Source organism: Rhinolophus hipposideros, assembly GCF_964194185.1.
Source record: "Rhinolophus hipposideros genome assembly, chromosome: X".
Lineage (NCBI taxonomy): Eukaryota > Metazoa > Chordata > Mammalia > Chiroptera > Rhinolophidae > Rhinolophus > Rhinolophus hipposideros.
The window spans coordinates 47702704-47774792 of record NC_138046.1 but is presented as its reverse complement, the minus strand read 5'-3'; positions in this window follow the sequence as shown (position 1 = coordinate 47774792).

The following is a 72089-nucleotide window of genomic DNA, read 5'->3' as shown; positions in this document are numbered from 1 at the left end:
TGGTTTAGACATATATATTCCTATCTGGTTGAGGAAGAAAGAAGATGAACCTCTACTTAAAAATCACCTATTATGTGCCAGGCACTACCATTCATTTATTGATTCAACAAATGTTTACTGAATGCCTACTATGTTTACATCCATTATTTTCTTTCCTAAGCCCCACACAATAAATATTAGTTCCCATTTTTATGGATGACGAACTGAAAGTTCAAAGAGGTTAATTAATTGTTCAAGATCAAACAGGAAATGTTAGAGTGGGGATTTGAACCCTGGTCTTGTCAGACTCAGAGCATGAGTTGCTACCTTTAATCCCATTTTACAAATAAAAAAAATGAGGCCTAGAAAGGCACAATGGCTGACTATATGTCATAAGTAACAAGATGGTGGGAAGTACTCAGAGCTTCCTCAGGCTTCTGTTCTCTGGGTAAAACCATCTCAGGAGCCAACACCCATGACCTGCATCTGGGGTTCTGCCAAGCACCCTGGCACTGCTCAGGTTGCCTTCCCCAGAACAGCCATTCCCCTATACTCTTGTTTCCAGTAGAACTGATGCTATTAGATTACAGGTTTCCCTGGATGAAGTGACACATGGCTTCTCCAACCTGCCAGCTGCCTTATTGAATCCCCCAAGGCAGACTTTCTTAACAAGGAAAACTCCAAAGAGTCAGCTGTTGGTGACACTATTGTTTGACTTTACACTTTGGCCTACTACCAGGTTGTGGTGGAAGAGTCTTGTTTTTGGCTAGCCATTACCAATTTGTAATTGATCAGTCTCTCCCCTTTAGCTGCCCCATGGAAACCTTAAGTATTATTTTATATCTGTTTCTTAAATTAGGGTTGTTTTTAGTCCAAGTAACTCCTCCTCACACCAGACCTGTTAAAAGACATAGGCCTTGATGATCGAAGCTCCCATAAGTATCATTAGGACCCAGGAGCACTCATGCAGAGGAAATAGAGGAGAATGCTTCAGGCCCTCTCTGAGAATACAGAAATTTTGTACTGCTTCAGAGACCAGACAGAGCTGCTAGCTCCAAATTCCAGAGGTTAATGGTGAAAGACTTGACATGGCAAACATGTACTCTTAGGATCACAGCCACACTCACACACTTCTATTATACCCATTGCAATGTGGGGGCACTGACACTCTTTTGTCTCTTACATATGATGGCAGTCCCCATTTGACCAGTGCTAGTTCTCTGCTTGTGCAGTCCCCTGGAGTCTTCTGCCTTCATTCTCCAAATAAGACTTCAGGAGAATGTAGAAAGGAACTGCTGCTTTTCCACTTCTTAAAATGAAATGAAAATGGTGGGAGTTGTTGAGAGAGAACTACACATAGTTTGCCCAGGACCCTGTACCTCCAAAAGAATGACCTCGGGCTACAAGAGGATTCTAAATCACATGGCAAATAACGAAGAAGGCAGGAGTTATACATTTCCTGGGCTGAGGACATCATTGGTACCCTTTGGAATATTAACCAGTTATAATATTATTATCATCAAGATAAGAATACCTTGTTTACTGTAACTTATCCTTTTTAGCTGTAAGATTTCTCAGAATCACCACTATATTAGTGGAACCACTGGATAAACTTCCTTGGAAGCCAGGATGATCCAAGTATATTCCTACTAAATGAAAACCTTGAAAAATCCAGGGTCATCTATTTCTAGAAATCTACTCTACCAAAAAGGTTGCACTCTGGATATAGTCAGTGCTTTTAGTTTTCCAATATTAAAACAAGCAAACAAACAAACAAAAAATTCAACCCCCTTTACCCCTGCCCCCATGATTATGATCATTGCCCAGAGTAGCTGGTTAACAAATTAATATGCACATAATTTGACCAGGTCCTCACATTTCAAAATTAGATGTTGGAACAACTTTATAGAAAGATGGAACCTAAGTCTCTCATTAAAAAATAATAATAATTGGGGAATATTGGGGAACAGTGTGTTTCTCCAGGGTCCATCAGCTCCAAGTCATTGTCCTTCAATCTAGTTGTGGAGGGCACAGCTCAGTTCCAAGTCCAGTAGCTGTTTCCATCTTAGTTGCAGAGGCCGCAGCTCACTGGCCCATGTGGGAATTGAACCAGCAACATTGTTGAGAGCTCATGCTCTAACCAATTGAGCCATCCAGCCACCCCAAGTCTCTTGTTTTTGAAAGGAGAAAGCCAAGCAGTCTTCCAACCTCTACTTTTCCAGAGCTGTGTTTGTTGCAGAGATGAGGGAGAGGGTTTAGATATGATATCTTGGATGCCCTTTAGATATTTTCAGTATTTCTGAGGTCTTAGTGGTAAACAGAGTGTTGCATTTTCATCGGGGTGGCTCCCTGAAGATTGCAATGTCTGGTAAATAGAATCAAGTTCCATTGTCTAGACGCCATTCTTCAAGACAACACATACTCATTGTGTGTATTCTGGGTACAAGGCGTGCTGTCTGCTGAGTATAGGTCTGCAAACATATTTGTTTTCTTTTCTTTTTTTTTGTAGTCTCTTTTTCTCTACTTGCTGTTTCTCACAAAATGGCTAGAACAGATAAGCAGGATTTTTGCTATGTGTAGGGAACATCTATCTCAACTTTTTACTCAGCATGTGACAGAGAATATTTCATGGAAATTACCCAGGACTCATGGAAGAGGTGATACTGTATCTGGTTCATAGAAGATTTTTTTTTTTTAGCTGAATAGTACAGTAAGTGAAACAAGTATTTTAGTCTGAAAAGCCACGATTTTCCAAACCCAGATATGAGTATTTTCCTCTATAGCGCTGATAATACTCTATTGTTCACACATCAAATACAAGGATAGTGAATTTTTCCCTCACATAATTGCATATCTGAACACTAAGTATATGTAGTAATTCTTAATTATGAGTCCAACATTGATGTGTTCTTGCCAAAGACTCTGGGGAAGATTCACTAGAAAATATGAACCTTAAATTTACAATTCACATCATTTACTTAGTTGGCAGGCATAAATTAGAATTGAAAGAAAGGAATTCAGGAATTCTGAGTATATCAGAGACTGCAAGTGTCTTTAAGTAGATGAATCTAGTGGGATAGGAAAGTACCCAACTTACTTCATTTTATTATTTAGCCAAGCCAAGAACTTCTTTGGAAAACTAAGGGAAAGTTCAAATGACTTCCGGGTAAGGTTTCTTTAGGAGTTCATTCTTTGGCCATGCTCTTTGCTTTCGCAAGGTCATTGTGCAATCCCATAACTCAGGAGAGGTGGCTGTTGGAGAAATGTCATGGGGACTCACTTGATGGTGTGTGGGGGAGTTCCACTTGCTGTATCCAACCCAAGTTCCAGGAAGGAAAGATGACTTATTCAATGGAATTCTATTAATCTGTAAGCCTAAACTTCAAGTTCAGAGGGAAAAGTGAGTCATAAAACAACATGGACTTAATGCTATTTCAGCCCTCCCTCCACTGCCATTTTTGTTCTCACTTTTTTTGTGTGTGTGTCTGTTTGGTATAAGAAAGGGGAGCAGATAGAAAGAGATGTCCTTGAAAGATGTGCTCCACGTGTATACTGGTATGTAAAGCACCTCACTTTCCCCTCTTACTTTCTCCACTCTCACTTACCCCCATCCTCACCTCTATGCCTTACCCAGACAATTATTTAAAGAATAAAACCATGAGTCACTTTGAGAAGTGGTTCTTTAGGGGATCTTTAAGTCTGAGGCTCAGACTAGTTTGTTCATTATCCTCAGAAGCATGGCTGATTTTTTGTTTTGGTTTGGTCTTCTGACTCATATCTTTCGCAGTAGCTCTTGAGCAAGTAATACTCATGGCCCGAGGCAGATAAGCTCAGGTCCATGAGGTTGTCTGGGCACAAAGAATGTCAAAATATTGTTCATGTTCATTTTCCATCAGGGTCCAGAAACCAGTGTCTTCTCGTCCAAAACAACTAGCATCTGTGTCAGGATACTTTTTTATTGGCTTCTCCCCTCCCACCCACCTTACCCCTATCCCGGTGAACTGTGGACCCATACAACCTTCCCCTGGAGCAAGTATGTTTATCCTAATTGAATGTGACAAAGAAACATGGAAAGAAGTGTTGGAGGCCAAAGAAGCTGAGGGACTCTAATGAAGGAGACTTAAGAAGCAAGGGGTAGGGAGGACTCAAAGAAAGGGGAGAGTACCATATCTAAGCAGTCAGTCTCAACTTAGTTACTAATTGTAATGTACACGTGAGCACATCAATCTTTTCTTTTACCTCCAGCTTCTTTGCTCTCTCCTCACTCCACCCTCACCCCATCTCTATACCCCACACCTTTGCTCCCATTCCACCAACCACCTGGTCTCTGCTGCTGGGTGGGAACATCCAGAGTGCAGGGGTCAGGGCAATCACCCCATTAGCCATAACCTCGGTATAGTTTGGGTCACAACCCTTTCAGAAAGGCATATCTAATGAGGGGGAGGGGTGGAGGAAGAGCTGTAGAAAGAGATTAAGGGCACAGGAGGGGGAGGGGCTGCCATATGGCAGAAAGGAGTCATGATCGAAAACATTAGCTGCCCTTCAGTCAGAAAGGTTGGCATGGGGGAGATGCATTAAAAGATATAAAATCACACACAAAGAGCCTCATGGAGTGAACAAAAAATTCCAAAAAGGAAAAAAAGGAAGAACGGCCTTTAAGTTTATGTGGTAAATTTAAGCCAAATCAAGGGAAGTCTGATTTTACACTGTAAGGAAGAAACTCAGAGAATTGCTTACAATGAAAAGTGGCGCAAACTAGCAATATAAATCACGTCACTCAAAAGGCTTAGAAAAATTTACTATTAACAATTCCACAATGAATTACTAAATGAAAGGGAGTAACATCTAAGAGGCCGACCCCAGGCCTCCCTCAACCATTGGAACTGTAAAAAATAAGACAAGACCCCTGAGCCAAGGAAGGGGGCTGGCCCAGCCCTTTCCATTCTTAGGTTTTTATGCAATGCAATGAAAATATGTCTGCATTTCCAACATCTTTGGTTTCTAGATTTTCCGCCTGGAGAAGAATTAACCTATTGAAAATGATATCTTCCAGATGTCTTCTAAAGGTTTTCCAAATCAAATTTCTACAATCTACCATGCTATAAATAACTTTGAACTTGGATCCCTAAATATCAGTTACACAAACATCGTGGCTCAGGTCATAAATATGATTAGTTTAGGTCCAAATGAAATCAGGCTCAAAGACCTAAGAGTCCAAATAAAAGTGGAAACCTACAACACACTTCACTCTTGCTAGTGAATGGAAAGATTGGGGCCATTACCTGGCTCTTTGGAGAACTCCACAGGCCAATTTGAGCAAGGCTTATTCAGAAGATGAGCTACTCTCCTCAGGAAATTGTCATTTCTACAGGTGACAGGGTGGTAAGTAGAAAATTGAAAGAGATTTATTCTTACCTTTTCTCTCTCTCTGTCTCTGTCTCTCTCTCTCTCTCTCTCTCTCACACACACACACACACACACACACACACACAAAACGCTTAGCATGTGGTAACAGTGAGAGTATATATTCAGTAAGGAACTAACTACTTACAAGTGGCTGAATTGTACCTTGTCAGAGGTAATCCCAGAAATATGTCTGCCAGTCAACCAGATGGCACTCAAGCTTTAGAATGGCCCCATACTAATGTTTATGATGCCCTTTTAGGATTGGCTGCACTCTGATAACTATTAGATGTAACAAAATAATTTAAATATTTTCCTGGGGGGGGCTGTTAGAGTGACTAGAATATGTTTTAATCACTTGAAGTAGCTGCCAAAGGAGACATTAAAAACGGATGGATATTTTGTTCTTTAGATTCCACATATAAGTGGGATTATATGGTATTTGTCTTTCTCAGTCTGACTTATTTCACACAGCATAATACCGTCTAGGTCCATCCATATTGTCATTTTTTATGGCTGAGTACTATTCCATTATATATAAGATATGTGCCACCTCTTCTTTATCCAAACATCTTTTGATGGGCACTTGGGTTGCTTCCATGTCTTGGCTGTTGTAAATAGTGCTGCAGGGAACATAGGGGTGCAGATGTCTTTTTGAAAAATAAACAAACAAAACAAGAACAGACTCACAGATTCAGAGAACAATCTGATGGTTAGTTACTACATGAGAGGGGGGTTGGGAGCAGGGTGAAAAGGTGAAAGGATTAAGAAGTACAAATTGGGGCTACAAAATAGTCATAGGGAACTGAAGTACAGCATAGGGAATATAGTCAATAATATGGCAACAACTATGTATAGTGCTAGGTGCATACTAGACTAATCAGGGGGTCATTTTGTAAATAATATAAACGTCTAACCACTATGCTGCACACCTGAAACTAATATAACATAATATTAAATGTCAACTCTAATTGGAAAATAAAATAAAATAAATGCAAAAAAAATTGATTGATAGTTTTGGGTGATTTTAAGAAAACGGTGGGAGGCTTGTCGAAAACAGAACATTATTTTTCTCTTCAGATTTACTGCCAAAGGTAATGCCCCACCTTCACTGGGGGTAAAGTCAGTTTCGGTGAGTGATGCCAAGCAAGCTGTTAGAAGCCATGCTTGAATATCGTTGCTGAGAAAATAGAATTTTTACAAAGAATTCCAGGAAGCCAAGAGGCTTCTGGGTAATTTGTAACTCACAGAAGAAAAGTCTCCTCTTTTCAGACCAAATGTTGCCACTCCAGTGATATAATAAGGTCAATAAGCCATGAGGCTATTGTTCTTTTCAAGCTGCTTTAAATTGTCCATTTAAAGACCTAATACTTTATCAGAAAGCTCTCTCTGAAATCCTCAAGGAATAAGTAGGAGTAGGGATTCTCCATCTTTGTATCAAAGCTATCTAAGAGCTGCTTCCTTGTGACCTAGGTAATTTCTCTCTTCAGGAAAGGGTCCTTGCTCTTCATGAATGCCCCCAACCGGGACTTCTTGAAGCCAGCTTTCTTCCCAGCACTTTGCATTACCAGGATGCATTTCTGTTAACCTCATGTCTTCATGTCTGTTCCTGATATCATCTTTATCTTCATCAATAATGTGGCTCCTTAAATTTTAAAAAAATGTTATACATACTCTTTGTACAAAAATAAATACATACACAAAAGCATAAAGAAGAAAATTCTAAGTAGCTATGTATTCATCACTCCAAGATTACCACCATGTACCACAAAGTGGTTCTAATTTTTCCAGAATTAACAACTATGCCCTTTCATAGTTCTTTCCCCCTTGAAGTTGCAAATACCGTAATGCCATCTCAATCTGACTCATAATATTGTAGTCATTAAACAAGCTCATTCTATTTCTTAAGGCTTAGTTCAGTTTATTTTGCAGCTTTAATCTCCTATTTGATTCAAAGCTCTCCTAGTTCTCATTCCCTCCCTGTGTTCCTTGCCTCGACCCTTTTGTGATGCTTACCTTTCTGGAGTTGGGGTCAGAAGAAGAAAGAGAAAACCCGTTCATGCTGGGGATTCTACCACTTCCTACCTTCTCTTAGCAAGCCTGCAGTTGGGACACTGCTGAGGAGCTCAGTGCTGAGCAGCTCCTGGCCCTCCTAGGTGCTGATGTTTCTTGCATTTTCCAGCGGGTAGCTTCTCTCTTCCTTCCTCTGGTGCATATGCCTCTTGACTCCAGGGTGTGTGTGTGTGTGTGTGTGTGTGTGTGTGTGTGTGTGTGTGTGTGTGTTGAGGGGCCTGGAAAACTTGTAGCTCCCAATCTCCTCCAAGGCCCTGGCTCTCATACTTCTAGGGAACCAGAAATTCAAGCAGAAAGGTGTTTCCTGTTTGCTCCCTCTTCACTTAGAAGTCCCATCACCCCCAAGATTCTAAAATTCTAGACCCCTTTCCAGTGGCGCTAGGCCCGGTCTGCATAGCAGGACTTGTGGCTAAGCACATGTCTAACCCCTGTGGTTCACCTTCTTCCAGTGGAGTGCTAGAGCCAGGTGATCCCAGCTTACAAAAATGTCTAACCACTATGCTGTACACCTGAAACTAGTATAAAATAAAATTGGATGTCAACTGTAACTGAAAAAAATTAAATAAAAATTAAATAATAAGTAACTTAAAAAACGAATTGTTAAATTTTCAGAAAATCTATTCGCTGGTTAACATCACATTGGTAGCTTGAAATTGGCCATGGAGGTAGCACTTATGTGACGAAGATACCTCAAGTGGTTGTTAAACATTTACCAGCATATCACTTCCTTTCCACCAAAGGGAGAGGAGTTGGAGATGGGAATAGTCTCTCATCATCATTGCAGTTCCCAAAAGTCAACCTCGGTTTTCCTAGTATCAATTCGACTCTAGGTGAGTGGCTGGAGTGGAGGTGATGATAGGCTCAGTCCAGCTGAAATGGGACCTCTGTTAAGTAGCCCTGTGAGAGCTGGCTTGTCTCAACAACTGGGGTTAATTAGATTGCTTTTAATTGCTGCCTACCATTTCACGGTAGCAATACACAATGATTTTTATAATCAATCTCATTTTAGACATTTAGATTATTTCTAATTTTTCACTATATTAAACAATGATATAAAGAACATACTTGTACATAAACCTTTGTATTTGACGAAGCCCTCAATAAATGTTAGCTATTATGATGATGATGATGATGATGATGATGATGATGATGATGATGATGATGATGATTTTTAAATGGGGTTACCAGGATCAGCTTGGAGCAAGGGTGATGCTAAACAGCCCTCCCCTTTCTCTTTCCCATCAATATCCTTAATGCTGGCAGTCAGACTTCTACCCCCCAGGCAGGAAATTGAAAGATGCTTCTCATACGATAATTCTATTCTTATCCATAAAGATATATGTGCTCAAATGTTCATTGCAGCTTTATTTATGGTGGCCAAGATATGAAAACAACCAAAGTGTCCTTCAATAGATGAATGGATAAATAAGTTTGGTATATATACACAATGGAATACTATTCTGCCAGAAAAAAAGATGAAATAGGACCATTTGTGACAACATGGATAGATCTTGAGATTATAATGCTAAGCGAAATAAATCAGACAGAAAAAGTGGACAATCATATGATTTCACTGACATGTGGTATATAAAACTGAAAACAACAAAAGAACAAGACAAACAAGTGAAGACACGAAAACTCATAGACACAGACAATAGTTTAGTGGTTACCAGAGGGTAAGGGGGGTGGGGGGTGGGAGATGAGGGTAAGGGGGGATCAAATATATGGTGATGGAAGGAGAACTGACTCTGGGTGGTGAACACACAATGTGATATATAGATGATGTATTACAGAATTGCACACCTGAAATCTATGTAACTTTACTAACAATTGTCACCCCAATAAACTTTAATTAAAAAAAAGAAGAAAGATGGTTCTCTGGGGGATTTGACTGGCCTAAGAGAAAAGACCAAATGGATATTGACATTTGTAGGGTTTACCAATGAAATGGCCAGGTTCACCTAAGGATATAAGACCCACCAGTCAATAATTGCCCCAACACACACACACACACACACACACACACACACACACACACACACACACTCCTTTTCAGTTGCCTGACTCCTAAATATAAATGAATAGTTAATCAAATATTGGAAAAAAAATTAACAGACAAGAGAGACTAAAACAAACATCGAAAAAAAGAAACAGAAGAAATAGAAACAATGCTGGGAGCACAAGAAGCCAGAAAACAAACCCTATAGTTAATATTCCCAGAGACGTATACATATGCATTGCATACATGAAACATTCACTGGTGCTAGAAATAAAAAAGGGACATTCTGAGAACAAGAATGAGCCCTTGAAAATTCAAACTACTAGAGTAGAATTGTTTTGAATTCAGTAGATAGAAGATACATTTAAATAAATTGCCCAGGATACAGAACAAAATGGCAAATTGGTGGAAAATAGAGACAAGAGAATTAGGAGCTCCCAGAGAGGACAGAAAAAATGGAAGAGAAGAAATAATCAAAGACAGAATAAAAAAAGTCTTTTCCCCCAACTGAAGTAAATGAGTTACCAGATTTAAGGGCTGACTACGTATCCAGTATAATGACTGTAAGACACATGCCGAGGCCCATTGTCATGAAATTTCAAAATACCAGGGATAAGGTCTCCAAAAATTTACCTGCCATGAACTTTTTCTCTGGAAGCCACTGGAATATGTGCTACACCAAGACAAGGGAGTGGTGTCAGAGGAAGACAGAAGATGCAGGAAATAGAGGGTCCAGTACAAGAGACTGATGAAGAAAATTCCCAGAATAAAGGTGAAAGGAAAGCCTGGAAAGACAGCTATGCTGCAGCTATGCTGCAGGCTAGAGACAGGTAGATGGAGGGTTTTGAAAGGATGTCTCCAGGAAAAAGATGGAGCCATCAGATTACCTGATATGTTGACCCTATCATAAGAGTTTTAGAGTTCTTTTGGTAAACCTGGGGTTGGATTAGCAGTAACAAACACAAAAGCTAAGCTAGTGAAAAAGGAAACTATTATTAACTCCAAGAAAAACAGGAGAGTTGTGTGTATGTAAGTAGGGAGAAGGGTTGCAAGGGAGCTAAATCATTATATTCTATATAGGAAATGAACAGATAATGCTTAAAATGAAAAATGAAGAAATAGCAGTATAAACTGTAATTCAGGAACTAAGAGTTAAGTACCAAAACAGACCCCAAAACCAATCAAGATAAATTAGAGTGGTTTCCTATTAGAAGAGGAATACAAGGGTTGGGAAGAGGGTAGGCTGCAATTCTTCAATATAGGAATCATGGGACTATCTGTCCAACTATGTGCATATATTACTTTGACAATAATAGTAACTGCTGAGAAGGCTTTTTTGTGGGGTTTAAATAATATAATGCAGGTAAAGCTCTTAATACTCTACCTGGAATATAGATGTGTTACTATTGAAAGTCCCGGTTACATAATAGGTACTAATTTTTTTAAGTGCCAAGTTGTTATAACATTAGATACAGAATGCTACAATCAGGAAGGTCAATAGGCTGTATATTATGTTCAAAGGCATGTGTCTTTCAGCCATTTTGGATTATTAAGGCTACTTCATATCTTCTAGTCACACATAAAATTGAGAGCATTACTATCACTTCTGTTATTCTCTTTCCTTGTAAGTCCATTTCCTCTGCCATTGGGAGAAAAGAAAGACATCTATGTTTTTGTCCCTCTGACATTTAGCCCAAAAAGTGAAACCTGCTACAGCAAAATAAATAATGTGGCTTTGTTGTGTAGAGCACATGAGACCTTGATTCCTTACAGTACATGTCTCAGACTGGATGGAGCTTTCTCCAGCATTGCAAAGTTGTGGTGCTTCTAGCCTAGTGCTGAAGACACTGGCTCTCACTGATAGCTGAGTCATCAAATCTCTGGACTCTCAGGCTAAGAGAGTGCAATTTGAATGAACAGCATAAGAGTGCCCTATAATCTTCACATCTGAAAGTGTAGCTAGGGAAATTCTTTTTTTTTTTCCTGAGACAGCCCTGCACTTGGGAGTTCTTAACTGTTTTATTTGTTGTTGTTTTTCTTCCTCCCATTTAATTGCATAGTAGAACCAAGGTTTGAGACACCCTGATTTTCATTAAAAGTCTAGTTACACCATAATCAGGATAACCTTTTTTATAACACAACCTACCGAGTTTCCCTGAAATAAGACCTAGCCGGGCAATCAGCTCTAATGAGTCTTTTGGAGCAAAAATTAACATAAGACCTAGTCTTATATTATGTTATATAAGACCTGGTCTTATATTATAGTAAAAAAAGATCGGGTGTTATATTAATTTTTGTTCCAAAAGACACATTAGAGCTGATTGTCTGGCTAGGTCTTATTTTCGGGGAAACATGGTAGTAGAAAGTTGGTACAATAAAGAGGGCCTGAAGGTGGTGTGGTCTCCAATAAAAGCCCTGATGCTGGAGTCAGATGAATCTAGATTTGAGTCTAAATTCTACCACTGTTTGTCACCTTAAGCATGTTACTCAACCTCTCTATGCCTCAGTTTTCTCAACTGGTAAATGGGGATAATAATAACATCCACTCTTTAAGATTCTCATGAGGGTTAAATGAGATACAGCATGTATATCACTTCACACAGTGCCTGGTCCATTGTAAGCTCTCGGAAAATGCTAAGCGGTTGTCTTTATTCATTATGTCTCCAAAGGGGAACCACAGTTTTGCCTTTTGGGATATTAATTTTAAGCTGGTGATTAAGAAACAAAAGACTCAGAAAGAACTTTCGTTTTGTTTTTTTGGTTTTTTTTTTAGGAGGGCACAGCTCACAGTGGCCCATGTGGGGATTGAACTGGCCACCTTGGTGCTACCAGCACCAAACCCTAACCAACTGAGCTAACCTGCCACCCCTAGAAAGAACTTTTAACCCTCCCTCTTTCCTGCCTAAGAGATTCAGATGAAAAGGACTCCAGCAGGAAGGAAATCTTAAGATGTTTGCCTTACTTGAGTTGAATTTTTTTTTGAGTTTGAGTTGAATGTGATGGATGGGAGGCTTCTAGTCAGGGGCCTGGTAACTAGATCACCCACTGTGTCCCATTGAAGCAAGAATTTACCTGCCACGTGTGTTCCATGTTCCTCAATTAGCTGTAAATCGCCCATTCTCACTTTTGAAATCTAAAATCCATTCCCCTCTCTTCTCCTTTGTACAAAATGACATGTATACCCATTTTTACCTGTCTCTGGAATTTTCATGCTTATGTGAATTCCCCATGCACATATATTAAAGTTTTATTTTCTCCTCTTAATGTATCTGTTAATTTGATTATTAGCCCAGCCAGTAGAACTTAGAAGGTGGGAGGGAAAGTATTATCTTTTCTTATCCCCCACACCTCCTTGAAAAGTGAAGCAGTTCCTTTCCATTTCAGATATGGGAATCAAAAGATTCCTAACCAAGCCTAAGGTCTCGTTACTTATCATACAAACTGAAAAACACAAAAGCGGAAGGGAGCCCAAAATTATCAAAAGATACTTTTCATTTCTTCAACCTGGTAAAAAGGAAAGCTGCTTTCTCACTGTATCTCTGGCGCCTACTAGTGGCAAAGTACGCAAAACTTCCCCAAGTTTCTCTGGGTGCATTTTGAAAATTACATGCAAGCTTTAAATTTGAAGTGGGAGATAACCCTTTAACCTGCAGTTGCGGTGTTTCTTTTTTTCAACCATGCCTCAAATCAAGATACCACATATTTTAGGTGTGTTTGTCCATAAAACTCTTGTCTGTGAACGTGCTTTAGATTGTGATTCTCTCAGGAGACAGATGAAAATACAGTATGACCCAAAACACAAAGGCCCTGGGCCAGATGGCTTTACAGCGGAATTTTACAAAATATTAAAAAAAGAATTATTACCTATTCTCCTCAAACTATTCCAAAAAATCCAGAAGGAGGGAAGGCTACCAAACATTTTTTTTTATTAGTTTCAGGTGTACAAAACAATGTAATAGTTAGACATTTATCATTTATATCCCTCACAAAGTGACAATCCCCTCCCCCAGTCTACTACCCCTCTGACATCGCATACAGCTGTTACATTTCCACTGTCTCTATTCCTAATGCTGTACTCCACTTCTTGTGAATATATTATATATGTGTGTGTGTGTGTATACATATATAAAATATTGTAGTTGACATTCATTATTGTTCAGCATCAGGTTCAAGTGTACAGTGCAGTGCTCAGGCATCTACATCTTCCCTGAGGTGGTCTCCCTAATGGGACAAGTGTCCTTCGGATACCCTACAAAATCTTTACAACTTTATTGATTACATTCCCCAAATTAACTTTCGTAACCTGGTGGCAATCTTGAGGTTACTGACTGTGCTTTCTAACCCCCCCCCCCGTCCCCCCTTACCCCTACCCAACTCCCATCTAGCAACCCTCAGTTTTTCCTCTATATTTCTTCAAGGCTGTTTGTGATTTGTTCGTTCATTTATTCTTTTCTTTAGATTCCATATATAAGTGAGATCATATGGTATTTGTCTTTCTCTGTCTTACTTCACTTAGCAGAATGTTCTCTAGGTCCATCCATATTGTTGCAAATGGTAAGTTTTCATTCTTCTTTATGGCTGCGTAATACTCCACTGTATAAATGTACCACTGTTTCTTTTTTTTTTTTTTTTTTTATTAACTAATTTATTTATTAGTTTCAGGTGTACAAAACAAGGTAATACTTAGACGTTCATTATTTATATCCCTCATACTATGAACCCCCCTCCCCCCATCCACTATCCCTCCGACCTCACACTGAACCATCACATTATATATATAAAATTATAGTTGGCATTCATTAATGTTTAGCTTCTGATGTACAATGCCATGATCAGGTATCCACAGTATCCCTGAGGTGGTCTCCCAAATAGGACGCATGTCCATCGGATACCCAACAAAATCTTTACAACATTATAGAATACCTTCCCCAAATTAATTTTCAAAAGAAAAACCCTGAGGCCATCTTGTGGTTACCAGCTGCTTCCAAATCCCTTCACCTTTCCCCTTATCCCCAACCCCCTCCCACACACCCATCTAACCACTCTCGGTTTTTTCTCTGCGTCCCCAAAACTGACTCTGATTAGTTCATTCACGTACCACTGTTTCTTAATCCAGTTATCTACCTATGGGCATTTCAGTTGTTTCCATGTCTTGGCTATTGTGTATAGTGCTGCAATAAACATCACAAATATTTTTGAATTAGAGTTTTGGATTGCTCTGGATAGATAGCTAGGAGTGGAATTGTTGGGTCATAAGGTAGTTCTGTTTTCAGTTTTTGGAGATACCTCCATACTGATTTCCATAACGGCTGCACCAATCTGCAATCCCACCTACAGTGCATGAGGGTTCCCTTTTCTCCACATCCTCCACAGCACTTGTTTGTTGATTTATTGATGATAGCTATTTTGACTGGGGTGAGGTGGTATCTCATTGTGTTTTTATTTGCATTTCTCTAATAATTAGTGAGGTTGAGCATTTTTCCATATGTCTGTTTGCCATCTGTATGTCCTCTTTAGAAAAGATGTCTATGTCCTCTGCCCATTTTTTAATTGGGTTGTTTGTTTTTTGGAGTTGAGTTTTTTATAAATTTTGGATATTAACCCGTTATTAGACATATCATTGACAAATATCTTCTCCCATTCAGTAGGATCCCTTTTTGTTTTATTGATGGTTTCCTTTGCTGTGAAAAACTTTTTAGTTTGACGTAGTCCCACATGTTTACTTTTTCTTTTATTTCCCTTGCCTAAGGGGATATATCAGTAAAAATCTAACTCCGGGTAATGTCTCTAAACTTTCTTCCTATATTTTCTTCTAGCAATTTTACAGTTTCAGATCTTACATTTAAGTCTTTAATCCATTTTGAATTTATTTTTGTATATGGTGTAAGGAGGTGGTCCAGCTTCATTTTTTTGCATGTGTCTGTCCAGGTTGCCAGCACCATTTATTGAATAGACTGTCTTTACCCCACCATAAATTCTTGCTTCCGTTATCGTAGATTAAATGACAACATAGTCATGGATTTATTTCTGGGCTCTCTATTCTGTTCCATTGATCTATGAGTCTGTTTTTATGCCAGTACCATGCTGTTTTGATTACTATAGCCTTGTAGTATAATTTGATGTCAGGTATCTTGATATCATTGGATATTTTAACTATATTAATTCTTCTTATCCATGTGCCTGGTATGTGTTTCCATCTATTTGTATCTTCTTTAATTTCTTTCTTCAGTGTCTTATAATTTTCTGAATAGAAGTTTTTTACTTCTTTGGCTAAATTTATGCCTATGTATTTTATAGTCTTTGAAGCAATTGTAAATGGGACTGTTTTCTAATTTCTCCTTCTGATATTTTATTATTGGTATGTACAAATGCAAGTGATTTCTGTATATTAACTTTGTGTCCTGCTACTTTACTAAATTCATTTATTAGTTCTAATAGTTTTTTGGTGGTGTCTTTAGGGTTCTCTCTATATAGTATCATGTCATCTTCATATAATGAAAATTTAAGTTCCTCCTTACCAATTTGGATGCCTTTTATTTCTTTTTCTTGTCTGACTGCTGTGGCTAGAACTTCCAGCACTATGTTGAATAGAAGAGGAGAAAGTGGGCGACTTTGCCTTGTACCTGATCTTAAGGAGAATGGTTTTTGCTTTTCTCCATTAAGTATGATGTTAGCTATGGGTTTATCATACATGACCTATATTATGTTGAGATATGGTCCCCGTATTCCCACCTTCTTAAGAGTTTTTATCATAAATGGCTGCTGGATTTTGTCAAATACTTTTTCTGCATCTATTGATATGATCATATGATTTTATTTTGTTAATGTGGTGTATCACATTAATTGATTTGCGGATGTTGAACCAACCTTGCATATCAGGAATGAATCCCACTTGATCATAGTGTATGATCTTTTTAATGTATTGCTGAATTTTGTTAGCTAATATTTTGTTGAGGATTTTTGCATCTACGTTCATTAGGGATATTGGCCTGTAGTTTTCTTTTTTTGGAATATCTTTGTCTGATTTTGGGATCGGGGATATAATGGCCTCACAAAAAGTGTTTGGAAGCTTTCCCTCCTTCTGGATTTTTTGGAATATCTTGAGGAGAATAGGCGATAATTCTTTTGTGTAAAATAGGTGATAATTCTGTTTTGGAAAATTCACCTGTAAAGCTATCTGGTCCAGGGCTTTTGTTTGTTGGGAGCCTGTTGATTACTGATTCACCTTCCCTGGTAGTAATCAATCTATTCAGGTTTTCCATGTCTTCTTGAGTTAGCCTTGGAAGTTTGTATGCTTCCAGAAAATTGTCCATTTCTGTCAGATTGTCTAATTTAATGACATGTAGTTGCTCAAAGGAATTTCTTAAAAGTTTTTGTATTTCTGTGGTGTCTGTTGTCACTTCTCTTTCATTTCTGATTTTATTAATTTGGGTCCTCTCTTTTTTTTTTATGAGTGTGGCTAAAGGTTTGTTGATTTTGTTTATCTTCTCAAAATAACAGCTCTTGGATTCATTGATCTTTTGTATTTTTTTTGTCTCTATTTCATTTATTTCTGCTCTGACTTTATTATCTTCTTTCTTGTGCTCATTTGGGCTTATATTTTTGTTCTTTTTCTAGATCCTTTAAGTGTAAGGATAAACTGTTGATTAGTGATGTTTCTTGTTTCTTTAGGTAGGCCTGCAATGCTATGAATTTCCCTCTTAGGACTGTTTTCGCGGCATCCCATAGATTTTGGGTTGTCGTGTTTTCATTTTCGTTTGTCTTGAGATATCTTTTGATTTCTTCCTTGATCTCCTGCTTCACCCATTCATTATTTAGTAACATGTTATTCAGCTTCCATGTATTTGTGTGTCTTCCCGTTTTTTTCCTGTAGTTCATTTCTAATTTCATAGCACCGTGGTTATAGAAGACAATTGGTATGATTTCAATTTTCTTAAATTTATCAAGACTTGTTTTGTGGTCTAACATGTGGTCTATCTTGGAAAATGTTCCATGTGCGCTTGAGAAGAACATGTATTCTGCAGCTTTGGGGTGAAATGCTCTGAAAATGTCTTTTAAATCTAAGTGGTCCAATGTGTCATTTAAGGCTGTTGTTTCCATATTGATTTTCTGTCTGGAAGACCTGTCCCTTGTTGTCAGAGGTGTGTTGAAGTCCCCTACTATGATAGTGTTACTGTTGATCTCTGTCTTTATGTCAGTCAATATCTGTTTTATATATTTAGGTGCTCCTATGTTGGGTGCATAGATGTTTACCAGGGTTACGTCCTCTTGTTGGATAGATCCCTTTATTATTATGTATCTTTGTCTTTTAATATATTCTTCAATTTAAAGTCTATTTTGTCAGATGTAAGTATTGCTACTCCAGCATTTTCTCATTTTCATTTGCATGAAATATCTTACTCCAACCCTTCACTTTCAGCCTGTGTGTGTCTTTTGATCTGACATGAGTCTCTTGTATACAGCATATGCAAAGATTCTTGTCTTCTTATTCACTCAGCCACCCTATGTCTTTTGATTGGAGCATTTACTCCATTTACATTTAAAGTGATTATTGATAGGTACATAGTTATTGCAATTTTTTTAAATTTGTAGTCAGATTGTTTTCATCTTTCTTCTGCTTATAGAAACCCTTTTAATATTTCCTGCAATGCTGGCTTGGTGGTAATGAATTCCTTTAGCTTATTCTTTTCTGGGAAGCTCTTTATCTCTCCTTTAATTTCAAATGATAGCCTTGCTGGATAAAACAATCTAGGTTGTAGGCCTTTGTTTTTCATCATTTTGAATACCTCCTACCACTCCCTTCTGGCCTACAAAGTTTCTATAGAAAAGTCATTTGATAGTCTTATGAGAGTTCCCTTGTATGTAACCTGCTGTCTTTCTCTTGCTGCTTTTAGGATTCTCTCTCTTTCTTTAAACTTTGCGATTTTAACTATAATGTGTCTTGGTGTGGACCTGTTTGGGTTTATCCTGGTTGGAACTCTCTGCACTTCCTGGGCTTGTATGTTGGTTTCCTTCATCAGGTTAGGGAAGTTTTTGGACATTATTACTTCAAATATGTTCTTAATCCCTTGCTTCCTCTCTTCACCTTCTGGTATTCCTATGATGCACATGTTGTTGCACTTAATGTTATCCCAGAGGTCTCTTAAACCATTTTCATTGTCTTTTATTCTATTTTCTTTTTGTTGTTCCGCTGGGGTGATCTCTGCTAACTTGTCTTCTAAGTCACTGATTCAATCCCCTGCCTCATTTAACCTACTGGTAATTCCTTCAAATGTGTTCTTTATTTCAGTTATTGTATTCCTTAGTTCTAACTGGTTGTTCATTTTGATTTCTCTGTCCTTCTTTATGTTGTCACTAAGCTCCTTAAACATTCTGTTTTGTAAAGATTTTTTTTTAATTGGGGAAGGGGAACAGGACTTTATTAGGGAACAGTGTGTACTTCCAGGACTTTTTTTTCCAAGTCAAGTTGTTGTCCTTTCAATCTTAGTTGTGGAGAGTGCCATTCAGCTTCAAGTTGTTGTCCTTTCGGCCTTAGTTGTGGAGGGTGCAGCTGAGCTCTAGGTCCAGATGCCTTTGCTAGTTGCAGAGGCCGCAGCCCACCATCCCTTGCAGGAGTCTAACTGGCAACCTTGTGGTTGAGAGCCTGCACTCCAGCCAATGAACCATCTGGGAGCTCAGTGGCAGCTCAGCTCAAGGTGCCGTGTTCAATTTTAGTTGCAGAGGGCGCTCCCCACCATCCCTTGCGAGACTCGAGGAATTGAACTGGCAACCTTGTGGTTGATAGCCCACACTCCAGCCAACTGAGCCATCCGGGAGCCCAGTGGCAGCTCAGCTCAATGTGCCGAGTTCAATCTTAATTGCAGGGGGCGCTGCATACCATCCCTTGTGGGACTTGAAGAATCGAACCGGCAACCTTGTGGTTGTGAGTCACTGGCCCATATGGGAATCGAACCGGCAGCCTTCAGAGTTAGGAGCATGGAGCTCCAACTGCTTGAGCCACTGGGTAGGCCCCTTAAACATTCTTATCATCAGTGTTCTGAACTCTGTCACTGGTAGGTTGGTTACCTCTATTTCATTTTGTTCCAGTTCTGGAGGTTTCTTCTGTTCTGTTATTTGGGACATATTTCTTTGTTTCCCCATTCTGGCTGACTCTCTGTGTTTGCTTCGATGGATTAGGTGGATACCCTAGGGTTCTTGGTGTTTGCTGGGTGATCTTATGTAGTATGTGTCCTTTATATTTGACTTGCACTACTTCCCTATTCTCCTGTGCGTGTGCTCCAAAGGTGACCCTTGTGTTGTGTATATTGTCCTGTTAAAGTTGAGTTTTAATTGCTTTGGGCTTGTCAGTAGGTGGGATTGACTCCTAGGCTGACTAGTTGTGAGACTTGGCTCTGCCCACAGTGGATGATCTGCTGCATGAGGGTTGACCACTCAAATTAGGTTTGGCCCCTATGGGCTCTTGTGCCTGTAGAGTATTCCCTCTGGGTGTGTCACTTGTAGGTCAAACACAGTAATACTCTGGTTTGGTCTGGAGTTGGCCTCTAGGTATGTTGACTCTTGTGCCTCTTGGGCTGGGCCCCGGTGTAGGGCAGTTTTAAAACAAAATAAATTACCAAACACAACAACAACAATAACAAAGAAAAAAACCAAATACACTCATATGTAAAAACAATCAACAAGCCACACTCAACCCAGGCAAGAATATCAACAATACAAAAAAGAAAAATAAAGTAGCACCAGTCTTGGCTTAAGCCCACCAAGTAATCTCCAGGTTGTCCTCTGCTGTACCAAAGAGTCCTCTGCATCTAATGCAGGCAGAGCTGGCCACCTGGTGCCCAGAGTGACCCTGGCACTATAGTTCTAGATGAGTAGGTCTATGGGGTTTGGATGGTAATTTTTACAAAGTCAGTGCAGTTTCTGCTCTTACCTACACACACAGACCCTGTGCCCAGGTCTCCTGAGTCTTAGGGCACTTCTTCTGTTGGCAGTGTGTGAATGGTATGAGATTTCTGAGCTGCTGAAAGCACAGAGCTGCCTCTGCTACCTGCTGCTGACCCCTGGGTGTGTCTCCGCAGTTGTAATTTGTCTGCCTTAGGCAAGCCAGAAAAGGTAGGCGCTGGGATGGAAGAGTCTTCTGCCTTCCAGCAAAGCAGTGTCACACTCTTCCCAGCCTCTTCCCTACTACACAGCTGCAAACCGGGTCTTTCCAGAACCTGAGTGCTATGGCTCCTCTGTAATCTGACACTACTCCTCAGTTCAGGGGCTGGCTTGAGTCTCTGAAAGGGCGGGGATAGGATTGGGAGAGTGGGGGGAGGGACCCAGGTATGGAGTTTGTGTCCTTTGTCCGACCTAGAGCACAACTAGCTGCCCCTTCGGAAGGAGAGATCAGCTGTGGGGCGCAGGGAGACAGCCCGTCTTCTGACTCTTGTGATCTCTGTTCTGTCCTGGGGTCCCCTGCATCTCCATAACCGCGGATGTGGGCTGCATCTCCACTCTGCTCCCTTCCCTCTTCCCCTGCTCACCCAGTTTGCCCACCTTCAAGTAATTCTTGAACGAGTCTCTTAGCTTTTCTGTGTGGTGAGCAGAGAGTCCTATGATGGGTTATAGATGTTCAATTTGTGGTAAGTTCTGGAAGAGATCTCAAGAAGACTACCTCGCTGCCACCATTCCTATGATGTCACTCAAAATCCCAAACATTTTTTTACAAGGCCACTATCACCCTGATCCCAAAATCAGACAAAGACATCATGAAAGAAGAAAACTATAGGCCAATATTCCTAATGAACATAGATGCATAAATCCTCAACAAAATATTAGCAAACAGAATTCAGCAATACATTAAAAAGATCATACACCATGATCAAGTGGGATGCATTTCTGGTATGCAAGGTTGTTTCAACATCCCCAAATCAATTAATGTGATACACCACATTAACAAAATAAAAAATAAAAATTATATGATCATATCAGTAGATGCAGAAAAACCATTTGTCAAAATCTTGCAGCCATTTATGATAAAAACTCTTAAGAAAGTGGGAATAGAGGGATCATATCTCAACATAATATAGGTCATATATGATAAACCCACAGCTAACTTCATACTCAATGGAGAAAAGCTAAAACCATCCCCCTTAAGATCAGGAACAAGGCAAAGTTGCCCACTTTCTCTACTTCTATTCTGCATACATCTGGAAGTTCTAGCCACAGCAATCAGACAAGAAAAAGAAATAAAAGGCATCCAAATTGGTAAGGAGGAAGTAAAATTGTCATTATATGCAGATGACATGATATGCTATAGAGAGCACCCCAAAGACTACCAAAAAACTATTAGAACTGATAAATGAATTTTGTAAAGTAGCAGGATTAAAAGTTAATATTCAGAAATCAGCTACATTTGCACATGCCAATAATAAAATATCAGAAGGAGAAATTAGGAAAACAGTGCCACTTACAATTGCTACAAAGACTGTAAAATATGTAGCAATAATTTTAACCAAAGAAGTAAAAGACCTCTACTCAGAAAATTGTAAGACACTGAAGAGAGAAATTAAAGAAGATACAAATAGATGGAAACACATACCATGCTCATGGATAGAAAGAATATTCCTATCAAACTACTAAGGACATTTTTTTTTACAGAAATAGAATGCATAATCCTCAAATTTATATGCAACCATAAGAGACCCCAGATAGCCTTGGCAATCTTGAGAAATAAGAACAAAGTGGGAGGTATAACAATACCTGACATCAAATTATACTACAAGGCTATAGTAATCAAAACAGCATGGCACTGGCATAAGTCACTGGAAAAGAATAGAGAGCTCAGAAACACATCCATGCCTATATACTCATTTAATCTACGACAATGGAGGCAAGAATTTACGGTGGGGTAAAGACAGTCTATTCAATAAATGGTGCTGGGAAACCTGGACAGACACATGCAAAAAAATGAAGGTGGACCACCTCCTTACACCATATACAAGAATAAATTCAAAATGGATTATAGGCTTAAATGTAAGGTTTGAACCCATAAAACTCCTAGAAGAAAATATAGGAAGAAAGTTTACAGACATACCTGGAGTAATATTTTTATTGATATATTCCCTAGGGCAAGGGAAATAAGAGAAAAAATAAACATATGGGATTCAGTCAAAGTAAAAAGTCATTTCACAGCTAAGGAAACCATCAATAAAACAAAAAGGGAGTCTACTGAATGGGAGAAGATATCTGTCAATGATATATCTGATAAGGGGTTAACATCCAAAATTTATAAAAAACTCAGTCAACTCAACACCAAAAAAACAAACAATCCAATTAAAAAATGGGCAGAGGACATGAAGAGACATTTTTTCTAAAGAGGACATACAGATGGCAAACAGACATATGAAGAAATGTTCAACCTCACTAATCATTAGAGAAATGTGAATAAAAATCACAATGAGATACTACTTCACTCCAGTCAGAATGGCTATCATCAATAAATCAACAAACAACAAGTGTTGGCGAGTATGTGGAGAAAAGGGAACCCTCGTGCACTGTTGGTGGGAATGCAGATTGGTGCAGCCACTGTGGAAAACAGTATGGAGATATCTCAAAAAATAGAAAATGTAACTACCTTATGACCCATCAATTCCAGTGTTGGGTATCTATCCAGAGAATTCCAAAATGTTAATTTGAAAAAATCTATGCATCACTATGTTTATTGCAGTGCTGTTCACAATAACCAAGACATGGAAACAACTGAAATGCCCATCGGTAGACGACTGGATTAAGAAATTGTGGTACATTTATACAATGGAGTATTACACAGCCATAAGGAAGAACAAAATCTTACCATTTGCAATGATATGTGTGGACCTAGAGAACATTGTGCTAAGTGAAATAAGTCAGACAGAGAAAGACAAATATCATATGATTCCATTTATATGTGGAATCTAAAGAATAGAATAAATGAACAAACTAATCAGACACAGTCTCAGAGACATAGAGGAAAAACTGAGGGTTGCTAGATGGGAAGGGGATGGAGATAAGGGGGAAAGTGAGGGGATTAGAAAGCACAATTGGTAACCACAAGATTGCCACTGGGATACGAAAGTCAACTTGGGGAATGTAATCAATAAAGTTCTAAAGATTTTGTAGGGTATCCAATGGACGCTTGTTTTATTAGGGAATCCACTTCAGGGATGCTGTAGATTTCTGATCACTGCTGTACAACTGAAGCTGAATAACAATGAATGTCAACTATAATTATATATATATAGTCACAAGAAGTGGAGTACAGCATACGGAATAGAGACAGTGGAAATGCAATGGCTGTTTGAAAGGAGTAGCAGATTGGGGGAGGGAGGTTATCACTTTGTGAGGGGTATAAATTATAAATGTCTAAGACTATAGCAGTGTTTTGTACACATGAAACTAATAAAAAGAAAAGAAAATACAGGATGAACTAATAAAGAACTGACAAGGGGCAAGTAGTAGTTAAAACCTCAGAGAACATCAGACCACATCAATAGGAACTACACAAAGGCTATAAAACTCAGACTTTGGATTGGCCCTGCAGCACATGGATGACTTTGATGCAGAGAATAACATTTTATAGCCTGCACTTAGGGATTTCTGGGAAAAGTCATTCAAAGGTGTATTAATTATACAGCCAATTATTTCTACATTTTATTAGAAAACTAAGTCACAGATTGACTCTAATAAATGCTTGAAGAAGATTTTAAAGAGGTCAAGACGGTACATTTTAAATTAAAAGACAATCACAGAACCTTCTAATTTGGATCATGCAACATCCAGTCTGAGGAAAAAGGAAAGACCATTTCTGATTCCAGGCTTAAGTAATTTCTTGAATAAATGTTCTATTAACTGTTTGATCAAAAAGAATGAACCCTATGTTGGTTCATGTATTTCTCTATTTCTTCTTTCTAATATTTTCCTTCTTTGTGTCTTCTACTATATCTGTTGCTACTCCTTTCCCTACCCATCCCTCAAACCAATTCAGCTTTATTTCACAAGAGTTGGGTTTAGGAGTTAGATTCCAAGCTTCCTAAGATAAAACCCCCACACAAACATTTAATTAACATCATCATTAAATAGTATTTTCCAGAAAATGTTACTAAATAACCAAAATTGCCATCGTTTCAGAGCTTTTAGGAAAGGAATTGCCTTTTTTGGTTTGGTTCTGAAATATGCTCCCAAGCATGCCTGATTTGCTTTCTTTGTTGGACAATACAGCCTACACCATACCCTCCACAGCTGCCACACTGCCTAAGACCTCAATCATGGTGATCTTGTCTACATTTCTGCATATTTGGCAAGTGAATAGAATAACCTATTGTATTCAGTAAATAGTGTCCTGTACTCATCATGTGCTGAGCACAGAATGCACTGGAGAGTTTGAATGGAGCACAGAGGAAACCTTTTAGCAGTGGGGTTCATCTCATAAATCTTTCAGCTAATGACCTGAGTAATTTCTATTATGACATTTTTGGGAACTGGTTTTGCCATTTAAAATATGAACCTCCCAAAGCTGTACTGAATTGTGCTGTTACTCTGCCTGCTATGGATCATAATGAAGATACACATGACTTAAAAAGGGGGGAAAAACAACAAAGAAACAGATCCTAGGTCTCCCAAAATAAAACTGAAAAGAGCTAGTGGATACAAAGGTATAACACTTGCCTGTTGTGAAATCTAAGTTTACTTATAAAAGATAACATCTTAAGCAGAAACTATATCTTTACTGTGTCTTATGAGTCTTTTGTATCTTCTCCCACAGCCAGAAAAGTGCCCAACCAAATCACATGAGCTTGGACAGTTTAATTTGCTTGGCTCTCTCTCAGTTTAAGGAAAACTAGCAGTTATCGAAATGATTGTGGAATTCTGGGACAGAGTGCAGCCTGTTTCAGGCAGAGGGGTTACCTACTTCTAGGGAAGTATGGATGTCAGCCCACTTTCCTATGCCTTCTGTAGCTTATTTGCTGTTTATAATGAGAGAAAGTTCCCAAAGAGCTTTTTGAATCCTCAAAGAAAGAAACAGCCACGCTTAGTAGAATTTTAATGTTAAGTGTATTTTATTGCCTTTCTATTCTTTTTAAATTGGTAACTGTCATACAGGACACAAGCAGTTTCAAGCTTACAAATAGAGCCAATTCCAAAAATGTCTTAGTAAACAGTTATATTCTGCGTAATGATGTTTCAGGCAACAACAGACCGTGTATACAAAGGTGGTTCCATAACATAATGGAGCTGATAAATTACTATCACCTAGTGATGTCATAGCTGTTGCAATTCACATGTTTTTGGTGATGTTGGTGTAAACACACCTACTATGCTGCCACTCGTATAAAAGTATAACACATACCATTATGTACAGTACATACCATATTTTGTAGTGTATAACGTGCACTTTTTTGCCCAAATTTGTGAGAGAAAAATAAGGATGCACATTATACATGGGTAGTACTAATTCTGTATCTATATAAGTGTTTTTAATCCTTTTATTTATGCTTATGAGTTAAAAGTATAACTCTAGAAATCAATAACAATATCCATATGCAAAGTAATACCCTGGAATGTGATGATCAGTTTTGTTGAACTTACGACAAATGCAATCATGAAGAGTTCTTGGCCTTCTATGATGTATAAATATCATAAATTTGTTACCGGTACCTAAAATTTCTTACACTTTGTATCTGTTCTTGTGTTTTGTAATTATTTGTTACATAAAATTTCCTGTACCATAATAGGTTAAAAATAAGTGTGAAAATTCATTTATAATACAAAAAACTAGTACCTAAATATAAACAAATAAAAATTTGAATTAAAAAATTATAACAAAAATTTTTCCCGTAAAATTTCGGGCCAAAAACGTGGGTGCTCATTATACACGAGAGAGCATTACACACGGCAAAATACGGTAATGATAATAGCCGTATGTTCCTGGCTCCTGTATTTACTATGCTATAATTTTTATCATTATTTTAAAGTGTATTCTTTCTAGTTATTAAAAAAAAGTTTCTGTAAAACAGTATGCCGTGTTATGCTGAAAGCAGCCTCATACATCTTGTGCTTACTGTGTTTCCTGTGTTTCCTGATTGCATTATTTTCTCTTGTGCTTGGTTTAATCTTGTGTTGTTTTGTACAGTAACATGCTGTACAGGCTTATAGCCTTGGAGCAATAGGCTATGTCATATAGCCTAGGTGTGTAGTAAGCTACACCATTTCGGTGTGTGTAAGTGCACTCTATGATGCTCACACACAATAAAATCACCTAACAATGAATTTCTCAGAACTTATCTCCATTGTTAAGTGGTGATTGAAGTTTTTTGAACTCAGATCCCATTTTCCCAAGAATCATGATATAAATGATGAGTAGGTTCTAAGTCCAGCCCACAAGAGCTTATTTAACATTTAATGTTGGTGAAATGCTGAATCTTGGACAAAGAAAATAGCAGAAAATGTTTGTAGCAAAACCAATAATTAAATGAAACAGAAAGAAAATTGAATAATTATTTTTTCAAGAGGTAACTAAGATAGAATGAGGCCATTGGGGTGGGTCTTAATCTAGTATGACTGATGTTTTCATATGAATAAAAAGAGGAAATTAGAACAGAGTGAAGACACAAGTAGGAGATGACTGCCTACAAGCCAAGTTAACAGTACTCAGAATAAATCAACCATACCAACACCTTGACCTTGCATTTCTAGTCTCCAGAACAGAGACACAATAAATTTTTGTTGTGTAAGCCACCTAGCCTATGGCATTTTGTTATGGCAGTCCTAGATGATTAATACATTTTCTGAAGCTGCTCTTTATCAGATTTTTAAGTGAAAACATCTGACAAAAAAAAACAAAACAACCCACAAACCTGACATGGTACATTAAGCTATCTCTCACACTTCAAAAATCAATGGTACACTGAAAGCATAGTAATAATTATATACAATTTGGCTCTACATTTATTGGCGGGAAAAGAATAAACACATTTGCTATGTTATTTGTGTAGAAGGTGTGGGGAAATAACAACATTGTTTTGTAATGTCATCACTTAGAAATAAAACACTAAAATTATGTAAATAAGTAAATTTATTTTTATAGTACAAAATGCAAGAATTTCAAACATCATGATATGAAAGTATTATGTCTATTTTTTGATGCTACCACACATAGTTAAGTTGCTTTTGATATTTCAATATTATTCAGTCTCCAAATAATACCGAAAAAACACACCGTAATGTCATGTTTAAATACATTTGTCAATAAATCATGTTTTGTTTTGCTTACTTTAAATAGCATGAGATAAATCCGTATTTTCCTATATTCTGAATAATATTAAAGATTGCATTAAAATGTACTTTAGATCCAGTCAAGATGCCAGAATAGGTAAATGCTGTGCTCACCTCCTCTCTTGACCATATCAAAATTACAACTAAACTAGAACAACCATCATTGAAAATCACCTGAAGTTTAGCTCAACTGAAGCCCTACAACTAAGGACATAGAGAGGAAACCACCTTGAAGTGGTACGAGGGACAGAGATGTGGAATAAGCTGGTCTCCCTTGGAGGAACAAGGGGTCCCAGTCCCACACCAGGATACTCAGCCCAGGGTACCAATGCCAGGGAGGGAAGTCCTTGTAATTTCTGGTGTGAAAAACAGTGGAGATTGTGGCTGAGATGAGGGTACCTACAGTCCCAGTTGCTCCTCTTAAAAGGCCCACACACATGAACTTACTTGCTGATGGACTCACCTGCTCTGAGCTCCAGCTCAGGGACAACAGCTCGAAAGATGCCAGGAACATAAGGGAAGAACTGAGTTATCTGGCTTCAGAGTGAGGGCTAGAGGCGCAGGTTTCTCCCGGATGCAGGAGTGGGTGGAAGCCATTGTTTCTTTGTTGAGCACTACTTCTCCTGACATGCAGATGCCATATCCGAGTTTCCATCAACCTGGAAACACCATAACACCATTTGTTCACTCTGATTCCCTGACACCCTGGGTCACCAAACTTTCCAACCCACCCAAGCCACTTCCACTGGCATTTCTATATAAACGGCCTACCTTGGCTCATGCTGTGGACTTTCCTAAAACCTTGTAAAGGTTCACAAAACTCCAACAAGCAGCATCGGGCTTTGGCATGTCCCATACCTCTGGCTGAGCAGCCTGAACACTGGCACTAGTGACAACAGGCCTTGGTTCCCAGCTTGGCCTCTTGAGGCACCTCCAAGCCCAGTGTGGGTGGCAGTGATCCATGGATTGCTTTGTGGCTCATGAAAGGTGGCCTTTGGCAGGGCACAGGCTGCAGTTGAACTTGGGCTGAATTTGGCCTGTGGTGGGGCTCCTCCCAGGAGGCCTTGGGGCTGGCATTCCTGGTAGCCATCTTTGGTTCCAGCCAGAGCACCACCCAGGCACCTCCAGGGACAACACACCCAAAGGGCATACTGCGCCAGCACCAGAGCCCTGCTAAACTAATCCAGCTCTATAGTGTCAGCCTCTGCACAACAGCTCCTCCACTGTAGTCATGGCTAGTCCTCACAACAAAGCAGCCCAAGGACTAATCCTTCCCACTGATGAGCAAACAGCAACCAAGGCTCAACTACAACAGGAGGGCACAAACAATCCACACAAGGGACACATCTGGAGTACCCAGTTCAGGTGACCAGGAAACTGTGCCACTGTGCCCCACAGAACACCTACTACATAAGGCTACTCTACTGACACCAAGAGACACAGGAGCCCTACCTATAAACAAATACAGTGAGGCAACAAAATGGGGAGGCAAATAAACGTGTCTCAAATGAAAGAAAAGAACAGAGCTCCAGAAAAAGAACAACAACAACAACAACAAAGAGACAAGCAATCTACCAGATGTAGAGTTCAAAACACTGGTTATAAGATTGTTCCTTGCTTTTCATCACTTTGAATATTTTCTGCCAATCCCTTCTAGCCTGCAAAATTTCTGTTGAGAAATCACCTGATAGTCCTATGAAAACTCTCTTGTAGGTAACTAATTGCTTTTCTCTTGCTGCTAGGAAACACAAAATTAAGATAGAAAACAAAAAAGAACCAATCAGAAATGAGACTATAACAACTGAAATGAAGAATACGTTAGAGGGAATCAAAAGTAGATTAGATGAAGCAGAGAATCAAACCAATTATTTAGAAAATAAAGTACTGTGTTTCCCCAAAAATAAGACCTAGCAGGACAATCAGCTCTAATGCGTCTTTTGGAACAAAAATTAATATAAGACCCAGTATTATATTATATGTTATACTATATTATATTATATTATATTATATTATATTATATTATATTATATTATATTATATTATATTATATTATATCATTATAAAGACTCAGTCTTATATTATAGTAAAATAAAACCGGGTCTTATATTGATTTTTGCTCCAAAAGATGCATTAGAGCTGATAGTCCGGCTAGGTCTTATTTTCGGGGAGACATGGTAGCAGAAAATATGCAATCAGAATAGCAAAAAGAATCCAAAAAATTAGGATAGTTTAAGAGACCTCTGGGACAACATCAAGAATAACAACATTCACATCATAGGGGTACCAGAAGGAAAAGAGAGAGAACAAGGAATTGAAAACCTATTTGAAGAAATAATAATGGAAAACTTCCCTAACCTGGCAAAGGAAATGAATATAGTAGCTTAGGAAATGCAGAGAGTCCCAAATAAGATGAATCCAAAGAGGTCCATGACAGGACACATTGTAATTAAACTGCCAAAGTTTACAGACAAAGAGAGAATCTTAAAAGCAACAAGAGAAAAGCAGTCAGTTACCTACAAGGGAGCTCCCATAACACTGTCAGGTGATTTCTCAAAAGAAACTTTGCAGGCCAGAGGGATTGGCAGGAAACATTCAAAGTAATGAAAAGTTAGGAGCTACAGCCAACATTATTCTACCCAGCAAAGCTAACATTTAGAATCGAAGGACAGATAAAGAGCTTCCCAGACAAGAAAAAGCTAAAGGAGTTCATTCACACCAAACCAGAATTAGAAGGAATCTTAGAGGGACTTCGAGACATAAAAAAAAAAAAAAAAAAAAAAAAAAAAAAAAAAAAAAAAAAGATAAAAACTATGAATAATAAATGGCAATAAATGCGCATAATATCTATCAACAATTACTTTCAATGTAAATGGATGAAATGCTCCAATCAAAAGATAGGGTGTCTAAATCGATAAGAAAACAAGACCCTTACATATGCTGCCTACAAGAGACTCACTTCAGATTGAAAGACACACACAGACTGAAAGTAAAGGCATAGAAAAAGATATTTCATGAAAATGGAAACAATCAAACTAACAAATCCGAGGTAGCAATACTTATACTAGACAAAACAGACTTTAATTCAAAGGCTATAACAAGAGACAAATTATGACTCAGTAATCCCACTTCTGGGTATTTATCTGAACAAAACCATAATGCTACTTTGAGTGAACATGTGCATTCATATGTTCATTGCACCATTGTTTGCAATTGCCAACAATGCAAAGATATGGAGGCCACCTTGGTGTCTGTTGATGGAGAAATGGATAAAGAGCAGATGGTACATATACACAGTGGAATATTGCCAGCCAGGGAAGGAAATGAGTTCTTGCCATCTGTGGAAGTATAGATGGACATGGAAGGTACTCTGCTGAGTGGGTGTGTCAGACAAAGACAGATGCAATGTGATTTCACTTATATGTGAAAATCTACACAACAAAATAAACAAAACAAAAACAAACTCATAGAAACGAGAACATTTTGATGGTTGTCATATGGGAGGAGGTTTGGGAGTAGGTGAAAAAGGGAAAGGGATCAAGAAGTACAAATTGGTAGCTACAAAATAGTCTCAGGGATGTAAAGCATAGAGAATATAGTCATAATATGATAAAAACTATATATAGCACCTGGTGGGTACTAGACTAGTCAGGGGGAGCACATCTTAAATTATATAAATATCTAAACACTATGCTGTACACTTGAAATTAATGTAAAATAATACTGGATGTCAATTTTAATTGAAAAATAAAAAAAGGAAGGGAAAATGGTGAAGGGGAATAAGACGTTAAAATATCCAGGGATAAAACAAATAAGTCATGGAGATGTAATGTACAGCATAGGGAATGTAGTCAATAATGTTGTGACAGTACATGACAAACCCTCAGCTAAACTCATAATTAATGGTGAAAAACTGAAGCCCTTTGCTCTATGTTCAGGAACACGAAAGGGCTGTCCCCTATCACCTCTCCTTTCCAACATAGTGTTGGAAGTCCTCGCCAGAGTAATCAGGCAAGAGAAAGAAATAAAACGTATCCAAATTGGGAATGGAGAAGTTAAATTGTCACTCTTTGCAGAAGACATGATGCTATATATAGAAAACCCTAAAGACCCCACCAAAAAGCTGTTAGAAACAATCAACAAATAAAGTTACCTGCAACAAAATTAACGTATAAAAGTCCATTGCATTCCTATATACTAACAATGAAATCTCAGAAAAAGAAACAAAAAAAAATTCATTTTTCAATTGCAGCAAAAAGAATAAAATAACTAGGAATAAAGTTAACCAAAGATGTGAAAGCCCTATATGCTGAAAAGTATAAGACATTTTTAAAAGAAATTGAAGAAGACACAAAGATATGGAAAGACATTCCGTGCTCATGGATTGAAAGAATCAACAGAGTTAAAATGGCCATATTACCCAAAGCAATATACAGATTTAATGTAATCCCCATCAAAATCCCAATGGCAGTTTTTAAAGAAATAGAGCAAAAAATCATCAGATTTGTTTGGAACCACAAAAGACCCCGAATAGCCAAAGCAATCTTAAGAAAAAAGAACAATGCTGGAGGTATCACACTACCTGACTTTAGCTTGTACTACAGGGCACAATAATCAAAACAGCATGGTATTGGCAGAAACACACACACATAGACCAGTGAAATAGAATTGAGAACCCAGAAATAAAACCACATAAATATGGACAGATAAATTGTGACAAAGAAGCAAAAAACACGCAATGGAGAAAAGACAGCCTCTTCAAAAAATGGTGCTGGCAGAATTGGAAAGCCACGTGCAAAAGAATGAAACTGGACTGCTATCTGTCACCATGTACCAACATTAATTCAAAATGGATCAAAGACTTAAGCATAAGATCTGAAACAATAAACTGCATAGAAGAAAACATAGGTACTAAACTTATGGACCTTGGGTTCAAAGAGCATTTTATGAATTTGACTCCAAAGGCAAGGGAAGTAAAAGCTAAAATAAATGAATGGGACTATATGAAACTTAAAAGCTTCTGCACAGCAAAAGAAACCATCAATAAAATAAAGAGGCAACCAACTGAATGGGAAAAGATTTTTGCAAACAGCGCCTCCGATAAGGGACTAATATCCAAAATATACAAGGAACTCATGCAATTCAACAACAATAAAACAAACAACCCAATTGAAAAATGGGCAGAGGACCTGAAGAGACATTTCTCCAAAGAGGACATACAAATGGTAAACAGATATCGGAAAAAATGCTCAACATCAGAACCATCAGAGAAATGCAAATAAAAACCATAATGAGATATCACCTCACCCCAGTTAGAATGGCTATCATCAACCAGAGAAATAATAAGTGTTGGAGAGGCTGTGGAGAAAAAGGAACCCTCATACACTGTTGGTGGGAATGCAGACTGGTTCAGCAGCTATGGAAGGCAGTGTAGAGGTTCCTCAAAAAATTACGAATAGATTTACCATATGACCCAGCAATCCCTCTCCTGGGTATCTACCCAAGAAATCTGAATACATTTATACATAAAGACACGTGTGCTCCAATGTTCATTGCAGCTTTATTTACGGTGGCCAAGACATGGAAACAACTAAAGTGTCCTCCGATAGATGATTGGACAAAGAAGTTGTGGTATATATACACAATGGAATAGTATTTGGCGGTAAGAAAAGATGAAATAGGATTATTTGTGACAACATGGATGGATCTTGAGATTATAATGCTAAGCGAAATAAGTCAGACAGAATAAACAGAGAACCATGTGATTTCACTGATATGTGGTATATGAACCAAAAACAACAAAAGAACAAGACAAACAAATGAGAAACAAAAATTCATAGACACAGACAATATTTTAGTGCTTACCAGAGGGGAAGGGAGAAGGGGGGTCATAGATGAGGGTAAAGGGGATCAAATGTATGGTGATGGAAGGAGAACTGACTCTGGGTGTTGAACACACAACGTGCTGTATAGATGATGTAATGCAGAATTGTACACCTGAAATCTGTGTAACTTTCCTAACAATTGTCACCCCAATGAACTTTAATTAAAAAATAATAATAATGTTGTGAAAGCATGGTACAATGTCAGATGGTTTCTGGATTTATCATGGGGATCACTTCTTTAGGTATATAAATATTGAATAACTATTGTGTATACCTGAAACTAATGTAATATTGTATGTTAGCTATATTTTAATAAAAATATTTAAAAAATAAAATATGCTTTGAAATAAGGAAACCTCTGAGATGGCTTTCAATGATCCCTACCTCCTGATATTCAGGCTTTTGGGTAATCCCTTCCTCTTGAGTGTGGGTTGGACCTAGTGACTTGCTTCTACCTAACAGAATACAGGCATACTTAGAAGATACTACAGATTTGGTTCCAGACCACCACAATAAAGTGGGTATCACAGTAAAGCAAGTCATAATCATTCTGCTGGTGGAGGGTCTTGCCCTCAATATGTAAAAAAAATACAACATCTAGGAAGTGTTATAAAGCTTAGCTCAATAAAATGAGGTATGCCTGTATGGCTAACGTGATGGGATTTTATTTTTAACATGAAATTACAAAAAGAGTGTGACTTCTGCCTTACTTTCTCACTTCATTTCTCTCTCATTTTCTCTCTCTGAAGGAAGCTAGCTGCCATGTTGTGAGCTGTGAGTTCTTTATAGAGGGGTGCACATGGCAAGGAACTGATGTTTCTGGCCAACAGCTAGAAAGGAACTGAATCCTTCTAACAATCACATGAGTGAGTTTGGAAGCAGATTCTTTCCTTGTTGAGCCTTCAAATGAGACCATAGGCCATGGACAATGCCTAGATTTCAGCCTTGTGAGAGACCCTGAGCCAGAGGCAACTAATCAAGCCATTCTCAGATTCCTAACCTTTAGACACTGAGATAATAAATGATTTAGCCACTATTAGGTTGGTGCAAAAGTAATTGTGGTATAATAGGTTAAAAACAATTGCAAAAACCTCAATTACTTTTGCACCAATCTAATAATTTGGGGTCATTGTTCTGAAACAATACATAACTAATACAATCTTCAATTATATGATCTAAAAATATTTTTTGCTTAGAATCACTTTTGTTACATATCATTGCAAAAATGAGGACATATTTCAACAATGTTGTCACGTGGGATAGCATGCGGGGTCTCAGCTCCCGCTCCCCACATAAGAGCACAGGACATGGTGAGGCCAAAAAGGAACACCCCTGGAGCCATAGATAGGGGAGTCATACCACTATAGTTTCGCTGGCGGCTGGGTTGGAGATATAGGAAGTAGGGGCCACACCATCCGCAACCCGCCGTCCACTTGTCTCTGCCAACTAACCAACCCCACTTGCTAGCTGCAATCCGCCCTGCTAACTGCAATCTGCTCTTGCTAGCTCAGCCACCATCTTCTTGCTAGCCCTCATTTTCACTGCTCGCGTAGCCACGGCAGTTATATTAGTGGCCAATGGCTCACTGGTTACAGCTGACGGCCAACTAACCATAGCTCATGGCCATCCAATCACAGTTGATGGCCATGTACTACCTGAGCCAGTACCTTTCCACGTGAGGCCAAGAGCCTGGAAACTGCACTTTTGGCTCGGTCCCCACAAATATCTAAAAGGGATTTAAGAGATTGATTATATGTTAATATGTAAACAGTACAGAAATTTGTAATAAATTAAGCAATGCCTTCCTTCTCTGGAGACCCTTTGGGTCTTACCAGCCAGGAATGATTACAGAGGGAACAATCATTTTCTCTAGGCCAGAGTTACCTGGAAGTGCTGGTTAAAAATGCAGATTTCTGAGGTCTTCTGGGAACTACTGTATCAGAAGATCTGGATCACTAGAACAGAGATCTAATGGGTTGGGCCTGGAAATCTGCACTTCAAAAAAATCTCATCCTGCCAAGTGAATCCAATGTGCACTGAAATGTGAGAATTGTCCACATAGGTCTGGCTTCTCAAGCCTGGCTATGCAAGGGCACCACTCACGGCAGGTGAATGCAGGATATGGTGAGGCTGAAGAGGAACAATAATGAAGCCATGGATAGCGGGTTCATACCACTACATTCTTGATGGCGGCTTGGTGAGACGCAGGAAGTAGAACCCGCAAGATCCGCGCTTGCTGGAGCAGCCCACTAGCTTTATAGCATACAGAACAATAGTGGCTGACAGCTGATGGCCAACTCATTACCCTAATCATAGGGATGCATTCTGTGCATGTGTGGGTTATACAACCGAGCCAGTACCTTTCCACGTGAGGCCGAGAGCCTGGAAATTGCTCTCCGGGACTCTGTCTCAACAAACTCATCTTAGGAATTTCTTTAACCCTGTGTTCCACTCCAGATACTTTGAGTCTCTGAGGATGGGCCAAAGAATCTCTGTTGTTAAGGCTGCCTAGTTAGCTCTGAAGCAATTTTCTAAGGACCAGGCTGGCTTAGCCAGTAAATGTCACCAAATCATCCACGGCTTTTGCCACTCACCTGTCCTGTCCTAATACACTCACTTGGAAAACAGTGCTTATAATAAGTATCCCAGATTTTATAAGTCCTAGAGAAACCTGCCTACACCTCAGGTCACTGCACTAGGAGAAACAACAAGAGCCTTTTGGGGAAAGGCCCTTGGGCTACAAATGATACAATTCAATGTTGGCAGGGTGGGAGTAGAGGACATAAATAACTATTCTACATATTCCACCACAGTTCTGGAGGCACTCACAACTGGGGTCTCATCACGCTTGGGGAGAAAAACAAGCACCCTATCTGAAAACAGTATCTGGAAATCAGAATTTTCAAGGGTGGCCTGATGAGGCATAGGTGCCAGGCAGTTTGGCCTGTTTAATAGTTGGCCTTTGACCTTTCCTTTCTCTACCATATCCCAGTGAGCAGGCTCATGAGACCTGTGATAGCAGCAACAAGAAGCACCATTTCTGCAGTTTTGCTACAGTCAAGCCCTATGTTAAAGACTTAACATGCATCAACTCATTCAATACTCACAATAACGCTGTGATCTAAATACATCTATAGTCTCCAGTTTATATGAGGAAACTAAGGCTCAACAAGATTGAGTGCCTTGCCCTAGGTCACAAAGCTAGGAAGTGGCAAAGCTTGGCCTCAAACCCAAGTCTGTCTGACTCCAGAAGCTGGGACCTTAAGCATTGGATTCTTTATATTTACAAGCTGGCACCACTTGTCCCCTTTGGTTAAAGTCTTCCCACTGAGGCTAACAACAGCTACAGCTGGGTGTACTTTTATTCTAGCTTCAGAACTTCCCCAGAGTAGGTGTAAATGGACCTCAGCTGGCTCACAGCCCTCCTGTAAGCTCTGAAGTCCCTTTAGATAGAAAAGGCCCATTTTGTTAAGTCCTGCCTCCTGGTCTACTTGTACAGTACAGGATAAAGGCCATCAGAGTGGCCTCTAAACTCTCTGTGGGAGTTTCAAAGGTCCCCATTTCTAGACCTGTTCCCTGGGATATTGGCATTCTTGAAATTCCAGGCCATTCAAATATAATGCCAGCTGGCTCTGGAATAGCCAGGAACTAATATAATAGTCTTGTGTTTCCCAACTTGATTAAAATTTGTTGCAGGAACAAACTGAAACTTACAATTAGCTCTCACAGCAACTTGGGGGCCATGGCCAGCCATTGCATAGGGGACATAGAAGGCAGGCGAAGAGAAGTTTAGTATATAGTGTCAGTGGGCAAATGATTTATCCCCTTTCAGGGTGAGAACCCCTGCCTCTGTCCTGGGCAGGGTCAGAAATGACTCCATTGGGCTTGGGGATACTATGCTTTCTCTGTCCTGGCCCATGGGGCCTTCTCTGTTGGTCAGACTGCTGCTGGGCTCCCAGCTCACGAGGCCCTGCCCTGGTAGCAAGCCCACAAGGGCCCCCTGGAAACTGCCTCTGTGAACAAGTAAAACCATGAACCTGGAGGAGAAGATTTCAGGGTTCTGTGACATTCATACTTGGGAACAAGAGTGTCCACTGTCATGCATTGGGTTGTCATGTGGGGTCTGGGCTCCCGCTCCCCACATAAGAACGCAGGATATGGTGAGGCCAAAATGGAACGCCCACAGAGCCATAGATAGGGGAGTCATACCACTATATTCTCGCTGGGGGCTGGTTTGGAGACACAGGAAGCAAACATCTGCCAGCACCCCAACAAGGGGTCTTCCTGCACCCCGGTCTCTCTGGCGGCTGGACAAGACACACACAGGGAGTAGTAGCGACACACTGCGCAATCCTCCATCCACTTTTCTTCCTGCAACCAACCAACCAACCAACGCAGTAACAGCAGTTGTATCAGTGGCTGATTGGAGAAGTAGTTACAGATGATTACCATCTACTACCCGAGCCAGCACTTTTCCATGTGAGGCCGGGAGCCTCGAAACTGCTCTCTGGGACTCTGTCCCCACATCATACTAGCTCATTTCTCAGGCTTTGGAAGCAAAGGGGCATTAAAGATGGCTTCAGCAGAGAGTGGAGGAGAGGCCCCTCAGACTTACAGAAACTGACAGGTCAGATTTGCCTGAGGTTTTCTGAGACTGCATCTACTCATAACGACCTTCTTTCTGGATTCAGAAGAAAAAGCAGAACTAGGTCTCATGGGTCAGGGAAACTGGCTTACCATACATAAAAGCACATGCAGGGCAATGGATTCTTGAGACTTGGAGTTAACTGGGCTCTGTCCTACCCCCCTGAAGAGTTCTCAGTGATTGGATTTGGAACCTCAGGGGCTTAACAAAGAAATCATTGGAAGACAAAGGCCATCCTGGACAGAGCCTTCTGGATATAGCATTAGGGCAAGGGTCATATAAATCAGGGTCAAGCATCAGGGACTAAGGCTAAGTGGGAGTTTCCTGGAGTCTTCTTGCATGCTTTGAGGGACATCAGAGAGGATATAACTCACTTCCTGATTCTTCAGTAGTAGGGAAACCTAACTTTTAGCACTTTGGGGAGTGGGAGCTAATCTTAGTAGCAGCTCCTGGGTTCCCTTACGTTTCTCAAACTCGATGCCCAGTTATTTGCTGCCTAAGGTAAGAGAGGCCTCAGGGACAGCATTCCTAAGGAAACAGATTACGGAGAACTGGCTGTGGGAACAGGAGGTTATCTGTGACATTAAGGGAAGAGCAGCTGCTGTTCCAGTGGCAGTATTTCCAGAATTTCTGGGTTGTCCTCAGATCACATTTGGGGAGAGGGCCCCAAGTAGGTGTACTGCTCCTAAACAGAAGAAAGCAGGTGGTAGGGAAGAGGCCTGTAACAGCTGGGTTCTGTGCTAAATCCTCGGTAGCCCTGTCTCAGCATTTGTTCAGTCCAGGACTTGTTTGAGAGCAAAATACAGCAAACATTAAAGTGACATGACCAAGAATGTATGCACTTGTATGTGTGTATGTGGGTGCGTGAGTGTGTGTGTGCCTGTGTGTGTGTGTGTGTGAAGGCACATTCGTTGTTTCTATGTCCCCATCTCAGTTAAAATAGCGACTTTGATTGAGGGTAAGAGCCATTTCCTACTATCTTGGATAAATGTTACCTGCTCTCAGTGTGACTAAATTCTCATGCCTAAAGTATTGCTATAGATTTATGGGATTATGGGATTTGGTGACGGGACCTGCTAGGTCTAATTAAAGTTTTAGGACTCCTAGGAGATGGGCTGTAGTTCGCACAGACTGGATCTTTAAAAGCGCCGTCGTGAATGTGCTCCCAGCTTCATAGCACTGGAGAGTCAGTTGTTTGTACCAACTGCTCCAGCAGCCATTGTAGAGTCTTTTTATTTGTCCTTTCTGTCCCAAGTCCCCAGTGGTTAATATTTTTGAATTTCATTAGAAGACTCTTCCCCAGTAAAGAACTCAAAAGCTGAAGTGATTGTCCTTTCCTCGGCTTGTGGCCCCTGGGTGGACATGAGGCCTGCCCATGGAGCACCTACCTTCACTGCCCAGAGCACAACCCTGGAAAGGGGGCACTAATCCTGAGGGAAAGGGAAAAGGTTTCTGGGAAGGACAGGAAGAAGGGCGTCTATTCACCTGGGCCAATGTCCCCCATCACCTCATCCTTTTCATTTTGAGTCTCTCTTGGCTCTGTCCCCAGGCCTTGCCCTGGAGACATGGTTGACAGTCCCATGGGGTCAACTAATATCACTTGAAACCTGGTAGCTTCTCAGCCCTCATCTCTCACTTGGGATCTGCTCCCATCTCTCACCCCACGTCCTGTTGGACATGTCCACTTGGAATTCCCACTTGTAGCCCCGACCAAATGTGTCCAAGCTGAACTTGTCACCTGTCTCCACTCATCCCTGTGCCAAATACTTGTCTTGTGTTCCCCGTCTCAGTTGACAGTCTCACCATGGACCCAAGCTAGAGCATTAGGGTCACTTTTACCTTTTCCCTTTTTTTTGACCCTCCTTGATCTGTGGTTTCTACCTGTTGACATGTCTTTGAAATGGTTCCCTCCTCTCCAGTCTCACTGCCATGGTCCTGGTCCAGAGTACTTGCCACTTTTTACCAGGACTCTTGAGATGGCCTCTCAATGGGTCTACGTGCTTTTAGCTTCTTTCCCCTCCAATCTTTCCCACCTGGTGCCCTAAGAGTTGCCTTCCATATCCATCATTCCTCTGCCTTAATGACAACCTTTGATGGCTCTCTATTGTTCACAGAACAAAGTGCAACTTTCTCAGATTGACCAGCAAAGCCATGAATAAGCTGACCCAACCACCTTTTCCACTCCCCTTCTGTTGGCTGCCAATAATGCACCCCACCCACCATTGTCCCACCCTCTAGAACTTGCACTTTCACAAAAATACTCTTCCCTCTGCCTGGAATGCCCTTTGCCTCCTTCCATTGCTCCACCTGGCAAAACCTTCCATCCTTCAGGACCCAGATCCAATTTCCCTTCATCTGCGATACCTACCTAACTTCTCCAGATACCGGGTCATTCTCCATCAGTGCCCCATGACACTGCTATGTTTTTCTACTACAGCTCCCATTAGACCATGAGTGTTTATGTTTGCCTTGACCCGTCCTACTAGATGAGGATGTTCTCCAAAGGCTGCCTGGTACCAGATTGGCTTCTCCCAGTATTCTCAGTGCCTAGTATAATGCCCAATATACAGTAGGTGTTCAATAAATATTTGTTATTTAATCTTTTCTTATTCTATAATCTAGTCAAATATGCCAAACTAATCTCAAACATATGGCTCTAAGTCTTTACATATGCGATTCCATTCATTTTAATTTCCAATTTCTTTCTTTTTCTTTGTTTGTTGTTTTTTCTTTAATATCCATCTCAAGTCACCTCTTCCAGGAAGACTTTTTCAGTGAGTTTCACACACTCTGCTCCTTTCTTTTGCTTGCCTTCCCCTGAGCAATCATATATAGTAGTACCTCGGTTTTCAAACATCTCCATTGACAAGCATTTCGGTTTACAAACGCCATAAATTTTATGGATCTATGGTATCATTAGATAGTAAAATTCATGGTATATTTGCAGTTTTAGTGGTTTATTTTAAAGGTCTGGAACGGATTCATCCATTTTGCATTACTTTCTAAGGGGAAACCGTGGCTCGGTTTTCGAATGTTTCAGAACTCGAACGGTCTCCTGGAACGGATTACATTCGAAAACCGAGGTACCACTGTAGTTGTAACTTCTACAGCAGTACCCACTGCAGTGTCTACTAGAGCCTTGGGGAAATGTCCCCTTCCAAAACCCCCCTCCCATGCAAACAGTGAGTCTTTAGGAAAGGAATTCCATGTCTAGTTCTACAAATATTTCGGCTTTCACCAACATTGCTCTTTCTGGTTTGTAAACATTTCCCTCAAATTAGGAGTAGCCTCTAACACACTGACTTCTGACTTGAGATCTCACACAGTGAAGTACATCTTCAGCTTCTACACTACTCTCAAACCCCAGAAATGTTTAGTCCCTGAAAAGAGCTACCCACATGTATCTTAGAGGAAAATCTGTTCTTCCCACGCCTTCTAATGAAATAACACATGTATTGCACAAGGAACTGGATTAAGAGTGTCGATAACATACAAAATAAATAAATAAATAAATAAATAAATAAATAAATAAATAAATAAATAAATATGCCACAGTTCCTGATGTGTACATTTAAGTCGGTGAGACTTCTTTACCTGGAGCAACTATAGCATACAAGGTCTGACAATTAAGTTTGTGAACTTGTAGCAACAATGTTACTAATATTTTTTGATATCAGAGGATTATTCATTATGAATTTGTACCAACTGGACAGTTAAGCAAATTTACTGTTTGGAAGTACTGAAAAGGCTGCATGAAAAAGTTAGACAACCTGAACTTTTCACCAATAATTCACGGCACTGTCTGTGATGGAATTTTTAGCCAGTAAACAAATAAATGTATTGGAACACCCTCCCTACTCACCTGATCTGGCCCCCAGTGACTTCTTTCCTTACCTGAAGATAAAGGAAATATCGAAAGGAAGACATTTTGATGATATTCAGGACATCAAGTGTAATACAACAACCACTCTGATGGCCATTCCAGCAAAACAGTTCCAAAACTGCTTTGAAGGGTGGACTAGGCACTGACATTGGTGTATAGCTTCCCAAGGCGAGTACTTTGAAGGTGTCCATAGTGATATTCAGCAATGAGGTATGTAGCACTTTTTCTAGGATGGGTTCATGAACTTAATTGTCAGACTCATAGTTCCATAAATAGGAAGGAGTTCAGCGCGTACTCTTTCAGAGGGCAGTATATAGCAAGGTGGTTAAAAGCATGGGCCCGGGAGTAAAACAGACCTGGATCAAATCCTGGCTCTACAGCCTATGAGCCATGTAACATTAGCCACATCACTTATTCTCTCTAAGCTTCAGTTTTCTCATTTGCAGAATGAGGATAATAATAGTACCTACTGTATAGTGTTGTTGTGTGTGAAGATTAAATGAGTCGATTCTTGGCAGAGTCAGTGCTTTATAAAAGTTAGTGACTATTACTTCTTCCCCAATTCTCTCACACTTATTAGAGCCATAATTTTCATCTATTTTGTTAAGACAGGGAATTATGCAGGGAACCAGGCCTGGGAAGCTGGGAGCTCACAGAATAAACCTTGGGACACTAATGTGCCATAGGCAAAGAGAGGCAATGGTGATCAAGAAGACTAGGATGCCAGGTTAAACTAAAAGTTCCCATACACTCACAAATACCAAACATTAAGAGTCCTACTAGAATAGCTGCAGGACATGATGGCAAGACAAAACCATGTGACTGAGCCAGCTTGCTGACCCAGTTTCACCTGCCTCCTTCTCCCCATCTCCCCCACCCCTAACTTTGGCAAGGCCTAATCTCAAGCAACCCTGGCCCAGAGGCAGCAGGTGATGAGAGTAAACTTCAGCCAGAGTGCGTGCAGAACCAAGAAACCAGTACAGCTCTCTCCAGCAAAGGTAATTCCCAGAGGTGCACATAGAAAGATGTAAGATTTGTTCACAAATTCTGAAAGTTTATATGGTAAAGGTTGATCTTTCCAACTAGCAACATTTGAGTAAACCTGAGTGGGAGATTGAGTCACAAGTTTATTCTGTAATCAGTAATCTCATGGACAGATTTTGTCCTTTCATTGCTCAATTTCTACCCCTGAGTCAACAACAACTCCAGCTTTTGGTCCCTGTGGTGGTGACTATTAAGCAACGTTGGGGTTTAACATTCTTCATTCCAATGGGATCACACTGCCAAAATGGATGCTGTCATTCAATACGTGGAAAGCAGATGTTTCCAGGCACTGGTCTGGCCAGCACGTAAAGTAGTGCTATTATCTGGTAAAAAGAAGTTATGACTAGATGGTATGTAAAAAGTGTCAGTACTTTTGACTCATGGTCTCCAAATAAAATATCATGCAAAAACCATATTGTACTCATATAATAGCTCTCTTCTTGTATTGGTCACAAGGCTAATTTGATGGCTGAAAATAAACACAGGTAGAATACATATAACTCTTATGCTAACTATTCCCCTGGTCCCTCAAGCATTTTTTTCCTTTCTTCCTCCTCCCCCTGCCACTCTGGTTCAAGCCGTTGTTTCTCCGTCTAGTTGTGTAGGACACAGCTCCCTGGCCCATGCTGGTATTATGAGCCTTGGGCTCCCCATGGCTGAGGCAGTCGGTCATCAGCCAGCTGCTCACAGCAGCTCATGGCAGCCCATGCTGACCTCCAGCTGCTCATGGCAGCCCAGCTCCAGGGAGAGCCGTTGTTCACAGTCTTCTCTTTAGAGGGTGCAGCTCATTGGCCCACGTGGAAATCAAACCGGCGACCTTATCGTTAGGAGTATGGCACTCCAACCACCTGAGCCACCCTCAAGCATTTTTTATATTCTACTTCCTCTTCCTTTGAAACAAACAAGCTCTTATCTTTTTAAAGTTAACATTTCATTATTGAAAATTTCAAACATATACAAAAGTTAGGAAGACTAGTATTACAAACTCCTATGTACTCATTGCCCTGCTTTAACAATCATTAACATTTTACCATTCTGTTTCATTTAGTCATTCCTCTCTCTAAATAAAAAAAAAAATTGGAGGAAAGGAGTGTTAAAGATTAAAGCAAATCTCAGACATTATGGCATTTTATTCATAAATAAATTAGTATGTATCTCTAACAGATTGTTTTCTCCAACATAATTGCATTTCCAGTTATAAGATAAATAAGTCCCAAGGATGTAATGTACAGCATGGTGACTATAGTTAAAAATACTGTCTTGTAAATTTGGAAGTTGCTAAGAGAGTAGATCTTAAAAGTTCTCATCACAAGAAAAATAAATTTGTAACTATGTGAGGTGATGGGTGTTAGTACACTTATTGTGGTAATCATTTCACCATATATACATATATCAAATCATTATGTTGTACACCTTTAACTAATACAGTGTTGTACGTCAATTATATCTCAATAGGACTGGAAAAAACCATAATCACAATACAACACATAATGAACAATAATTTTCTAGTATCAGTTAATACTTAGTGCAATTTTATTTTTCTCTAATTGACAAGCTCTGCACTGGAAGAGATGTTTGAAATGAGGAATTGGAGGCTCTGAGATGTGGCCTGCCTTGTGCAAGATCATAAAGCCAGTTAATGAAAGTGCTGTGATTGCAACCCAGTTCTCTCAATCCAGTGTTCAGTGTTCTTTTTGCCTTCTCCATGGTTTTCTTTGCTTTCTATTCTCCACTTACTGCCTGTGATTGTCTTTCCTAAATTTCTGCCCTTTCCATCTGACAGAATAGTCACCAGTTTCTACTTTAGTGCAAAAAAAACAACAATAAAAAATAAGATCACGGGGTGGCCGGTTAACTCAGTTGGTTAGAGTGTGGTACTCTTTTTTTTTTAAATTTGTTGGGGTGACAACTGTTAGTAAAATTACATAGATGTCAGGTGTACAATTTTGTATCACATCATCTACAAATCCCATTGTGTGTTCACCACCCAGAGTCAGTTCTCCTTCCATCACCATATATTTGATCCCCCTTACCGTCATCTCCCTCCCCCAACCCCCCTTACCCTCTGGTAACCACTAAACTATTGTCTGTGTCTATGAGTTTTTGTTTCTCATTTGTTTGTCTTGTTTTTGGTTGATATACCACATATCAGTGAAATCATAGGGTTCTCTGCTTTTTCTGTCTGACTTATTTCACTTAGCATTATACTCTCAAGATCCATTCATGTTGTGACAAATGTTCCTATATCATCTTTCCTTAATGCCGAATAGTATTCCATTGTGTATATATACCACAACTTCTTTATCCATTCATCTATCGAAGGACATTTTGGTTGTTTCCATGTCTTGGCCACCATAAACAAAGCTGCAATGAACATTGGAGCACACGTGTCTTTATGGATAAATGATTTCAAATTCTTTGGGTAGATACCCAGGAGAGGGATTGCTGGGTCCTATGGTAATTATATTCATAATTTTTTGAGGAACCTCCACACTGCCTTTCATTAACGGCTGCACCACCAACAGTGTATGAGTGTTCCTTTTGCTCCACAGCCTCTCCAACGCTTGTTACTATTTGTCTTGTTGATGATAGCCGTTTTGACTGGGGAGAGGTGATATCTCATTGTGGTTTGTATTTGCATTTCTCTGATGATTAGTGATGTTGAGCATTTTTTCATATGTCTATTTGCCATTTGCATGTCCTCTTCGGAGAAATTTCTTTTCAGGTCCTCTGCCCATTTTTCAATTGGGTTGTTTGTTTTTTTGTTGTTGAGTTTCATGAGTTCCTTGTATATTTTGGATATTAGCCCCTTATCGGAGGCACTGTTTGCAAAGATCTTCTCCCATTCAGTTGGTTGCCTCTTTATTTTGTTGATGGTTTCTTTTGTTGTGCAGAAGCTTTTAAGTTTCATATAGTCCCATTTGTTTATTTTAGCTTTTACTTCCCTTGCCTTTGGAATCAAATTCATAAAATGCTCTTTGAACCCAAGGTCCAAAAGTTTAGTACCTGTGTTTTCTTCTATGCAGTTTATTGTGTCAGGTCTTATGCTTAAGTCTTTGATCCATTTTTGAATTAATTTTGGTACATGGTGACAGATAGCAGTCCAGTTTCATTCTTTTGCACGTGGCTATCCAATTCTCCCAGTACCATTTATTGAACAGGTTGTCTTTTCTCCATTGTATGTTTTTAGCTTCTTTGTCAAAAATTGTCTGTTCGTACTTATGTGGTTTTATTTCTGGGTTCTCAATTCTATTCCATTGGTCTACGTGTCTGTTTTTCTGCCAATACCAAGCTGTTTTGAATATTGTACCCCTGTAGTACAAGCTAAAGTCAGGCAGTGTGATACCTCCAATATTGTTCTTTTTTCTTAAGATTGCTTTGCCTATTCAGGGTCTTTTGTGGTTCCAAACGAATCTGATGATTTTTTGTTGTATTTCTTTAAAAACTACTATTGGGATTTTGATGGGGATTGCATTAAATCTGTATGTTGCTTTGGGTAATATGGCCATTTTAACTATGTTGGTTCTTCCAATCCATGAGCACAGAATGTCTTTCCATATCTTTGTGTCTTCTTCAATTTCTTTCAAAAATGTCTTATAGTTTTCAGCATATTAATCCTTCACATCCTTGGTTAAGTTTATTCCTAGGTATTTTATTCTTTTTGCTGAAATTGCAAAGGAAATTGTTTTTGGTATTTCTTTTTCTGAAATTTCACTGTTAGTATATAGGAATGCAATGGAATTTTGTACGTTGATTTTGTAGCCAGCAACTTTACTGTATTCGTTGATAGTTTCTAATAGCTTTTTGGTGGAATCTTTAGGGTTTTCTACATATAGCATCATGTCATCTGCCAAGAGTGACAATATAACTTCTTCATTCCCAATTTGGATGCCTTTTATTTCTTTCTCTTGCCTGATGGCTCTGGCAAGGACTTCCAACACTATGTTGAAAAGCAGAGGTAATAGGGGACAGCCCTGTCATGTTCCCGAACATAGAGCAAAGGGCTTCAGTTTTTCACCATTAATTATGAGATTAGCTGAGGGCTTGTCATACATGGCCTTTATGATATTAAGGAGTTTTTTTTCTATACCTATTTTATTAACTGTTTTAATCATAAGTGGATGTGGTGTCTTGTCATGCTTTTTCTGCATCAATTGATATAATCATATGACTTTTGTCCTTTATTTTGTTTATGTGATGTATCACATTGATGAATTAGCAGATGTTGAACCACCCTTGTGCCTGGGAATGAACCCCACTTGGTCTTGATGAATAATCTTTTTAATGCATTGTTGTATTAGATTTGCTAGAATTTTGTTTAGGATTTTTGCATCTGTATTCATCAGAGATATTGGTCTGCAGTTGTCTTTTTTTGTTTTGTCCTTACCAGGTTTTGGGATCAGGGTAATGTTGGCCTCATAAAATGAGTTAGGGAGTACTGTCTCTTCTTCAATTTTTTGGAAGAGTTTGAGCAGGATTGGTATTAGATCCTCTTTGAAGGTTTGGTAGAATTCGCTAGTGAAGCCATCTGGTCCAGCACTTTGCTTTTGGAAAGGTTTTGGATGACTGATTCAATTTCCTTAGTGTGATTGGTCTGTTTAGATTTTCCAGGTTTTCATGGTTTAGCCTTGGAAGGCTATATGTTTCTAAGAGCTTGTCTATTTCTTCTAGGTTATTGAATTTGGTGGCATATAGTCCTTCGTAGTATTCTTGGATGATCCTTTGTATTTCTGTAGTGTCCGTGATAACTTCCCCTTTTTCATTTCTGATTTTGTTAATTAGTGTCTTCTCTCTTTTTATCTTAGTGAGTCTAGCCAAGGGTTTGTCAATTTTGTTAATCTTTTCAAAGAACCAAGAGCGTGGTACTCTTAACAGCCAGGCTGTGGAGTGGGCTCCAGACAGCCTGGGTGATGACAGGTAGGATTTGAGTAACACTTAGGTTCTTAGATTTTTGGTAGCAGCTGAAAATCACTGGCTATAGGTGAAGAAGGAGAAGGCAGGCAGCCTCCCTAACTGATTGCCACATTGGCCACTGTGAGCTGTTCCCTCCACAAGTAAATTGAAACAAGTTCTTGACTTGGAGGTGATCGGTCCTGGAAAAACACACTTAAAATAAATGAAAAGTTTTTTGTGTTTTCTTTTTTTTTTTTAAAGCAAGACCTATATATATAAAAAAAAGAAAGAAGATCATAGTGTTAAAAATCATAGTTGCTCTAGATGTTCTCAACTAAAGATTTGGCAGCAAATCAAGGCCAGAGCTGATTATTAACTGGCTTAGATGACTTTGGCACCCTCCTGTTCGTATATTAAAGCGAAAGACATTCCAATGTTTCTGTCTATGCATGTTTGCTCTTCTCCTGAATTCACTGCTTCAGCATTCAGATACTTGGAATCTTTGCTAGTACTTGCCCCAAATTCCAGCTCTTCTTGAATCAGTGGCACACCCTGGCACATGCACACAAGAGTAACATTGTAGGGAGCAGACCAAATACACTATAGACGTTCTGAGAGGATTAACAAGTAAGCCTGTTAATAGCAGCTCCTTATTGGCCATTATTGGACAGTTGGCAGGTAGGCCTCAAAGGTCAAGGGAATGAATGGTCCAGGAAAAGCAGGGCAGGATATGTCCTGCAGGAGTTCTATGTAAAACTCACCATGTACCTTTGGACCCATGTTAGAGAGTCTTTTAGATTATGAGTGGGCAGAATGTGGTGCACCAGATGTGCCTGGCAGAGGAATTTGAATTTTTATATTAACTCTAAACAAGCAGCCAAGTAAATCAACAAACCACCAAGTCAGCCTATGATCAAATAGTTAGAAATGTAAAATAAAGTCTTACTAAGCCTTGGGTTTCTATGTCTTTTCTTTAGACAAATATCTCCACAAAATGTTTGCAAGATTTCAGCTTTCAGCCTGATTGTGGTATTTAACTTAAAAAAAAAAGCTGCTGCATTGACCTGAAACCAAACTTGGGCAACTGCATAGAAAGCAGATCCACTAGGACATGGTCCCTTGAGCCAGGCTGTGGGGTGGGCTCCAGACAGCCTGGGTGATGACAGGTAGGATTTGAGTAACGCTTAGGTTCTTAGATTTTTGGTAGCAGCTGAAAATCATTGGCTATAGGTGAAGAAGGAGAAGGCAGGCAGACTCCCTAACTGGTTGGAACATGAAAATTAGACAGTAACAACAAAATAATGTTCAAATAACCTTGCTGTCGTACAATGCCAAAGCCAAGCTGTTTCTCAGGCCAGTCATTTCCCACCATTGCTATTGAAATACTGTTTAATTTAGTCCGGTCTGATTATGATGCATAATCAGGGAGAAATAGGGGCTTAAACATCTTAAACCATTTATCCCAAGTGATTGTTAGTGTAGTTTCTATTGGAGTCCAGAACTCAAATTTCCTGATTCCTTTGTCTTTTTACTGCACAATGAGTATCTTACCTCTGCCTTAGTTTTCTTATCTGTAAAATGAGATAGTTTCTTCTTCGTAGAATTTATGCCAGCCTTCAATGAGTTAAAACATACAAGGACTCAGTAAATATAATTATGTATTCACTTATTTATCTATTCACTTAATAAAAATTCACTTAATGTTTATTACATACCATGTATGTACACAGGAAGGAGCTAAGCAGTATGAGTAATAAAATAGGGTAAAAACAGGCTCCTTCCTTCAAAAAACTTACAATGTCATAGGGAGGGCAAGACATACTTCATGAATCTGTGACATAATGTGTGCTAAATGAGAAAACTTGACAAGGTAGGCTATAAGAAGTCAGAAGACATGACTTCTAGCTAACTTTTCCTCTTCTTAAAGACACCTCAGGTTTCACCTCCTCCAGAAAGACTTCCTTGACATCTCTCCCCATTCTACTGCTAAGCCCTGAGACATGTCTCTCCTCTGTTCTCCCATAATCCCCTAGGCACAATACTCTCATTCATGCCCCATATTGCTCTGAATGCTCCATTTCTCTTTTTCTCCCAGTGTACAATGAGTGTTTTAAGAGCCATGGCGTTATTCACCTCTGTATCCCCAGGACATTGCACAATATTTGGCACACAGCAGGTGGTTATCTCTGTTGAATGAATAAGAATTTGTTGTAATGAAAAATCTATTAGAAAACGGGCCATATAACGGGGATTTTGGTTCCAGTCCTGCTACTAATCCAAACTCTAGGCTTTAGTTCCCTCATCAGTGATACATGGGCCAAATGAACTTCAAGAGTGTTTCTAGTCCTACCATTCTATAGCTATTTCTTCTTTTGGTATCATGGAATATCTGGGGGCTGAGATATTACTGCACATCTCTTCCCTACATTAAATATGTATTAAAAGTTATAGGGCCGGCCCAGTGGCTCAAGTGGTTGGAGCGCCATGCTCTTAATGCCAAGGTGGCTGGTTCAACTCCCACATGAGCCAGTGAGCTGTGCCCTCTACAGCTAAGATTGTGAACAACAGCTGTCCCTGGAGCGGGGCTGCCTTCAGCAGCTGGAGGTCGGCATGAGTGGGCGGCAGCCAGTGTGAGTTGCCAGCATCCTTCATGAGCTGCCATGAACTGCCATGAGTGGCTGACTGATGACTGGCGACTGACTGGCAACCGACTGCCTCAGCCTTGGGGAGAGCAAGGCTCCTAATACCAGCATGGGCCAAGGAGCTGTGTCCTACACAACTAGACTGAGAAACAATGGCTTGAACCAGAGTAGGGGGGGAAGGCAGAATAAAAGGTGGAAAAAAGTTATAGTGGAAACTATAGACTCTCTGGGACTTTTAACTTTATTTCCAAAGTTCCTTGGGTGAAAAGTAATCTTTCCAAATTAGGTTAGCAGGAAGAAGAGATACTAGAACAATAAATAGATGTAGGGTTGCTTGTGGTGTGTATTTATTTTGGGCTATGTGAAAACACATCACTATCTGTAACAACAACAGCAACAAAAATAATGTGTATCTCAATATGACCTTAACTTTCATCTCCTTTTTAGAAAGGCTTATGTCAGTGCTTTTTCTCTATGGGCAACTGCAGCTCAGTAGTTACCATGTTTCATTCACTTTTTGTGAAAGAATTGACTAAGCACAGTCATCCCTCAGCATTCATCGGGGATTGACTAGAACCTCCAGGGACACCAAAATCCACAGATGTTCAAGTCTCTTATGTAAAATGCCGTAGTATCTGCATATAACCTGCACACATCTTCCCATATACTTTAAATTATCTCTAGATTACTTATAATACCTAATACAATTTAAATGCTATAGAAATAGTTGTTGTACTGTATAGTTTAGGGAATAATGACAAGAAAAAAAGTCTGTACATGTTCAGAACAGATGCTACCACTGTTGGTCTAACTATATACCGTGTTTCCCTGAAAATAAGACCTAGCCAGACAGTCAGCTCTAATGCATCTTTTGGAGCAAAAATTAATATAAGACCCGGTCTTATATTATATTATTATCTTATATAATATAAGACTGGGTCTTATATTATAGTAAAATAAGACCCGGTCTTATATTGCATTATATTACATTACATTACATTACATTACATTACATTACATTACATTACATTATATTATATTATATTATATTCATTATATTATATTGGACCCAGTCTTATAGTAAAATAAGACTGGGTCTTATATTAATTTTTGCTCCAAAAGACGCATTAGAGCTAATTGTCCGGCTAGGTCTTATTTTCGGAGAAACACGGTAGTACACATCAGCAACAAGTAACATATTTTTTTGAATATTTTCTACCTGTGGTTGGTTGAATCCAGATATGGGGATCCCACAAATATGAAGGGCTGACTATATAGGAATGTCATCCTGAACTAGGAATACCACAAACTTGCCTTTGTTCCTCCCTCTGTTCTCTGCAACTTTCTTTCCTTTTCCACTCCTAATCCAATATCTCTGGCTCTGCTTCTCACATTCTTCAGTGCTCTAGAGTCCTCATTCCTGACCCTTTCACCTTTGGCCCCATGAATTACCTTTCATCCATTCACTGCATTTACCCATTCATCAGCATTCATTATGTACCTACTTTCTAACAGGGATGAATCCCAGAAAATTTCATAGAGAAGACGTTTGAGCTGGGTCTTGAAGAAGAATGTGAGGGCACTGGAGATGAGGTGTAGGATGAATAAGGAAACATTATTCTCGGCAGAGGAACAACTTGTACAAAGTCAGTGGGGCATAAAACTCTTAACACTTGTAGGGGTCCTGTACATAACTCAGGATACCTAGGACATTGGGAAAAGGTTAGAAGTGATGTTGGAAAAGTGAACAGAGGACAAATAATGAAGGGTCTTGTATACTATGCTAAGGGGCTTGGGTTTTATCCAACAGGCTACAGGGAGCCATTGAAAACTTTTAGATAAGAGGTTAAAAAATCAAATTTACATTTAGAAAAACCACCATGGCAGTAGCAGGAATGATGATTTAGAGATGAAGACAACTGATAGGAAGAGGAGTTGTCAGGACACTACTGCAATATTCTAGGTGAAAGAGAGAGAGGCCTGAGCCAAAGTCATGACAATGTGGATGAATAGAAATGGACAGCTGGGCACATAAGTGGGGCATTTATTTAGGAAGTAGGTGACAGGACTTAGTAACTGATTAAATAAGACAGATGAGGGAAAAGGTTCCTGATTCAGTTGAGTGTTTGAATGACAGTGTTTATTAGGACAGAGGACACAGGGGAAATCAGTCTTGAGGGAAAGGTAATGAGGCAAGTTTTGGATGTTTCAGGTGCAAAAGTGTCTCTTTCAAATTCTGTTAGATAAACAGCACTTGAAAGAAAGGTGAACACCTTCCAAGTAGCTTAATGAGAATTCACACGATTCTGTACAGCTAATAAAATTGAAGATTAAGTTAATAACAATTACTTGATTTCTCAGTGAGAAATCTACTGTATTTAGAAATCTTCATTAATTTAAAAACAATTTTACAAATCAAAGCTTTTATAAAGTTGGAATGCATACAAGAAGAAAAGATACATTACTGTGACCTTATTAAGTTTCTCATATAAAGCTTTTCAACTGAGTTGCATGAAATATGTCTGCCAGTTTTTCACTCTTCAATATAAAGCCTTTTTTTTCCCCCAGAGACTTAGAGCCAACTCAATTAGCTATGCTGATAGAAGGAAGAATAGCACAAGTAATTGAAAACCACAGACAATTCAAAGTTCCATGGGCAACTCTTAGGAAAAAATGTGGCCTCCTGTGGTTCTCTGACACCCTGAGTTGACCTCACTGGCAAATACAAATGGTCAGGCAGTGAACCTTCGTGAAAAGTTTATGTTCTAGAAAATCTAAGATTACAAGAAAGAGGTAAGAGAAAACAGTGGGAGGAAGTAATAACATAATAACAGTGAAGCATAAAATTAAGATAAAGAGATTGTTCATTGTTATTATCACACAGCTATCGCTAGGATTTGGGTTATTTGAAAGAGCAAAGGGTGAAAACTGAAATGTGACACCGTGTTTCCCCGAAAATAAGATGGGGTCTTATATTAAGGTTTGCTCCAAAAGACACATTAGGGCTTATGTTCAGGGGATATCATCCTGAAAAGTCATGCTAGGGCTTATTTTCTGGTTAGGTCTTACTTTTGGGGAAACACGGTAGTGAGTGAGTGACTAAGGAAAAAGGGACAGGTCTACACATTGCTTTTTTGAGTTACAACTACATAGATTCATGTTTTCACACAGCGCAAGAGATCTCTAGAAAAATCTGAAGCAAGCACAATTATTTATTTGCAATTTAGACCAAAAATCTAGAAGTTATGTCTGATTTACTTTTTCCCCTCAAACTCTAGACTCCCTCCATCAGTATGTCCTGATAGTTCTACCTACAAAATATGTCTTGAATCCCCCCACTTTTCTCCATCTTTTCTGTTACCACCTTAAGCCAGGCCACCATCACCTCTCACTGAGACTACTGCAGTAGCCTTTTAACTAATCTCCCTGCTGCTCCTCTAAAGCCTACCTACTATTCTCCATGTACTATTGTGTAGTACTCCATGTACTATACTCTACCTGGCAGCCAAAGAAATCTTTGCAAAAATCCACCCAGATCATGTAATTCCCTTCCTTAAAACCCACCAGTGCCTTCTCACTCTATTTAGAGAGAACTCCAAATTCATTAAATGGCCTAAAAAAAGCTATACTATCTAGTCTCTACCTGCTTCTCCAACTGATCTCTCATCATTCTCTTCCTCATTTACTAAACAGCAGCCATATTAGTCTTCTTTGTGTTCCTTAAAGAAGCCAAGCTCTCCCCACCCTCAAGGCATCTGCACTTGCCATTCTCTTTGCTTGAAACGTTTTTCCTCCAAAGCATGTGATTGACTGACTCAGTCTTTTTTCATTTTTTAAAAATGTTTTACTGTCTCTTTGAAATGAGTAGTGAAGTATGGTTTTTCAGTCTTCATGATACAATTCTTATTTTTTGTTTGTTTAAAATGAGTTATAATTCACATGTGATAAAATTCACCCATTTTAAAGTATACAGTTTTATGGTTTATATTATAGTCTGTGGATGAGAAGGGAATTCTATGGAAAGTAACCTCACAGAGTGATCTGATCATAAATTCCTAACTGGGCACATCATGGTGGGTAGTCATGTCCCAGGCAAATAACATTTTTAGTGAAAGGTTTTTAAGCCAGCTCTGTCCATTGTTCTTGTGCATCTAGGTTAACACACCTTTGAAATGCTAGAAGTAATGCCTTTGAAGGGGGTATTAATCCTTAAGAGAGCACATAATTTTGTTAACTATTCTGTAAGCCAATCCCTGCCTCTCTTTCTCCTTAATTTCAAATGCATAAAAGAAGCTGTAAAACTGTTATTCTCCAGAGCATTAAAGATCTTGCTCCCTGGCATATGTCGTCAGTTTGGCTCAAATAAACTTTTATACAAATTCTGTACAGGTTTGGACATTTCTCATGTTGACAATTCACACAGTTATGCAACCATCAACACTACCCAATTTTACATCATTTTCATTACCCCAAAAAGAAACCCTATACCCTTTAGCTATTACCCACTACCTGCCATCTTTTCCCCAGCCCTAAGCAACTACTAATCAATTGTCTCCATAAATGTGCTTATTCTGGAAATTTTATATAAACAGAATTATACAATATATGGCCTTTTGTGACTGGCTTCTTTCAATTAACGTAATGGTTTTGAAGTTCATTCATGTTACAGGAGTGCTTCAATCTTTTTCTATGGCCAAATATTATTCCATTATATGTATATACCTCTTTTTGTTTATACATTCATCAGTTAATGGACACTTGGGCTGTTTTCACTGAAGAGGTTCAGAACAAGTCTCCCCAGAATGTGTCTCTTTGGTATGTGGACTATTTTGAGCTAAGGACAATCAGGGCCAAAAGACTCAGGGAGAGTTTTTTTACCTCCACCTCAGCTGCTTAAAAGAATTTAAATAGAAGGCCTGGTCTAGGGAGAGAACTATTATCACCAGAGAGAACTACACAGAATATGAGCTAGGTGTGGTGGGCAGTGGGGGGAGCTCAGGCAGGCCTAGAAATAAAATTCTTCTCTGTGTCCCATTGTCTCTGCATGACATGGAAATCATTTGTTTATCAAACTTCTTGTAAATTGTCTTTCTCCCCTTTGAAGTCTCAGACCTCTACCCCCTTCTCCTTAGCTCAGAATGGCATATAAGACTCAAATGCCTGACCACCTATGGGTCTCAAATTCTCATGGGGCCCCTGTACATAAGTAATTAAATTTGTTTTTCTACTTTTAATCTGCTTTATGTTAATTTGATTATTAGACCAGCCAATAATACTAAAAGGGTAGAAGAAAAAAATTTCCACTCCAACATCGCTTTTTGGCTATTATGAATAATGCTGCTATGAACATCAAGTACGAGTTTATGTGTGGACATAAGTTTTCATTGCTCAGGTATGTAAGTAGAAGTTACATTGCTAAGTCATATACTAATTCCATGCTTTTGTCAATGGACTTATCCCTATCAGGACTCTGCTCAAATGTGACCTCCTTTGAGAAACCTTCCCTGACTACTCCATTTAAAATAATCACCCCACCACCACTACCATTCTCCATCACCTTTACCCCATTTTGTTTCCTACATAGCCCTTATTGCTGTCTAAAGTAATGTTGTTAATTGTATAGTTTACTTTTTTGCCATCTGTGTCTTCCCACTAGAATATCAACTCTGTAAAGACAGGGACATTGTTGCTCTTGCTCACTGCTATTCTCTCAGCAACTAGGACAATGATCAGCACACAGTATGAATTCAAAAAGTATTTATGACTACATGAATGAATCTATGGCAGAAATGGTTGTTCTTTTTTTCCCACCACAGGGCCTATCCACAAATCTACAACTAACTAGTTCTTTTCTATTCCCTTAATTGTTCCTTGGGAAAAATAAAATTTCACCCATTTAAATTATAGAAAAAGTGGCTGTAGCCAAGAATGTGTGGATAATTTGACTGAGATTTGCAACTCCTACACCACGTCTGACTCCCACCCCAGGAATTGAAGAACCAAAACCATATACCTTTAGTGGCAACTACCTATGATTGCAATAGATAGGGGTGTTGAAGGAAAGAAAACGCTAGTGAGTTTTCTAGTGAGAAGTGAGACGTGCAACATTGCCAAGCTGTAAATTGAGGGTTTCTCCTTTGAAAAATGAGATACTCTGCAAAATAACTGGACTTTCAATCTTTTTATACAATTTAAAATACATTTTGCAATATTTACGTGTTTCAAAACTGGAAATATTTCTAAGAAGAGCAGTATTAGTCCATTATGTCTTTATCTGGGGAATGACAGATAAATTGTGTGATAGTCCTTGATAATCAGTTATTTGCATAAAATAAATGATACAAGTGTTGAGAAGAAGGGGAGAAAAGATATCATCTGAGAGCTTTTTTTCTCTTAGGTCTTAATACCATGTTTCCTCGAAAATAAGACCTAGCTGGACAATCAGCTCTAATGTGTCTTTTGGAGCAAAAATTAACATAAGACCTGGTCTTACTTTACTATAAGACCGGGTAATATAATATAATATAATATAATATAATATAATATAATATATAATATCTGGTCTTATTTTACCATAAGATGAAGTCTTACATAATATAACATAAGACCGGGTCTTATATTAATTTTTGCTCCAAAAGATGCATTAGAGCTGATTGTCCAGCTAGGTCTTATTTTTGGGGAAACACGGTAGAAAAAGGAGACCAAGATTTGTATGAAAAATGTTTTCCTGACTTGTTTCTACTGTATTTCTCCAAAAATAAGACCTAACTGGAAAATAAGCCTTAGCATGATTTTTCAGGATGTCCTACCCCAAAAATAAGCCTTAGTTAAGATTGTCAGCCAGACGGATGCATTTAGTATGTTCATTGCAACACACGATAGATGTATTGAATTATGAAATAATAATATTAATATATAATTAAATATAAATAAATAATATTGTTGACATTAATACTTAAAATAAATGATAATATAAATTATAATTAGGTATTTGGGAATACCCAAGCGGATGACTTTGGACGAGAGGTAAACGCTTATGTAAATAGATGGACTCGAGACTTATTGCCGAATGACCAATCGGAGTACAGACACAACACACGAATAATGTGTGCATTTTATAACGAATGGATATGGTTGTGCCTAATATGAATCTTCATAAGTCGATTGTCATGTGTTGTAACAGACATACTTAATGCACTCGAGTGAAATAAAGAAAAGTTTTCTGAATTTTGGTGCCTGCAATTTTTTTTGTTTTTGTGTGGACCATCATTCTTAACAGTCCTCATTTTTGTTGCTATTCCTCTCTCGTAAGTCTTCAATTCACACTTGATTTAATGATAGATTTAAAGGGAATAATATCTTGATCCTGAGACAAGATGAGTGTAAAAAGAAAGAGCTATTCTGTTGAGTACAAGAAAGGAATTGTGAAGGACTCCTGGGGCAAAAATCTTATGGCTTTCTGCAAAGAGAAGTTGGATTTCCGAGTGGTCCGAAAATGGTGAGCAGGGTACGATAACCTCAGTCAACAGGTGGACAAGAAAAATGCTAAGAAGTGCAAGTGTGGATCTGATGGAGAAATTTACCTAAAATGGTTCCCTGCCACATGGAACTGACATAAAATGGTAGCCCAAGTGGAGAGAGAAGTCCACAGCCCAAGCCCCAGCCCACTTCCGCATAGCCCCCTCCAAGCCACACCCTGAATCAATCACCAGATGACACCTAGCCCTTCCTCAGCTTTACCCCTTCCTCAACTCAAGGAAGTCCTCAACCCATAAAAACCTGCTCAAAACCATGCTAGGGGCTCAGTATTTGGGAAAGATCCCACTGAGCCCACCAACATAGTAAAGCTGACCTTCCTAACTCTCTGAGTGCTGCTTGGGTTCTTTCCGGTTCTGGTATCCGTAACATTCTTGGTTCCCTGACCGGGAAAACCAACCGCGCTAGCCCCTTGACCCACTGGTTTGGACGAGAGTGGGCCGGAGGGTGGCAGGAGAGCCGAGACGCGGCTAGGTGCGCCCTGCTGATTTCAGCAGTCCGGGACTGGCGACTGCCCGACAGCTCCGGCCCGTGACTCCCTGCTGGACCCCAGTAGAGAGAAAGGACGGACAGTCAACCAGGACATTGGACACGGTAAGACCCCAGGCCTCGGATCCAGTTAGGCCTGCCTAAGGGCAGAAGGGGAGCCTGATCGCCTCCTGCTGAGTCCCACTTCAGACTCTAGTTAGGGCCATTCCGGAGGAGGGCGTCTTTCCTCCCTGAATGAATGTGTCTGTGCTTGGTCCCGAATGGGATTCTGTGTGGATCCACGGCCTGTTGACTATGGAACCCGAGTGAGCCCCAACCTGCGTTGCATGGTAGCATGGTACAGCATAATGGTGATTTGCACTCTTGGAGTGCGACCTGGCCTGGGGCTTATACGGGCACATCTTAGCCAAGACGTACCCAAGGTGCCCGCGAGGGACACGGCCAGGCAGGCACCTGATTGAGACCCTTCCCTTGTCTACACAACACCGAACATCATGGGAGGGAGTCACGTTAAGCCCACAGTTCTAGACTGCATGTTAAAGAATTTCAGGAAAGGTTTTGGAGGTGATTACGGGGTCACAATGACCTCCGGACGTCTCCACACTTTATGTGAGCAGGAATGGTCAACTTTTGATGTGCGATGGCCCTCAGAAGGCACTCTTGACCTCCCCATGATTCGCCGAGTCTACATTATTGTCACCGGGACCCCAGGACATCCAGACCAGTTCCCTTACGTTGACTCGTGGTTGGAAGTAGCCCGAACCCTTCCTCCTTGGGTACGGCTCTGCTCAAATAATAAGTGACAGTCCAGGATCTTCGTTGCACAGAACCCATGAGGCTGCACCCAGAAAGACATGACTAAGACCATTTACCGGGGGACCCCGATGAAGAGCCGCCACCACCTACCTACGCACCACGGCCAATGGCTGGTGCCGCCCCAACGCTTCCAGACACTCTGCTTCCAGGCTTGGCCTCCCCGTGGTCCCAACTCAACCAGCCAGGAGCTTGACTTCATAGGATTAGCGGGAATCCAGTTGGACTGAGGGGGACCAGCCTCGTTCGAACTCAACCCCCACGAGCCCATGGTTAACTTAGATGTAGGTGGCCAAACAGTGACTTTTATGGTAGATACTGGAGCAGAACACTTGGTAGTCACCACGCTGGTGGCACCACTCGGGGACCACAAAGTCACCATAATGGGAGCCACCAGGGATCAAGCTAAGAGCCGACCATTCTGCCAGGCTTGGAGTTGTAATTGGGAGGACACACCATGATGCACAAGTTCCTCTAGTTACCAGACTGCCCAATCCTGCTCCAGGGACACGACCTCCTTACCAAGTTAGGGGCACAGATCTCCTTCGAACCATCAGGTCAAGCCACCATGTCACTGCAGCACCCTGAGGGAAGAAGAATGGAGACTTTATGGGACTGGCAGTGTAGAACAGAACCAGGAAGCATACAGGGCTGATTTCCTGGAGGTTTGGGCTGAAGATAACCAGCCTGGGCTAGCAAAGCATAAAGCCCCAGTTTTGGTGGAACTGAGACCTGGAGCTCAACCCCAACGGCTACGCCAATACCCCATCTCCAGGGAAGCTCGGGCAGGGATTCAAAAACACCTCGCCCATCTCAGAGCAGCAGGAATACTTGTAGAGTGCCAGTCACCATGGAATACGCCCCTCCTGCCAGTGAGGAAGCCTAATGGAGAATACCGGCCAGCGTAAGATTTAAGGATGGTAAACCAAGCCACAGTCTCCCTACACACCGTAGTCCCAAATCCGTATACTGTCCTCAGTCAGCTGCCCCCGGAGGTCGGATGGTTCACCTGCTTGGACCTGAAAGATGCATTCTTCTGCATTTGGTTGGTGCCCCAGAGCCAATCCTGTTCACCTTCGAATGGACTGAACCTGATACCAGGCAGAAGCTCCAGCTAACATGGACTCGGCTCCCACAGGGCTTCAAAAACTCCTCAACACTCTTTGGGGAAGCACTAGCCTCAGATTTAGCCACCTTCCTTCGAGAAGAATACCGCTGCACTCTGTTGCAATATGTGGATGATCTGCTCCTAGCCTGTGTTCACTGAAACTGAGTGCCAAACTGCGACATGGGCACTCCTATCCCACTTAGCCGAGACAGGGTATAGAGTCTTCTGGAAGAAAGCCCAGCTCTGCAGAGAACAAGTACAATACTTGGGCTTTGTCATCTCCAAAGGACAGCGGGCCCTCAGCACCAAGTGGAAGAAAGTCATCATTTTTCTTCCCCAGCCCACCAATGGAGAGCGCTCTGTGAGTTCCTCCGGGCCACCGGCTTCAGTGGGATCTGGATTCCTGGCTTTTCGGCAATAGCCCGGCCCTTTTATGAGGCTCTAACTGGTCAAGAAAATGCCCCCATGCTATGGACAGAAGATCAAGAACACATCTTCCAGCAGCTCAAGAGCTCACTTGGACAGGCTCCAGCCCTCAGGTTACCTGATGCTGAGAGGCCATTCCACTTATTCATCCATGAAAGAGACAAAGTAGCCTTAGGACTGCTGGCCCAAACACTTGGACCGTGGCTCCGTCCCATCGCCTACCTCTCAAAGAAACTGGACCCAGAAGCAGTGGGTTGGCCACCATGCCTGTGGGCTCTATCAGCCCCTGTAATTCTCATCAAAGAAGTGGATAAGCTCACCTCAGGCCAGAGACTCATAGTTAAAGTACCCCACTAGGTCACCACCTCAATAAACAGTCAAGGACCCCAATGGCTGTCAAATGCATGGCTGACTCAGTATCAAGGGCTACTCATGGAAAACCCTCAGATCTGTTAGAAACTGTGCACACCCTGAACCCAGCCACTTTCCTGCCAACCGATGAAGGCGATCCAGAACATGACTGTATAGAAATTATCAACGAGGTCTACGCCACAAGGCCCGACCTCCAGGACAGCCCACATCCTAACCCGGACCTTACTCTGTATACTGATGGCAGCAGCTTCCTGAGGGATGGAAAACGTCATGTGGGGTATGCGGTAACTACCACAGATGAGGTACTTGAAGTAGGGACACTTCCATCAGGATGGTCGGCCTAACAGGCAGAACTATGGGCACTAATAAGAGCCCTTACTCTTTCCGAGGGCCGAAAAGTCAACATCTACACAGACTCTTGGTATGCCTTTGCTACCGTCCATATCCATGGGGCTATATACAAAGAAAGAGGCCTTCTGACCGTGGAAGGAAAAACTGTTAAGAATAAACAAGAAATCCTTAAGCTCCTGCAAGCCATTTGGCTTCCCCAGCAGGTTGCAGTTATCCATTGTCAGGGCCACCAGAGAGCCAACGAGCCCCCAGCAGTTGGGAACCGGCTCACTAACACCTCGGCCAAATCAGTGGCGATGGGAAGCCCTAGTGAACTACTCTTGGTCACTGACACTACCACCACGTCCCCCCAACAGTACACTAAAGAAGAACTCAGATGGGCAAAGTGAGAAGGGGCCACCAGATTGCCACAAGGGTGGTGGCAACTGCCCGATAGAAGACTCTTCATCCCAGCCCTGCTAGGTCCTCAAGTAAGTGCTGAATATAACAAGTTAACCCACTTAGGGAAAACTGATCTCGAAGGCCTACTAGCCAAAAACTTCTACATTAGCCGGCTGTCAGCTCTTTGCAAGTCAATCGGAGAACGCTGCCTCACTTATGCAAAGGACAATCCAAAGTCCGGCCCCAGCCCCATCCCTGGGATTCAGAGAAGCGGTACCGCACCATTTGAGGACCTCGAAGTTGACTTCACTGACATGACAAACTGCCATGATACTAAGTACTTGCTAGTCCTGGTCTGTACCTACTCTGGGTGGGTCAAAGCCTTCCCCACTCAGACTAAGAAGAGCCGCGATGTAGCCAAGGTCTTCCTTAGGGAGATTATTCCCTACTACGGGATTCCACTTTCTATCCACAGTGACAATGGGCCAGGTTCCATAGCAGAACTCCTCCAGACAGTAACCAGAGCCACAGGCATCAACTGGAGACTCCATACAGTATGCCAACCATAAAGCTCAGGGAAAGTTGAACGCATGAACCATACCCTCAAGGAGACATTAGCTAAACTCCACCAGGAGACCTCACTAGGGTGGGTGGACCTCCTACTACTAGCCGTCATTCGGGCGTGCTGCACCCCTGGCAAATCTGGACTCTCTCCCTTCAAAATTCTGTTCGGGAGACCCCCTTCCCTGCTAACTAGCCTCCCTGGTGACATTTGCCAAATGGGGTTCTCCAGCCTCCAAAACCAGATGGCCATGCTAGGCAAGGTCCTCACAGATGTACGTGCTTACATTCTGAAAAGGACCCACATTTCTTTCGGGGCCCCGGTACACCCCTTTAAGCAGGGAGATCAAGTTTGGCTCAAAGATTTGAAGCACGAGCCCTTCTGACCCCAGTGGACAGGCCCTCACACTGTTATACTTGTTACTCCCTCCACTCTTAAAGTTTCAGGCATCACTCAGTGGATCCACCACACTCGAGTTAAAAGAGCCCAGACGGAGGACGACGCCTGGATTGCCTAACCTGACCCGGTCTGTCCACTCCAACTGACCCTCAAGAAACAGCTTGGATGAGCCTCGCTGTTGTCTGTCCGGCCTCTGTCTTCGCTGTCATTGGATTCCTATTGTTTCTAGCCTTTGTTGGTCTCATTGTATCCTCCCCACCCAGCTGGTCACCACTGGAAAAGGGACTGTTAGGGTTCTACTTCCTGTTCTGGGCTGCTTGCCTCCTCTCCCTAACCTGTCTTAGGCAGCAACCATGATTTCGCTTTTTCTCATACTATGTCTTCCCCGGGAAGGAGTCATGACCTCCCCTTCCTGTTCCTCAGGCTGCTGGGGAAAATTCGCTGGCTATTCAACCTACTCGTACTTACGTTTCATAGAGACCTCCATAACCCATTGGGCCACAGCCTGGATCCTTGCTCTACGGGTTATCGTCCTCTTAGCTAATATGATGATCTCTAAGTTGTTATGACTTACGATCATGAACAGGGGGGACATGATGGAGAAACTGACCTAAATGGTTCCCTGCCATGTGGAACTGACCTAAAATGGTGGCCTGAGCAGAGAGAGAAGTCCCCAACCTAAGCCCCAGCCCACTTCTGTGTAGCCCTCTCCAAGCCACACCCCAAGCCAATCACCAGACAACACCTAGCCCTACCCCTTCCCCAACTCAAGGAAGTCCCCAACCCATAAAAACCTGCTCAGAACCTTGCTTGGGGCTCAGTATTTTGGAAAAGATTCCTCTGAGCCCGCCAACGTAATAAAGCTGACCTTCCTAACTCTCTGAATGCCGCTTGGGTTCTTTCCGGTCCTGGTATCCGTAACAGATCAGGTCAGCAACCATTATTTCCTGAGCTGGAAGACAGCATCTGTGAATGGATTGCTGACAGGAGAGCAAAGGCTTTGGTTGTGTGCAGGGCTGATATGCAAGCATTTGTCCTTGCAATGGCACCACAGTTATAAATATCCCCAGAAGAATTCAAAGCATCACAACACTGGCTGGATGGCTTCCTTCAGCGATATGAACTGTCTCTAAGATCAACAACACTGTTCAAGCTGGAAGATACTGAAGTTGTTAAACGTGCACTTGCATTCATGTGCTTTGTTGATGACATCGACTTTTCTAAATACCAACTCTCCAACATGATTGCTATGGATGAAACTGCAGTGTTTATGGGCCAACGATCTCAAATGACAATCGATCAGAGTGGTGCCTCGTCAATCTACATTCCCTCCACTGGTTAAGAAAGTGCATGTGTTACCTGTATTTTGGCAATTCTTCTGGATGGAAAGAAAGCCCCACCTTTAATAATCACTAATGGCAAGAAAGATAAGGTTGAATGTGTTTCAGGCATTTATGTTCTTGAAACCGAAAAAGCCTGGTGCACACAAGCAGTTATAAGGAAGTAGGTCGATTTAATGCTGCCACTTGTTTTGCGAGGTGGCCAAAGAGTTCTGCTAGTCTGGGATTCAGCCAGCACTCACTGCGCTAAAGACATGAAGAACTTCCTTGCAGAGAGAAAAATAGATCAAATAGTGATTCCCGTAGAAATGACTGTTTGTCTCCAGACTTTTGATATTATAATAAACAAGCCATTCAAGGACCAATTTGCTCATGGAAATCAATGAATACATTGAAAATAGAATGGAGAGAAATCAGCGTGGAAATTTTGTGAAGCTTAGCCTGTAAGAGGTCGTGACTTGGGTGAAGAATTCATGGGATAAAATCACTGACAGCTGTGTTGCCAATGCACTACGAGCAGGCTACATGGACAGGAAGTGCTCATTTAAGGAGAGCTCTATTGGTGGACATGAGAGACTGGGGCCAATGGTTCTACAGGAAACGGAGTCGCAAGAAATTCAAGCTGGAATTCGGGGTTTGGGGAGTTATGACAATGTTGCAGAAGAAGATGACATGACTATTTGAATAAATGTAGATTTATTCTATCTACATTGTATGCATAAATGCATAGTATGCATAGTATGCATAAATGAATAAATGTAGATTGTTGTACATGAAAATATCAGACATCAATTGAAAATAAGCCCTGATGTGTCTTTTGGAGCAAAAATTAACATAAGACCAAGTCTTATTTTGGGGGAAAGGTATTTGCCTTTCTAAGCCCCTGTTTGAGGGTGGATGCTTAAAAAAATCAAGATGCAGCACTGAATAGGTATAAATTCCAAGATGGCAACTCATTAACTTTTCAGAAGAAATCAGAATTTCCTTGTAACGTTTTCATCTCCATGTTAATAACTTCCTGCACAACAATGCATTTCAAAGAGGTTAATCACGCCTTTTAGGAAGTGTTTGTTGTTTGAAACTGCTCGTGAAATATTTTAAAGCCTTGAATAGCAATTTAGGATACAGCACTAGGTGAAAAGTAGGGGCTTGACAGGGGGAATAGCGGCTGTTTTCTGGAGATTTCTCCAAGTTGAGTGATTCCCCCCCAATTCTAATCACCTCTTCAAAAGTGTCAAGGAGATAGTCCCAAAGAGCAGAAGACAAGTTAATCACAGGTATAAATGTAGATAAATATCTCACAGTCATTTCTTTTCTAATGTATTCCCAATGACTATAATGAGACACAAAGTAGTGTGGAACAAAACAAACAAATTAAAAAAGGATGTACTCAGATCACCATGTATATGAAGTTTTAACAGATGCAAAAAAACACACTTGTTTATGGATGCATGTGTATGTAGTAGAAGTCCAAAAACTTTCATGGATATGAGAATCTCTACATTCAGGACTTCTGCCGATAGGAGGATATGATTAGGAGAATACACAGAAGCTATACTTGTATCTGTCAGTTTTTTGGTAACTGTTATTGAAATGTAACACATATGAAAAAGAGCACAAAATAAGAGTACAGCTTAATAAATGTTCACAGCATGAACACATGTATATAACCAGAGCTGTATATGTAGTTTTGATTCTTAAATGGGATGGTGGATGTGTGAGCATTGGTTATATTATCTATACTTTTCATATGCCTGAAACATTTAATTTAAAAATTAAAGAAACTGTAACCCCACAAGGGCCTCAAATGGTTAGACTACCAATCTTTTAAATTCCCTTCCAGTTGTAAAAGCCTATGAAAATCAAATAAAAATTGGGAGGACAGGGGGAAAAAAATGGCGGCATGAGGTGAGCCTCTGTAACGCTCCCCTGGAATTTACAACGAATCGGACAACAATAACTCCACAAAGAACTCCTTGCACAGCAGACAGGCAAGACGAAGAGGCCCACTACTGAATTCACCTCCAGGTGGGTGAATCGCGAGAGCGGGGGAGGAGGGAGAGGAGAAGTGCGGAGACGGAGCCGCAGGGGCGCAGGACGCAGACCTGGCTCAGTGCTCGGAGCCCGCTGCTCCCGGATCTTCGGCAGCTGCGGGAGAGGGAAGGACTCGGACTGCTAGGGCTCCGCTTACGGCCCACAGGGCTGAGGGGGCAGCATATAGCACGGCTGAACCCAACGTTCATGGCAGCAAAGACTGAGGGAAGAGGGCTGAAATCGGTGGTTTAAGCCCTCACTGCCGAGCGGAGAACAGAAGCCTTAGACACGGAGACTAGCCGCCCCTCCCTACCCTCCCAGAGCTCGCCCCGCCCCAACCTGCCCGGTGCTAGAAGCGATAAAGTAGCAGTGTCGAATCAAAGGACAGAATATTTGCTGCTCTGAGAACTGTGGACCGCAGACACAGATTCACAGCTCAACTAGTTCTGGCAAAGGGGAGGGAGCTGTGGAAGCAGGACTGGCTGTGGTGGTGGTAGGCACCATTGCTCTGGGCCACCTCTCACAACTCACCCCGCCCCTGGCCCCACCTATCTGGGTGGATCCCTGCAGGAGTAAACAGAACTGCTGAAACAAACGGGCTCTGAATCTGGTGCAGAAAGAGCTTTGGAACTCCAAAAGCTCTTCGCATACCTATCAACCTGTTGCAGAAGACACTCCTGTAGATGTCTAGGAAGAGAAATAGTAAATCAGTGATTGCCATGAATAACCAAGGCAACAAGATAGCTCAGAAAGAAAGTGAAAAGTCTCCAAAAAAGGAACTTAGAGATATGGACCTTTGTGATTTAAATGACAGAGAATTCAAGATTGCAATTCTGAAAAAACTGAACGAGATGCAAGAAAACACAGAAAGGCAGTTTAATGAACTCAGAAACACAATCAAAGAACACCATGAGCATTTTACAAAAGAGATTGAAATTTTGAAATAGAACAAAATAGAATTTCTGGAGATTAAGAACTCAATAGAAGAAATTAACAATAAAATATCCAGCTTAGGTAGTAGAGTTGACCAGATGGAGGAAAGAATCAGTGACATTGAAGATAGGAACCTGGAATTTACACAGATGGAAGAAGAAAGAGACTTGAGACTTAAAAGAAATGAAAGAACTCTACAAGAACTTTCTGACTCCATCATAAAGAGCAATATAAGAATAATGGGCATACCAGAAGGAGAAGAAAGAGGGAAGGGAACAGAGAATATATTCAAACAAATCGTCGATGAGAACTTCCCAAACTTGTGGAAAGAACTGGATCCTCGAATCCAAGAAGCAACTAGAACACCTAATTACCTCAATCCCAACAGGCCTTCACCAAGGCACATTGTATTGAAGCTGTCTAAAATCCTCAAAGAAAGAATCCTCAAGGCAGCCAGGGAAAAGAAGACGGTAACTTACAAAGGAAAGCCCATTAGATTATCATCAGATTTTTCAGCAGAAACTCTACAAGCTAGGAGGGAATGGAATCAAATATTCAAACTATTGAAAGAGAGAAATCATGAGCCAAGAATAATATATCCGGCAAAGATCTCCTTTAGATATGAAGGAGGAATAAAGACCTTTCCAGACATCCAGAAGCTGAGGGAATTTTCTAATACACGACCTGCACTACATGAAATACTAAAGGAGGCTATTAGACCACCATCAAGAGGGACAACTTGTGGCAACCGAAACATAAAAAGAGGGAGCGTAAAGGCCTGAACTGGAATATGGGAATAGAGAAAGTAAGCGTACTGAAGAAACTGGAATACTCTAAATATCAAACTTTCTTTTACATAAACATAAGGGTAACCACTCAAAAAACATCCAAATCTGAAATATATACTGTAATAAAAGAAGAAACAGAGGGAAACATCATAGAATACCACCACACAGAAATAACAGACAACAACAAAAAGGCAAAGAAACAATGGAGACACAGCCTTACCAGAAAACTAAAGACAGAATGACAGGAAATCCTCACATATCAATAATCACCCTAAATGTAAATGGACTGAACTCACCAATAAAGAGACACAGAGTAGCAGATTGGATCAAAAAACTAAACCCAACCATATGCTGCCTACAAGAGACACATCTCAGCTACAATGACAAGCATAGACTCAAAGTGAAAGGGTAGAAATTGACACTCCAAGCAAATGGTACCCAGAGAAAATCAGGTGTAGCCATAATGATTTCCGATGAAACAGACTTCAGGGTGAAAAAGATAACAAGAGACAAAGATGGACATTTCATAATGGTAAAGGGGACTATACAACAAGAAGACATAACAGTCATCAATATGTATGCCCCCAATCAGGGAGCACCGAAATATACCAAGCAACTACTAACAGAACTAAAGGGAGAAATTGACCAAAACACAATTATACTAGGGGACTTAAATACATCATTGACAGCTATGGATAGATCATCCAAACAGAAGATAAATAACGAAATCGCAGCCCTAAATGACACATTAGATGAATTGGACATAATTGACATATATAGAGCACTTCATCCTAAAACATCAGACTATACATTCTTTTCGAGTGTACATGGAACATTCTCAAGGATAGACCATATATTGGGACACAAAATCAGCCTCAGCAAATTTAAGAAGATTGAAATCATACCAAGCATATTCTCTGATCACAAAGCTTTGAAATTGGATATCAACTGCAAAAAGAAAGCAGGAAAAAACACAAATACATGGAGATTAAACAACATACTTTCAAAGAATGACTGGGTCAAAGAAGAAATTAGAGGAGAGCTCAAAAGATACATAGAAACAAATGACAATGAAAATACATCCTACCAAAATTTTTGGGATGCTGCGAAAGCAGTTTTAAGAGGGAAATTTATGTCATTACAGGCCTATCTCAAGAAACAAGAAAAATCCCAAATAAATAACGTAATGTTACACCTTAAAAAACTAGAAAAAGAAGAACAAGCGAAACCCAAGGTCAGCAGAAGAAAGGAAATAACAACAATCAGAGCAGAACTAAATGAAATAGAGAACAAAAAGACAATAGAAAAAATTAATGTGACAAAAAGCTGGTTCTTTGAAAAGATTAACAAAATCGACAAACCCTTGGCTAGACTCACTAAGATAAAAAGAGAGAAGACACTAATTAACAAAATCAGAAATGAAAAAGGGGAAGTTATCACGGACACCACAGAAATACAAAGGATTATCCAAGATTACTATGAAGGACTATATGCCACCAAATTTAATAACCTAGAAGAAATGGACAAGTTCTTAGAAACATATAGCCTTCCAAGTCTGAATCATGAAGAACTGGAAAATCTTAACAGGCCGATCACCAGTAACGAAATTGAATCAGTCATCAAAAACCTTCCCAAAATCAAAAGTCCTGGACCAGATGGCTTCACCAGTGAATTCTACCAAACCTTCAAAGAGGATCTAATACCAATCCTGCTCAAACTCTTCCAAAAAATTGAAGAAGAATCTTAACAGGCCGATCACCAGTAACGAAATTGAATCAGTCATCAAAAACCTTCCCAAAATCAAAAGTCCTGGACCAGATGGCTTCACCAGTGAATTCTACCAAACCTTCAAAGAGGATCTAATACCAATCCTGCTCAAACTCTTCCAAAAAATTGAAGAGTCAGTACTCCCTAACTCATTTTATGAGGCCAACATTACCCTGATACCAAAACCTGGTAAGGACAACACAAAAAAAGATAACTACAGACCTATATCTCTGATAAATACAGATGCTAAAATCCTAAACAAAATTCTAGCAAATCGAATACAACAATGCATTAAACAGATTATTCATCACGACCAAGTGGGGTTCATCCCCGGGGCACAAGGATGGTTCAACATTTGCAAATCCATCAATGTGATACATCACATAAACAAAATAAAGGACAAAAATCATATGATTCTATCAATTGATGCAGAAAAAGCATTTGATAAGATACAACATCTATTTATGATTAAAACACTTAATAAAATTGGTATAGAAGGAAAATACCTCAACAGAATAAAGGCCATATACGACAAGCACTCAGCTAATCTCATAATTAATGGTGAAAAGCTGAAGCCCTTTGCTCTACGTTCAGGAACACGACAAGGTTGTCCCCTACCACCTCTGCTTTTCAACATAGTGTTGGAAGTCTTCGCCAGAGCTATCAGGCAAGAGAAAGAAATAAAAGGCATCCAAATTGGGAATGAAGAAGTTAAATTTTCACTCTTTGCAGATGACATGATGCTATATATAGAAAACCCTCAAGACTCCTCCAAAAAGCTATTAGAAACAATCAATGAATACAGTAAAGTTGCTGGCTACAAAATCAACGTGCAAAAGTCCATTGCTTTCCTATATACCAACAATGAAATCTCAGAAAAAGAGATAGAAAAAACAATTCCTTTTGCAATTGCAGCAAAAAGAATAAAATACCTAGGAATAAACTTAACCAAGGATGTGAAGGATTTATATGCTGAAAACTATAAGACATTTTTGAAAGAAATTGAAGAAGACACAAAGAAATGGAAAGACATTCCGTGCTCATGGATTGGAAGAATCAACATAGTTAAAATGGCCATATTACACAAAGCCATATACAGATTTAATGCAATCCCCATTAAAATCCCAATGGCATTTTTTAAAGAAATAGAACAAAAAATCATCAGATTTGTTTGGAACCACAAAAGACCCCGAATAGCCAAAGCAATATTAAAAAAAAAGAACAATACTGGAGGTATCACACTCCCTGATTTTTCCTTGTACTACAGGGCTACAATAATCAAAACAGCTTGGTATTGGCGGAAAAACAGACACATAGACCAATGGAATAGAATTGAGAACCCAGAAATAAAACCACATAAATATGGACAGACAATTTTTGACAAAGAAGCTAAAAACATACAATGGAGGAAAGACAGCCTCTTCAATAAGTGATGCTGGCAGAATGGATAGCTATGTGCAAAAGAATGAAACTGGACTGCTATCTGTCACCATGTACCAAAATTAATTCAAAATGGATCAAAGACTTAAGCATAAGACCTGACACAATAAACTGAATTGAAGAAAATATAGGTACTAAACTTATGGACCTTGGGTTCAAAGAGCATTTTACAAATTTGACTCCAAAGGCAATGGAAGTAAAAACTAAAATAAACAAATGGGATTATATGAAACTGAAAAGCTTCTGCACAGCAAAAGAAACTATTGACAAAATAATGAGGCAACCAACTGAATGGGAGAAGATTTTCGCAAACAGTTCTTCTGATAAGGGGCTAATATCCAAAATATACAAGGAACTCATGAAACTCAACAACAAAAAAACAAACAACCCAATTGAAAAATGGACAGAGGACCTGAAGAGACATTTCTCCAAAGAGGATATACAAATGGCAAATAGACATATGAAAAAATGCTCAACATCGCTAACAATCAGAGAAATGCAAATGAAAACCACAATGAGATATCACCTCACCCCAGTCAGAATGGCTTTCATCAACAAAACAAATAGTAACAAGTGTTGGAGAGGCTGTGGAGAAAAAGGAACTCTCATACACTGT